Source organism: Cucurbita maxima, unplaced genomic scaffold, assembly GCF_002738345.1.
Source record: "Cucurbita maxima cultivar Rimu unplaced genomic scaffold, Cmax_1.0 Cma_Scf00020, whole genome shotgun sequence".
Taxonomy (NCBI): Eukaryota; Viridiplantae; Streptophyta; class Magnoliopsida; order Cucurbitales; family Cucurbitaceae; genus Cucurbita; species Cucurbita maxima.
Window position 1 is genome coordinate 2,693,103 of NW_019272036.1, and position 61,364 is coordinate 2,754,466.

General features: G+C 35.6%; 7 protein-coding genes, 1 long non-coding RNA gene and 1 pseudogene across 11 annotated transcripts; 4 read left to right on the forward strand and 5 right to left on the reverse strand.

The window, feature by feature from the left end:
- Positions 1–1,766: 1,766 nt before the first annotated feature.
- Positions 1,767–3,740, forward strand: LOC111494246 (extensin-like). Its single transcript, XM_023144141.1, has 2 exons — positions 1,767–2,382; positions 3,009–3,740. Exons 1-2 carry the CDS (start codon positions 1,819–1,821, stop codon positions 3,519–3,521), a joined length of 1,077 nt encoding a protein of 358 aa, XP_022999909.1. The 5' UTR covers positions 1,767–1,818; the 3' UTR covers positions 3,522–3,740.
- Positions 3,741–13,730: 9,990 nt separating this feature from the next.
- On the reverse strand, positions 13,731–15,605 carry LOC111494245 (cytochrome P450 78A3-like). The gene is made up of 2 exons (XM_023144140.1): positions 14,543–15,605; positions 13,731–14,464 (listed from the first exon to the last, which is right to left on the reverse strand). Exons 1-2 carry the CDS (start codon positions 15,545–15,547, stop codon positions 13,853–13,855), a joined length of 1,617 nt encoding a protein of 538 aa, XP_022999908.1. The 5' UTR covers positions 15,548–15,605; the 3' UTR covers positions 13,731–13,852.
- An 8,469-nt stretch (positions 15,606–24,074) lies between these two features.
- On the reverse strand, positions 24,075–24,932 carry LOC111494495 (cytochrome b5-like). The gene is made up of 3 exons (XM_023144437.1): positions 24,741–24,932; positions 24,566–24,632; positions 24,075–24,459 (listed from the first exon to the last, which is right to left on the reverse strand). Exons 1-3 carry the CDS (start codon positions 24,825–24,827, stop codon positions 24,218–24,220), a joined length of 396 nt encoding a protein of 131 aa, XP_023000205.1. The 5' UTR covers positions 24,828–24,932; the 3' UTR covers positions 24,075–24,217.
- A 674-nt stretch (positions 24,933–25,606) lies between these two features.
- LOC111494351 (cycloartenol synthase) lies at positions 25,607–34,661 on the reverse strand. Its single transcript, XM_023144274.1, has 18 exons — positions 34,263–34,661; positions 33,713–33,898; positions 33,441–33,530; positions 32,996–33,190; positions 32,834–32,918; positions 32,012–32,178; positions 31,743–31,931; positions 31,400–31,513; positions 29,267–29,389; positions 29,067–29,189; positions 28,436–28,534; positions 27,541–27,597; positions 27,410–27,456; positions 27,176–27,319; positions 26,759–26,936; positions 26,289–26,369; positions 26,052–26,135; positions 25,607–25,907 (listed from the first exon to the last, which is right to left on the reverse strand). Exons 1-18 carry the CDS (start codon positions 34,482–34,484, stop codon positions 25,791–25,793), a joined length of 2,301 nt encoding a protein of 766 aa, XP_023000042.1. The 5' UTR covers positions 34,485–34,661; the 3' UTR covers positions 25,607–25,790.
- A 4,462-nt stretch (positions 34,662–39,123) lies between these two features.
- On the forward strand, positions 39,124–46,103 carry LOC111494484 (V-type proton ATPase catalytic subunit A). Its single transcript, XM_023144425.1, has 19 exons — positions 39,124–39,414; positions 39,979–40,105; positions 40,287–40,342; positions 40,424–40,480; positions 40,570–40,681; positions 40,784–40,821; positions 40,916–41,017; positions 41,971–42,027; positions 42,117–42,188; positions 42,297–42,398; positions 42,480–42,675; positions 43,433–43,539; positions 44,376–44,570; positions 44,675–44,761; positions 44,864–44,968; positions 45,148–45,245; positions 45,355–45,433; positions 45,534–45,622; positions 45,715–46,103. The coding sequence occupies exons 1-19, from the start codon at positions 39,337–39,339 to the stop codon at positions 45,827–45,829; spliced, it is 1,872 nt and encodes a 623-aa protein (XP_023000193.1). The 5' UTR covers positions 39,124–39,336; the 3' UTR covers positions 45,830–46,103.
- A 1,263-nt stretch (positions 46,104–47,366) lies between these two features.
- Positions 47,367–52,586, forward strand: LOC111494288 (7-dehydrocholesterol reductase). Its single transcript, XM_023144192.1, has 13 exons — positions 47,367–47,567; positions 47,740–47,962; positions 48,065–48,120; positions 48,875–48,977; positions 49,077–49,142; positions 50,589–50,702; positions 50,948–51,074; positions 51,347–51,447; positions 51,669–51,794; positions 51,877–51,941; positions 52,019–52,100; positions 52,191–52,273; positions 52,352–52,586. The coding sequence occupies exons 1-13, from the start codon at positions 47,473–47,475 to the stop codon at positions 52,416–52,418; spliced, it is 1,308 nt and encodes a 435-aa protein (XP_022999960.1). The 5' UTR covers positions 47,367–47,472; the 3' UTR covers positions 52,419–52,586.
- LOC111494907 lies at positions 48,519–48,632 on the reverse strand (annotated as a pseudogene).
- Positions 52,587–52,919: 333 nt separating the features above from the next.
- On the forward strand, positions 52,920–53,948 carry LOC111494291. Its single transcript, XR_002720168.1, has 3 exons — positions 52,920–53,376; positions 53,463–53,520; positions 53,598–53,948. It is a non-coding gene; the product is annotated as an uncharacterized LOC111494291 (long non-coding RNA).
- Positions 53,949–54,091: 143 nt separating this feature from the next.
- LOC111494289 (GATA transcription factor 28-like) lies at positions 54,092–59,678 on the reverse strand. 4 transcript variants are annotated; one of them, XM_023144195.1, is made up of 8 exons: positions 59,407–59,676; positions 58,729–59,041; positions 57,469–57,555; positions 57,232–57,362; positions 56,258–56,389; positions 56,053–56,158; positions 54,571–54,639; positions 54,092–54,461 (listed from the first exon to the last, which is right to left on the reverse strand). In XM_023144195.1, the coding sequence occupies exons 2-8, from the start codon at positions 59,035–59,037 to the stop codon at positions 54,414–54,416; spliced, it is 882 nt and encodes a 293-aa protein (XP_022999963.1). In that variant the 5' UTR covers positions 59,038–59,041; positions 59,407–59,676; the 3' UTR covers positions 54,092–54,413. The 4 variants fall into 4 exon arrangements, with proteins under 4 accessions (XP_022999963.1, XP_022999962.1, XP_022999961.1 ...); XM_023144194.1 differs by having other exon boundaries at positions 57,232–57,389; positions 58,729–59,071; XM_023144193.1 differs by having other exon boundaries at positions 57,232–57,389; positions 59,407–59,675.
- Between the last annotated feature and the right edge of the window lie 1,686 nt (positions 59,679–61,364).

The window sequence follows — 61,364 nt, forward strand, 5'->3', positions numbered from 1 at the left end:
ACAATAATGCATGAGGTCCCTATATCTTTCCATTTTAATTATCCTTAATACAACCCCACTAGCATATTTTCATATCGTAACGTTTTTCATATCATTTATCATAACATTTATCATAACTTTCGTACGTATGTTGGTGTATTTCATACTATTTTTCATTTTTTTCATGTCAATCATATTATATCATTTATGTAACATACCAGCCATATCATAACATCTTCATGCTTGCAAACATAAAAACCCATATCATGCACGTATCATATCATATATCATGACAGTTACATAATATATTCTTAGCACATCTTCAAAAGATTCTATCATATCACAAAGTACATCAATTCATCAATATTGCATAACAATCACATCGAATAACAGTTACATATCAGCCTACGACAAGTGCGAAACCATGAGCACGTGTCATCGTACAACATTCAATTTGTAACTTAACGACGGTAGGGCACGTGTCATCAAACCATAAGCATCAAATTTAAATATTTATTTATTTATTTTGGTACTAGAAAAGAAAGTAAGGAATAAGTTAATAAGATATTGAAAAACTTGTTTTGTACTTCTCTTTGTTGAGAAAACAAGGTTGAGTTATGAACTAAGATTAATAATCATCCTTAAATACTGTTTAATAACATATTCTTGAAGTGACCCATTCATATAGATTAACCAATAAGTTGGGAATAGAACCATTAATTAGAATACACTTAACAAGGAGAGAAGGCATTAGGGCACCCTATAGATTAGAGTAAACCCTGTTCCTCTTCTTTGATGGTCACTTTTGAGGATACCCTTTGGCACTTTGGAACCCCTCTTTTCCCCTTTATTAGCTGTATGTTGCCCTTCTCTCTGAATCTGATGCTTTTCTTCCTCCTTCCCTCTCCCTCTCTTCCCCTCTTCATTTCTTTTCCCTTTTTCAACCTATATTAATTAATATCCTACTCTTTCGATTCCTCCACTTTATATAATTTCCACCGAAACAAATCAATAACCACGACGTAACGACTCAAGCCCATCATTAGTAGATATTGTTCTCTTTTATCTTTCCCTTTCGGGTTTCCCTTCAAAAATTTTAAAACGTGTTTGTTAGGGAGAGATTTTCACACCCTTATAAAGAATACTTCGTTTTCCTTCCCATTCGATGTGGGTAATTCACCCCCTTCGAGACCTAGCGTCCTCGTAGGCACTCGTTCTCTTCTCCAATCGATGTGGGACCCCCCAATCCACCCCCTTCAAGACTCAGCGTTTTACTGGCACGTTGTCTTGTGTCCACCCTTTTAAGGCTCAACCTTCTCACTGGCACATTACCTAGTATTTGACTCTGATATCATTAATAACAACCTTAGGTTAATACCCAAATCTAATAAATTTTAACAAAAATTATAATATCCTAACCTTTTATTTTTTCATATGCTCAAAATAAAATTATATAAAAAATGATTTGATAACTATTTTGAAAACAAAATTGTATTTTTTCTTTTAAGTTTTTATTTTAATGTTTTTAAAACATATGTTTTTTTTTTTAGTGTTTAAAAAGACAAATTGTGTCTGGTTTTTATTCCTTAAAAATAAAAAATAGAAAATAATAAAGTTGTGTTAAACATGAAAATGGAAAAATTTGGAATAGTTGTTAAGAATATATTGAGAAGAAAACATTGAAATTCATAGAATTTAATCTGTTATTTGTTATTATTCATTTGNCAGCTTTATACAATTCTTTTCCTTCCACTATAAATAACTCCACACGTCTTCTTTCTCCATCACCCACCCTTTTAATTCCAATTCCTTCTACATTCTTTTTCATTCTTATTCTCAATGGCCGGTCAAGTTCCACGTCCATGGTTTCGTTTGGGCTCTATGACCCGACCAACAACCGCCACAACCACCGCTCCGGTCACCGACCAACCGCGACCTGCTCCCCCTCGGATGCGCCCGCCCTTAATCCGAACCACCTCCTTGACGGAGCTTGCAGAACCCACCACCCCACTCCAATCTGCCAAATCGCCGCCACAGTTACCTCGCCTAGCCCCACTAACCCCTCAGCCTAAAAAGGAAGCGTCGCCACCGCCACCGCCCCCGCCTTTGACCCGACCTGTTGTTACGTCAACTGCAGCCCCAAAACCCAGTAGCCCCAAGGGAAAAAGTCATTCACTTGGAGGGTCTCCGCCGCGCAATGGCTCGTTTGATAAAGAAAGTAACAAACATCCCACCCCAGTTCCGTCTCCTTCTATTCCCAAGTCTATTCCGGCCGTTCCGTCGCCTTATCAGTCGCCGAAGCCGAAGCCTAAAGCCACTGCTTCGCCCCCGTCGCCGCTTGTTTTACCGCCGCCGCAGTTGCAGTTTGTCGCCGAGCCTAGACCTGAGACCATTCTTCAAGAGGTAGTGTTAATTTCCGTTCATTGAGATGGGTGTGTTTTTAGCATTGGCAAACTTTTGAAAATCGAGAGTAAAAATAGTAGGTTTAATCTTGAGGATTGTTGGGAGAGAGTACCACATTAGCTAATTTAGAAAATTATCATGTGTTTATAAGTAAGAAATATATCTTTATTAGTACGAGACATTTTAAAAACCATGAGAACTTATGTTCAAATTCGATAATATCATACTATTGTAGAAAGTAGTGATTAGTATCACATGGTTTCAGAGCTATCCCTTTAACTTAGCAATGTCAATAGAATTCTCAAAGGTCGAACAAAGAAGTTGTGAACCTCGAAGGTGTAGTCAAAAGTGACTAAGTATTGAACAAAGGGTGTACTACTTTCTTAGAAGACTCCAGAGAATGAGTTGAGCCTTGATTAAGGAGAGGTTGTTTCTCGACTCCTTCTCTAGAGTCCTCGAACAAAATACACTCTTTGTTCGAGGGTTCGAGGGAAGGATTAAGGAATAATCATGAGTTTATAAGTAAAGAATAGATCTTCATTGATACGAGATGTTTTAGGATGCTCAAAGTGAACTATATCTTACCATTATAAAGAATCGTGATTTCTAACATAATCGATGAACAGGTAGAACGAAAGACGGTTGTTTTTCAAAAAGTGATGGAGAAGCCTTCACCGCCGGATCACGATATCAATAACTACCATTCCCAAGCATCTGGATTTGGCAAAAATGGGAAGAAACATGATGACAATCAAGACAAGGGAAATGGAGCCAAGAAACCGTTCGTGTCGTCCGGTGATAAAGACTCAAGCACGAGAGTTATAACAATGGCAGGAGAAAACAGAGGAGCTTCCATGGAAGTAGTTCTCTCAGACAAAAACAACAACAGCCGCCATCTTCAAACAAATCAAAGCGACAAGGAAGACACCACCAACGATTCTAAAGACAACAAAAGTAACAAGAAATCAACGGCGTGTAGTAGTGCATGGCCAATGAAAGCTTTCTTTAACAGCAATGTTCAAGGGATTAACAATTCAATTCTGATGGACTCCAAATTCACCCACCACGACCCTGGGATTCATCTTGTCTTCTCCAAGATGCCGCCGCCATCTGCCCATCAGGAACACGGCGGACAATAACCAAGTTGTCTTGTTTCCTTTGATTTGGGTCTCTAAGTTCACTATCATCTGTGTTTATTTCTTTAACTTTATCCATATGTTTCTTTGACAGAATAAAATATGGGAGTTAATTGGGTGTTATAGGGTGAAAATTCTGGTTTGTTAAGGTCTAGAGTAAGGCATATTCAATAAAATGTTATGACTTTTGTTTATATATAGATACTAAGTAAAAATGTTCGCACGTAGTTATCTTATTTATAATCAAATAAATTACAAGAATGTAAAAATAGTAATAAATAGAAAGATACCTATGGTAATAAGGCAAATTACAAAGACTTATTAACACTATTTTTTCTATTAAAATAAAATCCCTACTTTATATGTTTAGTACTTAGCTCAAGCTCAATGCAAAAGTCCACGACTTGAGAAGATGGTATCCCTGACAAGTCCTCCACGAATATATCAAGGAACTCGTTTACCACTAGCATTGCACATAGACTTTTCCTCCCTTTTTGTGTTTACCACGCTGGCCAATATGCCTCGGGCTTATTGCTAGATTAACCTTTTTACTTTCAACATAAAACTACAACATTTTCTTAGAATCTAAAGGTTTGCTTGTACAACAAGCATAAGTGTTTTTCGCTTTAAAGGTTAAAAGTTTTTACCATTTTTTTTTTCAAACCATTTGAAATGGCAGTTCTCATCGTTTTTCAAGAAATATGAACCATAAGTTACCTTTACCTTGATGGGATAAAAAATGGTTCAAGTATGATGCAAGATTGTTATGAATAATAAATCGAATAATACTAAAAAAAAGTAGTAAAAAACACATGGCCTACAACATTGATATTACTATCCCATGCATGAAAGTTGTCATAAAATAAACACACGAGATAGATAATATTTTTAATTGGGACCCATTCAAATCTTCAAATATGAATACAAAAATTCAATCATACTAATATAAAAAAAGTTGAATAGTTATTGATATTATAAAAGAGTTGATTAAGATGGTTCGACCACTTTTTAGATATATTTATTAAAAACGTTTGAAAAAATTTACCGAACATTAAAATGAACGTTCGAAAAATATACTATAGAAAAATTCATTGTATATTTAGTGGAGGATTTTTATGTATGTTCATAAGTTATGAACATGGTCCACGCGTTATCAAATACCATGTCTAGCTAAATGTGTTCACTTTGAATAAAAATTATAGAAATTGGAAGAATTTTAAGGGTTGGATGCAATTATGCATAAAGCAACTAGAAGCTTGTATCGATGGTCGTGACAATTTTTTTTTTTATGAGTATCAAAATGATGTCATAAACTTATACACGCTTGCGAAATGGTTTTAAAACAATATAAAGGAAATATTCAAAGTAAATTAAAAATAGCAATGCCTTACACTAATCTAAGATACGCACTTTTCATGGTATTTGATGAGAAGTTGTGCGCACAAAGGTGTCTTGCCTTTACCTTAAATATAAAAGTAGCATGTGACATAGTATTTTAAGAAATTTTAAGAAATATTTAGAGAGTGACCTTACTATTGTGGTGAGGGAATGCAAACACATGCAACATGAATAGGTATCTATCATTTAAAATCATCTCTTAGGTGGCCTTCAGTCAGGAAAAATTAGATGTGTAGTACTTCTCAAAATACGACTCACACATGCAACCTGGGCCTACTGGGGGGTAGTTGGTTGTAGTCGGACGTTTGAAAGTACAACGACTGTCGTGCATCATGTCAAGCATGATGGTCATATCATCATCATAGTGTACGCATATGTACTCATCATAAAATAGTAAGTATCTCGATTCATGTAAACATACTGTATGTATGAGATCCATATACTTTTCGTCTTAAACCATTCATGTGGCACAACCCTACACATCCTCACATATTACTCTAGGTAACATGCATGGATAAGCTTTCATACATTTCATCATTCATAATATTACTTAGGAGTTGTGCATCAGAAAACTCTTTATTATCATACATGTCGTAGCATGCTATACATTTTGTTGTCAAGCATATTCATGTAGTAGTGCAACATGACAACTCATACATGTATATTATCGTAACATGAGATATCATCACAATGTATCATATCGTCATACATCTCGTGTCATCATACCATATTACATCCTCATAACATATCATAACATCATATCATATCATATCATCATAACATATTACAACAGCATAACATATCCTATCATCATAACATATCACATCATCATAACATAAAATATCATCATAACACATTTATTAAAACACATGACACGTGTAGGGACTACTAGACACATGTTATCATACATAAGACAATACTTCCGACCGAGCCAATAGTAGAGTCACTTACCTAATTAGCTTAAGCTTATGTCACTAATTTATCCTTAATAAAAATTCGATTATGTTCTTTGAAGTTCAAGTCAACCTATATGAGCCTATGACATCAATTTCAAATTCGAACTTCTGCCCAACTATTACTCTAATTTAGAGTCCATGTGTTAAGCTTTCATGCGAACATTAGAGTTTTCCATAGAAGAGTCTTTGAATGTTTATATGTATTTATACATATATTTATATACTATCCCAAATAGTAAATAATAAGTAAATTATCGATTTCATAAAGAGTAAAAAATGATTTTCTTCTCAATCAATTAAGAACTACCAGCTAAGATCGAAATGAATCGTGAATGGTAAAGATCAAATCTTGTTAAGAAATATAGAGAGGGGCTTGTAATCTTAAGCTACTGTATTTCTATTAATTATTACAACAAGGCTACGAATTGGTATATTTCTCTTCCCAAAACACTTGAGGGTGCTGATTTGAGTTATTAGCTTTCAATATTCTTATTGAACTATCAAGACTTTAGGGCTTTGCACTTGGCTGCTTAGTATTTACCACCCCCTTCCGGTATTTCGATTGATATACTAGAGCACGATAACTGGTATACTAGAGGTGCGTCTTTCCTGGTCTTCTTGTACTAGGAAAAGGTCCTCTCAATGCTCTAAATTGATATAAAAAATAGACAACTCAAGGCAAATAGCCACACTGGAACTGGGATTGAGACACGACCTAGACTTCTACGTGAGGCAAAGGAATCAACTATCATTAATAAAGGATAAACATCTTAAGGTTATGTTCCTCCATCCTCGAGTTTAGCTTCTAAACATTTTGACGCTCAATAAGAATAATGAAATCATAGTTATAACTTAAGAGTTTTGCTGAATCCATTGCAATACATCAAAAAAACGCTGCATAACAAAGAGATTCACAAATAAGCTAGCAATTAAAAAGATGTCTCCCCCAATGCACCAAGGTTCCCTCTTCATGTGAATCTACCGCTAATGGAGGTTGCTCCCGGTCACTCTTAATGCATTCTTCTTTGTTTTACTACTCATCGTCACGGGTCCTTGGATTCTACTATGCCCCTCCAAATCTTGCTCCTCTCTATTATGTTAAGCCCCCAAAAGGGCTTCATTTTTGTCAGCTCCAGTCGAGTGGGGATGGGACTCTATATGTAACGCCCAAAGCAAGGATAAAAGTAATACAAGGAAACCAAGGCATTTAAGCTAGAACATGGGTCTTAAAAACATTTCTATACCCAAAAAGCAAATTTTAAGTATTTTAAGGCATTTGTAAAATGATTTGGAAAGGAAAAAGTAAGCTAAAGGACAAAAAATAATAATAATTTTTTTTCCAATTTTTAAGGAACTTTCCACTTTTTTAATTCTTTATCTAAGGAGTTTCAAGATTCTTAAGAAGGGAAAAATGACCGTAAAGGATGAAGAATTTCTAGAAAAATTCTAGATTTTTCTAGAAAAATAATAATAAAATATTCAGAAAAGGGTAAATTACAAATGGCCGTGAAGTTTCACTTAATTACAAAACTTCCCTTGAGAAAATCGGCAAGTAGATTTGGATTCTAGAACCATCAATTCTTAGGAAATCATCCGTATCTTCCCATCCAATTGTTGGATTGAGCTTCAATTTAGATATGTACAACGAGACTCGATACTCTTTAGATCCAACAGTTGAAATTCAAACCCTATGACGTTAGCACCCTCACCAGAGTAGATATTTTCAACGTAACTTCTAGAAAAGTTTAAATAAAAAAAAAAAAATTAAACATGATTCTAGAACAATCAATGGCGGTGCAAGCTTGATCGATAAGTAAATAACAAGTTCTGGGCAATATTTTAAAACAAGAATCAAGTGATGAGTATTCTTAAAACTCGGTTTTATATTATGGATTTTTCTTCCTCGGATTTCTTCTAAATTCGAGGGCTATGATTAATCATTTTTTCTCCTACCAACTCGTACACATTTCATATAGAATTTCCATCAAGTTTCGTGAAGAAATTGAGTCTTGAAAAGCTCTAGATTTTGCAGAAACATGTTTTCTGACAAACTTTAGAAGATTATAACTTGAGCTACAGACAAGGTATGAAATTGGTCTCTACTTCTTCCTTAGAAACTTCATCTAAAAGTTCCGCAAAGAAATTGAATCCATTCGAGGTCTATACAAAGCTTTACAAGGGAAAAATGAGTGGTATATGATAATTAAAAAGGTAGAAGATAAGTCCGAAGTCAAAGGTTAAACTTGGACCAATAAAAGTCAAAGGTAGCCATATGTTGACCTTTCTACATTTTTTTTTCTATCAATTTCAACCCTTTCCATATGGGTTCTCATGAAAATATTTTTGGTTCCTAAAACTAGACTCAAAGATGAATCTAATTAAGAAAATTTTGAGCAATTTGGATTCTAGATGCTCGAGTATTGAGGACCTGAATATCAACGAGTTAAGTAGTCATCTTGAACTTTTCTAAAAAAATATTTGTAGGAATCACTTAGATTTCTGTATGAATCTTAAAGAAAGAATGAATTAAGGGTATATGAAAGAAAAATACCAAGAACCGTGGGTTAAGGCCCTGAACAGATCAAATTACTCGGGATTTAAGTAACATTAAAATAATATGCTAAATGAACTCGGCTGCTTATGAATTTTGAATTTTGAGCATATTATAGTATGTTGAGATTATATATGAAATTTGGTGGTCATTGAATAAGGTTAAGTAGGTAAATCAATAAATAGTATAAAATGACCATAATACCCCTAAGGTAATTTACCTTCGGTTCATGACCTATGATATTTGATGATGTTGTAAAGTTTGAAAGCCATTAGAACATGTTAAGTAGCAAAATCAAGAATTAGGGGTAAAATGACCAAAATGCCCTAGGTCTACTTATAATCTTTCAAGGTCTATACGTGCTCCAAATGACCTATTACTGTATATAAGACCTATTCTTAAAGACATTAAGATATGTTTGAGATTTCAAGTTTGGAACCTAAACCAAGTTAGGATCCAGAAACACCTCAATACCAAAGACTCTTCTAGAACCCTCTAAAAAAATTAATTAGGACTCTATGACTTTCTAGAATAATTTAGGTGTGTTGATAGGTACATATGTTTATAAATGCATGTTACAACTTATGCTTCAAGGAATTAAGAACCTTAGAAACTTATAAGAAAGAGAACCAAGAACAATACCACACAAGCTCTACGACTACTAAAGTAAGAAGAATGTTAGGTAGCACTCAAGAATAAGGAACAAATGTCCTCAGGCACACAAACTCAAAAATGCTAGGTAATAATCTAATTATGTCCAATTTGACCCATGACCTCTCACCATGCTTTCAAAGGTCTATGTTTTCCTCTTCTGGATAGTGAGAATATTTGCTAGGGTGATATTCTCTATTTATAATCCTCAAATAAATTACAAAAGAAATGTAAAGAGTAATAAATGAATACATTATATTTTCCTATTATAAAAGATCAAATATCATACATATGGTAGACCGTAATGAAATATTAAATATTATAAAAAAAAATATTATAATAAAGGGTCAAAGATGATATCTATGGTAAACGGAAGTCAAAATATTCTCAATCATACAATATATTTGTCTATAATAAAGGGTCAAATATGATATATATGGTAAATCATAATTCATGACTAAATATCTTTAACATCCCCGTCAGCTAAGCATTGGATTTGAACGCACCTGAAACTTAGATCTAAAAATTCAGAGAGTAGAATTATGAGAATCGTCCGCAGTTAGATGTTGAGAAACAACCATGCAGTGTGGAAAATAGAGACGCAAGGTAGAGACTTCAGAATTAGGGCGATGACTCTATTATGAGAAAATGGCAAGAAATAGAGAGAGAGGGTTCGATGGTGGCTATGAAAAAGAAAGGGTGGATGTGGTGATAGTCAGAACAAGAGAGGAAGAAGAGGGTAGAAACTGAGAATGTGGATTCTATGGTATATTTTAGACGAAGGAAGAAAAAGAGGGGCGGAGATGGAGTGAGATCTGTGCCTTGTGGACTGGTTTTCTATCGAGGAAATGAGCACGAGTAAGAATATCTCGAGCATATTTTGCAACTGAAGTTTGCGTTGGTGACTCTGAAGGAGCAGTAGGCGAAGCCGGTGGAGAAGTAGTCGGCGCCATAACAGATGGTGAAGTTCCAATGGATGGAGAGGGAGCCATGTCCCTCGAAGCAAGGGGCAAAGACGGTGTTGAAGTCGAAAGAGTCATCGCAGTGGGCGAAGGAGTTGATTTGGGCAAAGAGGCCGACGGTGACTTGGTTACCAAAAAGGCCAGTGCAACGCCCGAGGCCTAGCCCAAAGAGCGGGTGATTAAAACAAGGACGACGAAGACAAAGGCAGAAGAGGAAGTCATAGCCGTAAAGAATACAAAAAGGAGAAAGAAGAAGACGAAAATGGAAGATGGAAGAGAAATTTTAGTTGCCAAAGTTGAAGATGAGGAGGTTTCTGGTTCAAGGCGAGACTAATTGTGTTGGAGAATGTGAGGTTGTATGTACAAAGTATGGCAAAGGGTGAACCTGCGAACGACTTTCCACAATAGTATGATATTGTCCACTTTGAGCATAAGCCCTCATGGCTTTGCTTTGGGCTTTCCCTAAAGGCCTCATACCAATGGAGATCTATTCCTATGATCAACCTCTAAATTAGCCAAGGCCAACCTCTAAATTCTCAAATCCGAGTTCTAAGGACAATAACCAAGAACCATAGTACTAAGGCTCTTAGATCAAAACCAAGGTTTCAAAATCCAAAGACCAAGGTCCTCACGATAAATCATGATTAGAACCCACAAGCCAAGAACAGAACAAGAAAAGAGTGTGGTACACTAATATATCAAGTACACTATTAAGAGCCTATAAATAGTCTTTGTACTCTTTCCATATTTTCCATGTTTTTCAGGTTAACAAGGAGCTAGTTGAGGTCGAAAGCAGACTTTAGAGCATGTGTCATAGACAGGTCTCACTCGTCGTCCTCTCACACTTTTGTTTTAAATTGTTTTGTATCTATTTCTTATTTTGTGTTTTAACTGTTGTGTTGTTTTTTAATTACTTATGTAGGAACACTATTTTGTTAAAATACAATTATACTGTATATTATGCCTCCAAGGTAAATGTGTCGGTGGGTTGTCTTGAGATGTAGTTTGAATTCGTGTAGGCCCCGACTGTGTTTCTGTGTTGTAGACCTGGACTCGAGGTTGGGCAATTCCTACTTCTGACACTCCTTCTGTAGAGTTTTCGAAAGCCATCATATTAGGTTTATGTTTTTTTGTTAGCTTAAAGTCTTAGGTTTTCTTAGTCTTAGAGTCTTAAAGGCTTACTTACCAAGTCGTGGACGAACTTCTATGAATCAAAGCCATAGAAAACCTTTGCTCGGTTACCAATTTGTCATGACCCAATTTTAAAAAAAAAAATGACGAGATATTTAAAATATAAGTTCATGCATAGCATTTATACAAACATGATTTTGAACACAAATTAAGGAACCAACTAAAAAAAACATTTCAAAATATAATTAATTTGAGGATGAGTGGTTGATATATGCCCCTAGCTCCAAAGTCTCTTATGTTCGTGACCAGTTTCTAGTTACTTAAAAAACATAGAAAGCAAAAATTCAGGAAATAACATATTTATAGGCTCTTGATTGTATCCTTAAGCTAAGTTACTATAACTTATTTAGTTTCCAGTACATAAAGCTTATCTAGATTAGTATCACATATTCAACCTAAAAACTTCCCCTAAATTAGCCTTTAAATCTCTCGCATGGTCATGGTCACGTAAATGGTGCAACTTGATCATGCATCCTACTAATAATACCTAATTCGATAAGGCAAATAGGAGGCCCATCATGATATCCTGCTCAATGCACATAGTGTAGGACATCCTAACTAGAAGAAGAATTAGGGCATCTTAACACACCGTGTGATGAGATATAATGGTCACTTCAAGGCATTCGAGACTTAACAAAGATACACAATCCGTCTCTTTTACCAACTTGACCTCGTGTCCAACCTGAACCAGAAGCGTGACTTGAACTTGATCGGTTGACACGTGACTGCAACATCTCTCGTGCATATTATTTACGCGTGATAACGGACGTGAAATCAACCCTTGGCATGTGAAAACGCATGTAATGCACATGTGAGTATCTTTTCGCTATGTTCGGTTTCCTTTTGCTAGTTTTTTTTGTCTCGATTTTGATAAAAAAAAACATTTTTTTTATGTGAAATAGGTCATACAAGAGGAAGTTCAATTTCTTTTTTTTTTTTTTTGACACCCTCCTGGTGAAGAATCGTAGTCGAGAAGGCACGCGACAAACAAGTAAGCAACCACTCAGATTTAAGCAAGAAATATTTGTAGAATTCACTTGGATTGCATGCATGCTAGTGAATCAACCTTAGGAGCTTAGCTCCAACCTGTTATGAACTTAGGAATAATGAGTAAACTTGAGAATATATGCCCTAGATGTAGAAACTCCGAAAATTTTCTTGTTCTTGCTATCATTTATCATGTATCGCTCTGTTTATATTCTTAATATGCTGAAAGGAAGATGGGGACTTTGTGTTCTACGCTCCAAGTGCTTGATTGATGTTATCACTTCATTGATCATGTGTGATTTTTTTTTTTTTTTTTCACGAATTAATGTATGATAAAAGAACCAGAAACAAGGTAAGACTATGGTGATAAGGTTAGGTTGGCTCGACGCTGATTTAGGTCAAGACACCCTCAAAAGATCAAGCATTATAGGACCATGATTGAAAATTAGAGGGCGGAAACTCTAATGCTCACACGAGAATCAAATAATCCATGAGGACTAAATAGAGCAAAACTAGAGAGGTAAGGTCCTCAAAAGTCACCTAACTACCCTCGAAACTTAGCATACCACTACTGTAAAAAAAAACGACCATGGAAGCCTCTTTGGGCTGCAAGCTATTTGAACGGTTTCAATAGGTGCTCCACCACCCTTCCAAACAGGTAACAGATTAGATGAGCTAGATAGGGGAATGTGGGCCCCGCTTTCGTGGTATGACCTGCAGTTCTTCAAATAGAACCAAATAGATGTAAAGTTGTTTCCATAGCGAAATTGTGAGACCACGTCGGAATAGCCTAATTGCTGGATGAGTTTTGGAGTCGTGTCCCCCAAACGAGGGTTACTTTATGGTCTTGTGGGAGGAGTCAGCTAACCTCCAAGGATGAACAAAAGCCACGTTAAAAAAACGTGTTATTGTCTCAGTTTGTTATACCATCTTTTCCCCTACCATTACAACTACATCCTTCTAATTGAATTTACATGTTGAACTTGTTCTTACCATCCATAAATAATTTCAAAAAATTCATTAATCGAGTATATAAACATAATTGTCATATAATTAAATCTTTTTATTACTCTTTATTAATAATAACAAGGATAAGAACGAATGAAATCTCAATTGAAATTTAAAGGAAAATATAGAGAGGTGTAAGGATGTTAATCCAAATGAGTACCAGTGAGAGAGATTTTAGAAAGATACAGAGGGTGACATGTTAATCTAATTGTGATTTTGATTTGAACTTCTTCGAAAGGCCTTGTACTAATACAGATATACTCCTTACTTATAAATGTATGATTATCTTCTGAATTAGTCAAGGTAGGATTCTCTTCGGAAAAATACGATAAGGTAGAGTGCAAAGCTGATCTTCGTCGTATATGTTTCCATCGAAGAGGACTATAAAATCTAACATCCGAATGTTTTCTATTCTTTTATTCTTTCACAAATATAGATATTATCAAATCAAAAATTATAATCGCTTCAATTCCTACTCGCCCCACCATATTTAATCACATTTCCAAAAGGATAAACATCACAAAAATGTATTAACTCAAATTCCATTAATATTTACATCAAAAGGGAGGGGGAAATTAAGATGTTCATGTCATTTATTTATTTATTTATTTATTTATTTACTTACTTTATTTAGCGCCGTGGGGATACTTTAACCGTCAGTGGATTCGCCATCTCGCAAGACAGCTTGAGTTTCTCACACAAGTCAACGCCGTCGTTTTGCCACCATTTAAACTCGTGTAATAGAGTAGCTACCCAGAAGGTTACAGTAGTCCACGCGAGTGCCTTTCCGGGGCAACTCCTTCGACCCGACCCAAATGGAGCCAACCTTAGATCCGAACCCATAATCGAAAACTCCACCCCACACCACTTATTCCCCACAAACCTCTGAGGTATAAACTCCTGTGGGCTCCACCAAACCTCCGGGTCTCGTGCTATGGACCACATGTTAACCATTGCGGTGGTCCCACGCGGCACGTGATGCCCATCCACCATTGTATCACTTCTGGCTAATCGGGCCCATGATAGAAGAGGCCCCGGTGGGTGTAGCCTCAGAACTTCCTTAACCACCGCCGTTAGATATTCCAACGACGGAATGTCAGATTCCACGACGGCGCGTGATCTTCCAACCACTTTATCTAATTCCTCTTGTACTTTTTCTTGCTCCTCCTTATGGACCACCATCCTCGCTAGAGTCCACTCTATCAACACAGCCACCGTGTCCGTCCCTCTAAATATCATTTCCTATATATATATATATATAATATATTATTTTGATAAAAATGTGTTTTCGAAAAATTAATAAATAAATCATTTAATTACCCAAAGAACGGCGATGATATCGGAATCAGAGAGATTTTCGGTTTGTTGAAGAGAGAGAAGAACGTCGACAAAATCCATGATTTGTTGGGTTGATCTGGACCGGTGATCAGCAATGATCCGGTTTAGAAACCGGTTCACTTTGGGGACCAACCGGGAGCATCTGAACCGGATTCTCTGTGGGTCGAGATCAGCCAAAAAGGGGAGATGGTCGGACCAGTTGAGAAGGCCCAATAAATCGTAACCTTCGTCGACGAGGCTCTTGAGTTGCTGGATTTGATTATTGGAGTCTGAGAGATTGTAAACCTGGCCGAAGACGGAGCCCATCATGTGGTTCAAAGAGGCTCGCTTGAGAGTGTCACGAACTTGGTGATGAGACGAGGTGGTGTTGTTGTTGTTGTTGTTGTTAGCAGCGAAGATTGCGACCATTTGGGAAGCGATTTGGCGGCGTTGGAATTCGGAGGATTTAATTTGTTTAGGACAGAAGAGGTGTTGTGAAGCAATACGTCGGAGTGTCCGCCAATAGACACCATAAGGGGCAAATCCAACGGCGCGATTGAACATCAAGGAGTAGGCAGATTCCTTAATCGGACGGTCCGCAAAGACCGAGCTGTTGAGGATCTCTTTAGCCACATCCGGGTTACATGTGACTATCACGCGAGTGTTGGCGAGTGAGAAGGCCATGAGTCGTGTGGCACCTAGGGATTCGGCCATGGCGGCTATTCGGTGGTGGGCCAGTCCAGTCATGAGGGTCATGCTCCCGATGACGGGGAGGCCCCTTGGGCCAGGGATGGTGGTAGTGGTGGTGGAGAGAGGGGAATTGCGGCGGCACCATGGGTGGCGGCCCCAAGCAGGGCCGCCAGGATGGGCCCAATGGAAAATGGAAACAAGAAACCAAATTAGGCATAGGAAGAGGAAGGAGTAAAGGATGTTGGGTTGGGTGAGAGGCGAGCATTTAGAAGCCAAAGCGAAAACCCAGAGGCTTTCGATGTCAGTGCTCAACGACATAGTGGTTGGGAGAGAGACGAGAGAGGCCGTTGGGTTTGGTGTGGATGGGAAACAAGGTAGGTGGTGGGTGTTATATAGGGGAAAAATTAAATTAAAAAAACATTACTCGGGGAAATTTAATTAAAAAATAGCCAACAAAAATATAATTATATATACGGGCCGAGGGGGGAGTATGATGTTATATAACCAAAATTATTATTATTATTATTTTTTTTTTTATTTATTTATCATATAGTTTTTGATCCAATACGACCGCCTCGCCAGTTCCATTGCATGACGACATATCAGAAAGCAAATTTCCGACAATAAGAGCGCGTGAAACACACGCGATCTTTTGTGCTTACTGTTCAAGTATATACATAAAAGGATGAGAGGTCAACCCACACGATCTTTCCAATGTCTCCAACCCATCTCTGTGACTTGTCACATTCTATTATCCCGAAGTTATTCAACATAAAATTACTTTAAACAAATCACATTTATTATAATTGATCTACGGATAAAAAAAAACATCTTATTAATATAAATTTTTAAATTTTTCTTATTCATTCTATATTATCAAGATCGCTTTTATTAGAATGTGATCTGTGTTTATTTAGGTTTCTCTCGTTTACTCAAGTGTACATTTTTCAACTATAATAACCTTATTTTTTCTAATAAAATAGAAACGCTATTAAATGCATGACATGTATATTATGCATAAAAAAATTTATTAAAAATATTTCATAAATGATTTTATAGATTTGAACGTGCGTAAAATCATTTCAAATAAAAGTAAAATCAATAAAGTAGCATAAACGAAATAACATTCCGTTCAAAACAATGGAAATGCATTGATCTACCCTTTAAGGGTCCTAATTTAAACATAAATGCAACTACCTTAACTTCTGTTCCGCGGCCTCCACATCATTGTCGTCATCAGTACAGGGGTGCCTTACCTTTACTTGATAATAAAAAGCAATACGTGACTTGAGTATTCTAATAAATACTCAGTAACTCCTCTGTTGCTATCGAAAAATGTATACGCAGACAATCATGAAGGGACCTATGCTTTCATAAAAATATTTCATGGCTTTGAACTCTCATTTCTAATCTAGGTGAAAAGTGGACATGTAGTACTTCTCTACACATGGCTCATGCACGTGTGCATGGACCTACTAGGTAGGTATATATGTATCCCCGGGGTCTGCCCTTTAGCTAGCGCACACTCATTCCGCTAAAAGCCACAGAGAGAAAGGAACCCACATAATATCATGGTGTCGATAAAAGTGACATACAAAAATGTATGAGATCCTTGTAGCTTTAAATTATGGCATAAGCTTATAAATATTAGTCATGGGACATCTATATATATATATATATATTACTTGTCATAACTTTCATAATTTCATGCATGGCTTTCTAATGTCTAATACATGTAGATCATTCTTGTAAGCATAGTTTACATGATACATGGAGATTTATGCATCATAAATCTTCCAATCATAAATATAATTTCACAACATGGTATAATGATATTATAACACAATTTATGACATGACATAACATTACATAGTATAGTATAACGTAATATGACATGTCATAGCATAACATGACATAACATTACATAGTATAGTATAACGTAATATGACATGTCATAGCATAACATGACATAACATAGCATAACATAGCATAATACAACATATTACATGTCAAAACAATCATAACCATGAGATGTGTTGATACGTCACAAAATTTATCCAAACAAGTAAACATTACATAATTGGCCTAAGTCGGAGTTACTAAATGTTCCTTTAGCGGGTTTGAATCTACTCCTCAAAATTCGATATAACCTATGTGGACCCCATGATATCGATTAGTCAAATCATGTTTTTTTTCAATAAATTTAATAAAAAACGTTATAACTTGTACCAAATAAATAAAATAACTTGAATCTACGCCTACACATTGCTCAACTTGGCAAAAAAAAAAAAAACAAAAAAAAAAACAATTAAGTTGAGTTCATTGTCAAATTAAGTTTGATTTTGCAATTAGAACATTAAATTAGTTAGGTATATCATATGGCAAGTTCAACCCTTCTTTCAATATTAATTTGACGTTTCCATTCAACCCATGTTCTTGATCAAATTGGCAACCAATAAGATTATTCAAAATATGATATTATGAAACTAATGCAATCAAATTATTGGTACAAATAATTTTGAATTTGGAATCAATTGGACCATATTATGCAAAGATTCTTTTATAAAAGTTGTTAAATTTTGTTGATTCCAATTCATATCTTCCAAATGGGGAGGAAGATGACTTCACAAAGCACCACCTAATCCATCCTATACATTAGGTTATATATATATATATATTATGATACGTTAGGGTGCTGATGCATTATAATGTGATGACATGAGATACATGATGATGAAATGACGTCACATGATGATATTGTATGTTACGATAATGTGCATGTATGAATGCCATGTTGCATTAGGATGAGTTTTCTAATACAACTCCTAAATGATGTTATAAATGATGAATGGATGAAGATTTATGCACCCATGTTACCTAGAGTAGTATGTGAAAGATGTTTGGGGTTGTGTCATATGAATGATTTTAAAATTAAAAGTATAGAGATCTCATGCATATTGTATGCTCATTTACATCGAGATACTTCCCCTTTTATGATGATGAGTATGAACGGGTACACTATCTATGATGATATGATAATCATGTCTTACATGATATTTAAAGATTTGTTCTACCTTCAGACGTTTGGTAAGAAACCCGGAACTAGAGGGTGTGCGAGCCACCTTGTAGACTCATGCTTGGTGTGGGTTAAGATTGGGACCTATCATTTTCAAGATCTTACAACTCAACCTCACTCATTTTAAATTATTTGAAGGGGTCACTAAGTCTAAATATCTAAAATAAAATATTATTAGAGAGTTTTGCCAAATTTATTTCATTAATTTCTAATTCCAGTGATTCCTAATATGGTATCATGCCATTAACTTAGTCATGTGAAAATAGTTCTCAAATATCGAACAGATAAATTGTGAGCCTCGAATGTGTAGTTAAAAAGTGACTCAAGTGTCGAACAAAGGGTGTACTTTGTTCAAGGACTCTAGAGAAGGAGTCGAGTCTCAATTAAGGGGAGAGGCTATTCGAGAGCTCCATAAGCCTCAAGGGAGGCTCTATACTGTACTTTGTTCGATAGGAGAATTGTTGAGAATTATTGAAATGGAGTCCCACGTTGGCTAATTTAAGGAATGGTCATAGGTTTATAGGTAAAGAATACATCTTCATTAGTATGATATTGCCAGAATAAGCTCTCACGGCTTCGTCTTGGGCTTCCTCAAAAAGTTTATAAATGGACCTTTATTTTAAACTTATAATTTTACTTAAAGTGGAAAAAAAACGTTTGAACTATTGAATAATATCTCTACTATGTATAATTGTACAATTTTCATGCATATAAATAGGTGATTAAGATGATACAATCCTCATAAACACAAATAAGCAATTTACTTAAAGACCTAACATATAAACCAAAGTAATTACTACGTATACACATACGTGTCGATAGGTAATCTCATATCTTACTGTAATTTTACGATTCTCGTGCACATAGATAGACAATTTTTTTAGTTAACATGCATACAAAAGGTCCCACAACATTTCAAAAAGATCAATTTCAAGTCTATATAACATCCATAAAAATTTGCACATCAACATACAAAACAATCAAATATGCACCTATCTAATAGCAAAAAAGTATGAATTACTTTGAATCGATGTAGAAATCATGTATATTATTCTCTAAAAAGATTAAAAATTTTAGGTATGAAAATGAAATGATTATGAAAAAAAACTTTAAAAATTGGGTCTGGTCCAAACGTTCATAAGATTAACAAAGAAACAAAAACCCTTTTATAGATAGAGATAGATAGAGGTAGATAGAGATAGATAGCTAGAGATGCTCAACTTTGGAGAAGAACCCACTTGGTGTTATATGTTGATAGCACTTTATAAAAAGGAAGGGCACACCCAAAACCAAAGTGCAACCAACTGGATTTTTTCATATTCCCTCTTCCTTTCTAAGATTTTATTCAAAATATTAAAAACAAATGCTAAAGCAAGTTGTTTCACAAATATTCACCACCCAAACCCTTGAGATAGACCTTCCTTTTTCCACACATTTTTTAATCACTTAACTCACTATTTCCCCTCTAATTCCATCGGTGCTCGACAGCTCATATAATAACAAATCAAGCCCACTATTAGTAGATATTGTCTTCTTTGAACTTAAAACGTATTCAGTAGAGAAAATTTGATTTGGGATATGACAATCCACCTCCCTCACCTACAGGACCCAGCGTCATCGCTGGCACTTGTTCCTTTCTCCAACAGCCTCCTCGCTAGCACATTGTACAATATCTGACTTTGATACCATTTGTCATCTTTGAGTTTTCCCTTTCGGGCTTCCCCTCAAAGTTTTAAAACGAATCTGTTAATAAAAGGTTTCCACACCCTTACAAAAGGTGTTCGTTCTCCTCCCCAACCGATGTGGGATATCACAAACACACCCTTTGATCCAATACATATTTGTATATACATCGAAAAACGATAAAACTTTTAGGGTTTATATTTCAAAGATGATATCTTTTATTAATCCTAAGTGTGCTTATTAATATTTTGTTGGAATTAATCTCAAATTGTATTGCATTGCAAAAAGTGTTATTGCTTTATGCTTCTTGTTTTTCCATTTGATTAGTATATTAAAATTGATGTTTAATTAGTTAATGTTGTGATGTTTTGTTCATGGGGTCCTTCGTCTTTGAGAATGGAATTTATACCTATCTTTCTTTCTCAACACACCATTTCTTCCCAACATGATTTGATTATTTTATAAACATATAATCTTTAAAGTGTTTTAAAATATCATAGAAATTAGATTAATTATATTAAACCAAAAAAAATTATTCATAGATGTTTAATTTTTTAATCGTAAGCTCAATCAGTGGTGAAATTTATTGTCGTGACTGATTTTCGAGGTTTCGAATCTCCGTGACTAGAAAAACAAAGATAAAAAATAAATAAGATAATAACTCATAACTGAGAAATACGACATGCTCGTCGTGCTTATTAAGTGATAATAATTCAACCTTAGCATACTAAAAAGCATAAAAGCCTAATGATCTATCAGAGCTCACTGTGAGAGCTCACAAATCGTGCTTGGGAAAGGTATATAACTATGAACCGTTTACCACTTAAGCTCCAAAACATAATATACAATCATTACCCTGAATCTTAATCGACTCCTACAAATATTTCTTAGAAACAAATTTGCTTCATATGGTTACTTACTTGATTATAGACTTCTCGAGCTTGTTTCGAGTCTTCGAAAATATTTTAAATTTCTCTAAAATTTCTCAATATAGCCTAAATTAAGCGACGAAGGGCATCGAACTAATGTTTTATTTAAATTTCACGTTATTTATGTTCTGTTATTTTGTTTGAAAGCTTTCATTACGAATGTTTAAGTCCATGACATCGTTTTTTTAATATTAAATAAATATTTTCGTAGTTAATAATAATGGCATGCATGTAAAATAGATTCCCTCCATAAAAAATAAAAAAATAAATAAAAAATGGTTGTTGGGAAAAAGATTATGAAATCTTACTATCAAAGGACTGTCACGTCTCATTGTTTCTTTAATTAATCTATCAAAAACCAAAACATAATATTAAAAGTTTAAATATTTAATTATTCAAATAATTAAAATAATGAATAAAAAAAACTATTTAATCTTATAATTATAATAAATATTCACTGATGACCACATCTTTTGGTTCTAATTATTTTGTAGTGAATTATTTAAAAAAATATTTTATCGCAATTTAAGTGGATCCGCAACTTAGGTCAATATTCATAATTAACTTTGTGGATAAAATAATGTGTGACATCCATATAAATTATTTTAATATATGGTCCTAACTCATGGATAGGGACCATAATTAATTCATAATTTTGATATAATGTGCACACATACACACATAAAGAAGTAAAAATGGCCACACTAAATTCTAATTTAAATAATAATAATATCAAAATTTAATAATTTAATGATTTATTTTTTATTATCTTTAATAAATTCTCAAATTTTATTTATAATATTAGATATTAAATTAAAATTTATACTAGAAAATTAAAAAATTTAGTATTAATAAAAATTGGTGCGATGACGACGATGGTAGGGACCATATATATGTTCGATCTATCAATTATGAAATCAAAATCTTATATAATGGAGTCGGTATCGTTTGTAATAAAGATGGGTTCGAAAAATTTTAAATTGTTTTTTTTTTTTTTTTTTTTTTTTTTTTTTTTTTTTTTTTTTTTTTTTTTNGAAAGCCTTCAACTATCAATTAACTTTGTTTTGTTTAAGAATTGTTGCGTATATATTTTTTTTAAATTTTAAAATTATTTTTATGGTTATTTATTCTTCGTCCAATAACTATTCCTGACAAGAAATAATAGATATGCTATTGTAAACTTTTTATAGCATTCTTCCTGAGTTGTGACCGTTCATGTTGAATTCCTTGCGGTTTGTTTTGCTCGAAAAAGTTGCAGGGTTTGAGGAGTGTGTGGCTGAGTGGTTTGGTGGGAGCGTCTTTGAAGAGGGGTGGGCGTAGTGTCTTTTAACCGAATGTTAGACATCTATTCTCTTATCTTCAAATATTATTTCTCAAGAGTCTTGTATTTAATTTCTTTCTAAGATAAGAAATATAGTTTTGCAGACTCACTCCAAATCTAAATTCTCTTATATGTGCATAATCTCGACTAAGAACTTTACTTAAGGCATTATGTGAATGTTTGATTAATCCACCACACCTAAATGGTGTGAAAGTTATCTTATTTATAATCAAATAAATTACAAGGATATGGAAATAGTAATAAATGAAAATAACAATAAATGGAAAGATACCTATGATAATAGGACAAATATTAGATATTTGCCTTATAATAAAATATCAAATATAATATATATTGTAAACTATAATTTATTATTAAATATCCTTAACACATTATCAACAATATTTGTAACACTCCGAGCTTCGAAGAGAATTAGATTTTTTAATTTTTCCTTTAAGGTTTGAATTTCAAGATGTGGTAGAAGAAAAAATATTCTAAATATTCTTAGTAACCTAATAAAAATTTTAAAAAATCAGTCAAAATTAACCGAGGGACAAAATTGTCATTTTATCTCCCTTTCCGATTCAAGGGTATGAGGCACCCCTTATTGACCATTAGTAAGGGAGAAAGAAAAAAAAAAAGAAGGATTAGGATATCATTCATTCGGACAATTTAAGTCCGATTTTGGTCGAGAGATTTAAAGTTTAATAAGTTATTTGAAGGAGGAATTCTTGCGAACGTGATAAGATTATTAGCCGACCTTAGACTTGATTATATCTTTTTGTGGTTGACGATTAATTACGAAAGAATAAATTTAAAAAACATGGTTGTAACACTACAACTCTTATGAATTAATCTTATTAATTTGAATTATGTAAAAAGAGATACAAAAATCCTAAGAATTTACAAAACTTACGAGAAGAATGATGCATGCTATGCACGAATTCAGGTCATGTCAGTAGACTGTGAAACGGATATGTGGAAACATCAATTGAAAATATTGCTCGAGTGAAATGGACGTGTGTTGAGTAGTGGTTCATAAGTGAAGGGTTTTTGGTACTATGTACTCAATATTTTACCTATGTAACCTAATGTGCGCGTTTATTTTGCCCTTACGATTATATTTTTCACCTTAAGTACTACGGCCTAGAATTGGTTTATGATCCAACCTTAAACTAAGTTCATATCGGGCGGGTAAAAAGGTGGTGTCCATGGTTCATGTCTCAAAATTAATACTTTGAACAGTAAGGAGTGAATTACTCCCAATTATTCTTGAACTCCAAAATGGTAAAAGTCATTCTTGCCTATGCTAATTAAAGGACAAGAGTACATAAATTCCTCAAAATTATGATCGAGAACCATATGTTCTAGGAAGTATTAACCTTCTTAATTACTTATTTATAAGGAGAGAGAAAATATTTTACCCACAAATATTATACAAATTCGTTGTATACGATACCATACTCACATACCATTATAGGCACGATTTTGGATCAAATCATTTAAAACGGTAACAAAGTGAGGTTGGTTATGTTCAATAGTATTTTCACAACAAAACACCCGACGTTATCCATATAGTATAAATCTTTTGAGTTATTCCTATATTCGTACAATTTTAGTAGATCAAATGAAAATCAGTCTTTCGGCCGAATCGAATCATTTGGCCCAAGTACTTCAAACTTACTATTACCAAGTTTAGTATGATTTTTTAAAAAAAAAAAAAGGTTTGTAATTGAAATTATTTTTGATAAACTAACTAAAACATTTAATGTTCTTGAAGAAAAGTATGTTCCAAACCTAAATGTGTTATTTTTAATTTCTCAACAATGTTACAAATTCATATCAAACCAAAATGATAATAATAATAATAGAAAATAAAAAGGTACAAACGCAATGAACATCAACAGTCAATGGAAGCTTCAAATTCTTATTCTACCATACTTGTGGGGGGAAAATTAAAGACAAATCTAATTTTATTTTTAGGCCTTAATTTTCAAATAGGGAAAAGCAAAAGCCAAGACTAAGAGCAATAGAGGAATTAGAACGTGTAGAGGCGAAAAGGAAAGTAGACTTGGAGTTGGTTTGTATGGAGTAGTTTCCACATATTTTTGTTCGGTCGGGAGAGTCAACGGGTCGATTTTACCTATCTGATATTTTTTCATCATCTCTCGAGCCGTTTCACTATGTCCAACACTCTTAAAATCAAACGTTGCATCTTTTTCTGCAAATTCAAATATGTTATAAGGTCCATGCATTACAGTCCGATATTTATTAAAAAGATATATTTTGGTTAAAAAAGATAGTAAACAAATGCAACAGCATCTTACCCACAGTCAATACCAAAAGCTCACTGCCACCTGGGTGGTCCGGTAAATAAGAAGTTACATCATACACCTAAATCAACATGTAGAGATTAGAAATATATCCCAAAAAAATAATAAATGGAAAACAAGAATGAAATTAATTATTTTTTGAAAAAAATAAAACAAAAAAGGAACATACATAACCAGAGATGATAAGCCAGCAATCTTTCTCGTGGTTGTGCTTCGCAACTTCATTGAAAGTATAGATTTTAGAATTTGAATCCATTTGTGCGAACCGTACCTAACCAAATTTTCCGACCATAAATATAAGAAGAAGAGGAAGAAGAAGAAGAGAAAAAGAAAGGCTTGAGAGTTGAGAGGCACTTACTTGTGTGTCTATTTATTTTGGTTCTCACCACCACAATACAAAATAAAATTATTTATTATCATATTTACTTAATTTTATACAATTTATTTAACGTTGATTGGGTGAGGAAACGTGGACTAGATCTGCGGCCGAACCACGTGAAAAACGACCAAATGGTTACATCCATAATCTTCCGGTCCCCTCCAAGTTTTTTGCCTTTTAAGATGTTGAGCCCAAGCCCACGTGTAGAGGAGGTTGGGTTGGATCGGATGCATAGTACGTTCACACATGCCACTTGAACCCGTTCTCCCTCGACTTAGACAATAAAAAATGATGATCTTAATTTTTTCCGAGATGATTTAGAGCTTAAGTAGGTTTTATTTGTCTTTTTTAAGTTTTAGATAATTGTCTCTAAATTATAAGTTATAATTAGTCCGTGGTCATTATGGTATTGATGACCATGGAAGTTGCAACCTTTCAATTAATCATAGGTGGAGTCTTATGTTTAGAACTTGTATGCTAGAGTTATTCGTGATATTGATCAAACCTCTGGTGGAGTGATTTGAATCATCCCGAGTTTAGAAGTTTGTTTTCAAATTTCGTACACTTTTTCTCATATGTAGGACTCTATCTTCTCGAGTAGATAAACAGATGAGGCATAATTTATGGAATAAAATAATATGGTAAATGAAAGTATGTACTAAGAAATTTCATTATCATTTGCATTATTGGAACCCAAAAAATATCTGCACTCCGGCAACTAGATCAGGTAATAAAGAAACATTGGTTCATCTGATTGAATTTAGAAGAGTTGAAGAAACCATAAGAATCTGAAACAAGCTGTAAATGCTGTTATGACTGACACAATGGTAGCAATACATACTATTTAAGGGGTTTCAGTACCCGGCTACGGTATTCCCCAAGGGCCCATATAGGGAAAATGTTACGGTATGCTGAATAGCTAATCATGCAGTTCTTGTTAAAGACTCCCATGATCTCCTGTAACAAAGAAATCTATAAATTAAAAACACAAATACTGCACTAATTCTAGAAAATGTGTTGCTTACATTCTTTGATATTGGTAACTGCAAACCAGGCTGCATTTTTTAGTAATTTAACTGACAGAGTAAATTTCATAGTTACCTCTTGAGGAAAATCTCCGTCTTCCATCTGAGAATTAATTAATACCCTTGCTGCACGGTGTAATGGTGTTGGATCTCTCTCAGACTAACCACGAGAAAAATTGTAATCATTACAATGATTTCATATCAAAAGCTTAAAAACATCTTAGAAAGTAACCAAATTATACCCAATATGAAGTAAATGCAAAACGAATCATGCTAAACCAATATTTGAATGAAACCAATGAATCTCAAATACCTGCCCAGCATCGATGAGGGATAACATAGCCCAGCCAGTATTGACAATATGTGGCCTGTCATCTTTAATATTTGTGTACACCTGTTCAAATGATAATAAGATTCATGAAACGGAAGAGGGAACAATAAGATAAAAATTAGTCAGGTTTCACATGATCACGTGATCTCATGATCCAGCAAACGTAGTGGGTTTATATAATTCATAACATAAAAGTAAGCCCAAAATTCCAATTCATTGGGAAACTTAGGATGTGACTCGTGACATAAAAGCAGGCCAAAGTTTGACTCCGTTGAAAAAATAGACAATTTTGTTCAAGTAAATACCTAGCCCCTTGTAAAAATGACGAGAAGAAAATGCCTATCCACTGAATGTAATAACTTAGTAGAAATGCTAATAAAGGTGAAAAAAAAAGCAGTATAATTACACTCCTGAGCTAGAGAATTTGAAGAAAGTTCAATAATTGATACAACCTTATTCTGGCAGGAAAGGTAACTTTCTCCCCAGCCACCGGCAGCAAGCTCTTTGGACAACAGGAAATCACAAGCTTTACGAAGGCTAGAACAGTTATTGTATCTCCTTCCAGCAGCGACCAGCCCCCTTATCCCGAACCAACCACCATAGGTGAAGCAGACTCCCCAAGATCCATACCTATTATGCAAGTAATCCGATAATATTCATGCATATAATATTATATCAGCCTATGCCGCTCACAAGTCACGGTATAGTATAGCACAACAATACCATTCTAGTAGAAAAGTCATTCAAAGAGACTAAATACTTTTTCTCAAGATGGAAAACCTACTTTCATAGAGCAAATGAAAGGATGTATAAAGGAACTAAACGTATCAAGTTAACTTTAAAAATATAACCAGGAAATTGAAACAAACCAAGATCCATCAGTTGCTTGTATACTTTCAATGAAGTCCGCAGCTTCAGCAATACAATTATCAATTTCATCCCTTCTATGACCTGGATATAATTTCTTGAATGCTGCAAGTGCTTGAATCGCTGCTGAGGAACACTCGACATATCTATATATTCAATTGGTCTAACATCAAATTCAAGACTAATATACAACAACAAAAGGCTAAACAATGAACATGAGTGTTTCAAAATCTCACGGGTAGTCAATGACAATATCGCCAAAAGTTTCAGCAGGGTTCATTAGCTGAAAATTAAACGCAAATAATAAGTAATCCAAGCTACAAGAAGAGGGAAACAAAATAACGTGGATAAGGATTAATTTATTTACCTCCAGCCACCGATATGACCTGGTCAACTCATAAGTTGCAAAGCCACCATCAGTATTCTGCAAGCTAATAACTTGGATTAAAGGAAGGCTATGGCTAATTAACTTGCATTTGAAGAATAAATATATAGAGTATGCTTGGATTGTAAGAAGCCTAAATTATTTTGAACTCAAGGGTAATTAATAGTACACCTTCAGATTAAAAAGACGAAGAAAATGATATATATTATACCTGGTGATGCCAGAGAGATCTATAACGAAACCTAACCCATATATTTGTTATACAAGTCTAACCCATCAGCATCCAATTCCAATAGACACTTACGTGTATTATTAAAAAAGCATACAGTCATAAACCCTGATTACTTGAAGTAGGCACACAGGAGACAATGAAGAACTAGACCCGATATCCATTTGTCACGCAGGTTGAAGTAGCCACAGAGGTCAATTAACTCGATTTGTTTGTTTAGTTACTATGCCTACCTCGAAGTAGGTTTTACACGAACCACTATAAGACACAAGGGTGACAGATCTTGTGAGCTAAAAGTATCTAAAGAAAGAAATTCATCAATTGGCATCCGCGCATAAGTTTTTTGATATTGAGTAATGGTTGACTGGAAAAAAGTCTTTGGTTGGTGGTGATTCAGCTTGCATTAATGAGTACTCAATCAACGACAGAAACATCTTTCAATGAAAATCTTATCAATTCACCCATTAGACAACAAGACTTCACTAGTCAAAACTAAACATAGGATCAATGCCAAGAAATAGACATTTAGGTTCAAGATTTCAAAAAGCTTGGAGAAGTGGATCTTGAGGGAGGAAATTTTTCAGCTGAAAGTCAAAACCATACCAAATTCAGAACCATCTTACATCAAGGCACATTAACCACGGTTACCTGTAAGGACAGGATGACATTTACTGCGTTGTATAGCTGTTGTTCATCAATTGACTTCCCTACTATTTCTGAAGGAAGTTTTGACAATAAAAGAACAGCCTGCAGAAATAGACAAATATCATTATTTAAAGAAAAGTAATGACCAATGATGTCTGATAATTATTCGGGATGGTAAGGTGAAGCAATGCCGGAAATTTTCATTTCCCACTCTAGTGGACTTTCATTTTTCATTATAGATGGTCAAACTGAATATGAGAAACCTCCTCAAGAAAAATTAGTATTCTTCCCCATTTAGTTTAATACTCTAAAATATTTTTACATATAACAAAAAGAAAATCATAGTTTTTTGGGAAAAAAAATTATAAGATCATTTTGATTGAATTATTTCATACCTTTTACTAATTTAAAGGTCTAAATAATTGCTAATTACCATATGAATTAAACTTTAACTATCAAATCATATGAAAAATAAATTTAAAAAACAGGTTTAGAGTCGGAGGCAAGATAGAGAACATATTTTCTATCGTCTCCAACGCTTTGATGGAAAAGAAAAATTATCTTCAAGGAAGAAGTATTATCCCTAGCAGTGGTAAACTCTACAAAAAATTAATATATAAAAACAAATCCATACCTTCAAACCTTCAGCAGTGCAGTCAGAGATGGGCCATCCGTGATCCGCAGTTGAAAATGGCCATGCACCTTTTGAAATATGACGGTACCAACTTTGTAAATCTCCAGGACAATCTTCTAAGACCTGTAAAGAAGAAAACTGAACAAATACACGCAAGCAAAGAAGAGAATGCGAAATTAATAAGAAATCCTTCTAAGAACCTGGGAGTCTTTTATATACTTGTGCGCCTTTCTTAAAGTTGTCTCATATTCTTCAGCGAGCTCAGTTGAAATGATGGCTTGAACAGCAAATGCAGTATCCCATAATTGACTTCCATTATAACCCTACAGTAAACAAACATAGACATGTATGATATATCTTCGGAACTTCCAACTGTTGCTTGGTGATGATAAAATCTAATAGAGCATGCTCAGAAATCACAACCAGCTCATGCTTACTGTAGTGCGAACAATCCGCTGAGAGATAATTTCCAATTGGATGAATAATGTTTAGTTTCCTTCCTTTTCAACATTTTTCTTCTAAAATCTAACAAGGCATGCTCAGAAATCACAACAGCTCATACTTACTGTAGTGCAAACAATCCGCTGAGAGATTACTTCCAATTGGATGAATAATGTTTAGTTTCCTTTCTTTTCGATTGGTAGACCCACTTGCGAAATATTAATTGGTATACCCACTTGCTAAAGGACTCACTAAGGCAACCTTTGTGCATAGTGTCTCAGTCATACCTTTTCAACCAAGTGGTATCGTGATCTTGACACGCTCACGACCAGTCTTGAGGGAAACCCAAGCCCCATATTCATTTTTCGTCGGGCTTTATTGCTTTTCGGACCTTAGGCGAGATTTGTCTTCGTCAACTGAGCATCACTCATGCAGAATCCAAGGTTGTTCAGCCACACATGCCACCTGCACGTGTATGTTCAATCATCTACGACACAATCGACTTGCTTCTACACTAGTCCAAGTCAATCGGCTCAACCTTGTTTTTTACCATAGTCAAGGTCTCTCGTGTGCAACGTCGATCCAACATCATCTTGGTTCCCAATTAACATGGCCCTCCTATCTTGACATCATCCCAAGTCACGGGGTGTCATCGGTCATCCAAGCTCACTGGGTCATGTCATCAAGCATCGAGAGCAGGCTCACTTGTCGCTCATAACATCAAGACATCCCGAACATCCATCCATCCGGGTTCTGTCAAGACATTGGCCCTCTCATGCCCATACCATGTTATTTACGAACTCCGTACCAGATAGCAGGTGCATAATCCAATCTCCGACACATGGGCTGCGGCGCAATATTGGCGCACCTGTGCCGCCCAGTACTATCTTTGAAAAACTCATTTCAAAGGAAGTCGCCTGAGACCCTCGTTTTGAAACACTCGCCCTCACTGTAACACATGCATGTGCCACAGGATAGCTCGCTCAGGCCTAAGAGTGGTGGAGAGCTAACACAATGCCTCCTCCTAAGATACATTTTGAGGCATTTCCAAATTGATGGGTGTAGACATGGTTTCGGCAAACGGACATACGGTGTCGTGGAGTATTCGTCCAGTGTCCGACTGGCATCGAATTTGGCGAAGTTTCATATTTCATATGAACGGACTTGACTCCGGAACCGCATGTCCAAATTCCCTTCAGAAACCCAACTTTCGAGGTTAAGGCCGGAGGCCCTACCTGGCCCTTCAACAAGCCTATATGGGAACACTCATGTCTACTCCTTGCCCCTATTTTGCTTATGCCTTTTCCTCTTCAATGCACACATTATATGGTGTGTTGGATAATGCACCGTCCTCCTCATTCGCATCATGGCATTCTTCTATATTGGCCCTCGCATGGTTGGATGGGCGCCACTTGAAGGTCGTCGAGGCTTGTTTCGATGTGAGGGTCACAATCTACTCTCTTCATAGTATGGTTGTGACACATAGCATTGATTGGGTATTAGCTACCAACTTGAGAGGGACTAGCGTGAGATCTCAAGCAGCACTATTAGGAATTAATCTAAAAAGAGATTCCTCTTGGGTGATAAGTTATTTTTTAAAATAGTGGATCTTAGTCCTTTTTTTACTTTTCTTTGGAGTTTTCGTTTCTTTCATTTCCATGTTTCTTTCTCACTTCAATGAGAAACCATACTTCCACAGAGAAAATGAAAGACCGTGGTTTTTTCTTATACCCCTTACATCATTATGTATATACCACATATTCTATGAATGATAGGAAGAAAAACCGTTTTCAGTATAGCCATCTTGCTTCGAAGATCATAATTGGAGAAAATTGGTAGGAAAAAAATAGGATTCATAAATTCAGAGAGGCAATTTGACGTTATTTGTGAACCTGCATTTTCATGCCATCTTCAGCAATCCACAGATAGTCATAGATTCTAGGAATATGCAATTTGAATGCCTCTGAATGTGGATCTTCCGCCCAACAGCAAAGCATGTTTAACACCTGCACAAAAGAAGTAGACAATCAAGGCCTCCATGCGAAAAATTATAGAACACGGAGTTCCATCCAGGTAAGTTCAAGACCAGAAGAAAAGAGCTGACCTAATTGTTTCATTAATGAGAACTTCGTAGATGGCCACAAAATTAGTTTATATACAGATTTTTCTTTTTGATATCCAAAAAAAGTAGTCTGTTATTCATGTAAAACATAATTTATAGTTCCTAAAGCATACCTTGTTGACAGGCCCTATGCATATATACCGAGTATTTTCATCTTCATAGTGGATATGCTGCATTACACTCTGCAAAGCCTTCTCCCTCAATCTTTTTGCAGGCCAATGCATAAAAAGAGGCTCATAGACATGGTGCAGCGTAGCCCACAGAATATCCTGAACCAGCGGATGTGGGTAATATAGATCTTCCTGACAACAATGGCAAAGCAAACTGTGACCATCAAAAAATGGCATCTTTCAGAGAGATCTTCAACATTTTCCTTACCCACCTTTGCACATTGATTTCGAGCCTTATTCCAATCAACTTCATGATAAGGAACAAGATAAAGTTCCTTCCTTAAAGATCTAATTATAGGCGTTATAGGACCAACAAATCTCTTGCCATACAGATAACACATAGGCAAGTATACCATTCGACAGTGACACCACATCCTTCCTATCAAATGAAAAAATTAGGAGTCACCAACAAGAATTAGCAGCCATGAACAGATGATAAAGTTACTATAAAAGCATTGAAAATAAGATATAAAAAAGAGACGATAAGAATTGAACTTCAAATAGTTCATTTCGCAATGGTAAAACACTGAATACTTGGTGGTATAATCTGATAATTCAAAGGTGTATGTATGAGATGTTATTAACTAACAAGAAAAATGCATTCAGGAATAAAACTCTAATTGATCACACAATTAAACAAATCAAGAGGAAGATTGAGGTATTTAGTGAAGAGAAGATGTGCTCATATCGCTAATGAAATGGCATATTTCAATTATCTTTTTTATCCACTAAATTCTACAATTCTTTTGGATTTTGCAATGGAGTTCAATTTATTTCTCTCTCTGTTGCAAAAATAAGGTCTGACAAGGGGTTTCCTCCACATTTTAGAAGCTGTAGTGTGCAAAATAAGTTCTCTTTCATTAGGTAGGTTAGGCTCCTGCTTGAAGTTGAAAGAAAACACACACACAAGATTACATACGAAGCAGCAACAATGGGTGGAACAATGTCCTTCGAATCACCGTTTGAATAAGAACATATATTGCTGTTTGAATAAGCTGATTGTGTTTCATTAACAAAAGGGAATGATGATTGACCTGGATGACAAGGGAGAAGATAAGGCAAGAGCCATAGCTCTGGAGGAAGTGGATTATTTCCAGCCCATTCATATACTCCAAGTACCTGTCACCAGTGAACATTAATTACATCAACTATTGACTTAGATCATAAAACAAAGAATCAGAGACTTGACACCATACTGAAAGCCACATTTTCCCCCAAGAAGTAATCGCAGCTGCACCACCATGGTCCAAGATCCATTTCCGTGCTTTGTCCACAGCACCCTGCCCATCTTCAGCTTCTTCACCAAGCAATCTCAAAGTAACATAATTCAACACAGATCCGAACATTGTGCTTGGGCCCTCAATATGTAAACCCCAACCCCCATCTTTATTCTGCATTGACATAAAACATCCTTTTAAGTTATTTAATTCATTTCTAAATGCTAAGGAACTTAATGTTAGTTCTGTTCTAGCCGTTTCTACACCATAAACCTAAAAAATAAGCAATTCAATAAGGCATAATTGCCCGTTTTCCAGTAAAATTCCTTTACCATTTACCTTAGTCCTTCAGTGGATACTAAGCCAACCATGGAAGAAGAAGACGAAGAAGAAGAAATAAAAAAATTAAAAATTAAAACCTTGCCTGATGATTGTACAGATATCTGCAAATCTCACGCTGGTGTTCTGTAGATAAGACCGCATTCAAGGCGCCAGTAATGGAAAGAGTAATGACCTGCAATTGGTAGACCAACATAACAATGTACGTGGTTAACAATGCATCGTTTCTTATCATTTAAGGGATGGGGAAAATTGGCATTATCGCTGTACCATACATGTTCCTAGAAGCTCAGAACAAAATACATAATCTATAAAGTCAGATATATCGAAAATGCAGCTTCGCAGCTGTTCTCTTACCAAACCAGGAATTAGAAACATTGGGCCGCCATAATCACCAGGCCAATGACCGTCATCTGCCTGGATTGTTGAATAAAAATTGATAGCCCTTCTTAGAGTGCGCGTTACTGCTTCCTCTGTCACGTCTTCTTTATCTTTAACTTTGACTTGCGGTAGATTCACAAAGGACGAATTCTCCTTCGCAAACTGCAATTGGAAAATCAGAAACTTATAACTATAATCCCTCATCCAAAACGTAATAGTAAAAAGAAAAGAAAAACTGCAATTTTCTAAAACCCTCTCTTCCTAAGCAGTAAAGAATTTCCTTGCTCAATGAAGTGAAACTTTTGCGTATTCCTCAAAGCCCTGCTATGAATCCAATTAGCAACAATTGGGGGTGGGAGCACAATTTGCGGATCTCAATACCATAAATTCATGAGTGTCACTTTCAGTATTAAAATAAGTAGAAGACTTCTTTATGGCCAAATCAGCCAGATGAACAGAAAAGCGGCATGGATCAAGGAACTGTGCGGTCAAATTTCAAAGCTTAATGTTTAGTTGGAGAAGGAACCTGCATTCGCATGAGGAGATCAGCACTATGCTTCTTCTCGAATCTGTGATCGGAGAAGTGCTGACGAGCCTGTTGTATTTGCTGAAGATCCTCCGGGGAGCCGAGTTCGGGATGAAAATGCCAAACTTGGCGGCCGACGTGGTTGTTGAGAGTTGAAAGCCATCCGCCGGCATTGGAAGGATCGGAAGGCACTGTATCTGCCCCAATCTTGAGCTGCCACATTCTGGTTTGGATTGCAAAAGAATTTTGGTTGTTGAATTCTATTTATGAAGAAGAATCCATTCAGTGCTTCACCAAGCCACTCACTCCCAGTGTTGTATCTCCCTCAACTTCGATGCCGTTTGGGCGGAGGGTTGTGTTGGAGGTTAATTTATTTAGTCTAAAGAGAATACAACCATGGGAGGGTAGAACTTTATGCTAGGTAAAGAAAGTTAGGAAAAAGTTTAATGCAAATTAATTCATTTCATTAATGAATAGGGGCAAAATAGACATTTTACATAGTGCACTCCGATCAAATATCGCAAAAATAATAGTTCGTTCAAAAGAGACTTTTCAATGGATTTCCTTGTTGGCTCGCTGAGGGCCATGAATACACTGTTCCTTCCCTTCTTTCATTCTGTAATGTTGCTTACGGGAAAGGAGGAAGACAAACTTTTCGAGTGAAAAGAACAATATATGGTCTCATATATACGTATATATATTTATATATGATAGCGAAACCAAGTACGATAAGTAAAGGAACAATTACCTTCGTTTGTAATATTGGCTATGATAGCTCATTGTAGTCCTAATGTACGAGTTTTGTATTTACCATTTTGCCATCCAATTGAACAGGGGTCAATTGTGGAGCAAATTATCAGGATATTGAGATACTAAGTCCTACGAATTGACTAAGAGACAAAAGCTTAAACGGTCAAGCATACAAGAAATATGATTGTCTTTTAATGACAGTCCCTAGATGTAGCAGTCAATCGGCAGGACATTCAAAGAAGCTATGCACCTTCACTAAATGTTAATAAAAACAAGCCCTTTCTTCTGTCTCTCATCTACTTAAAAGAAGGTCAAGGGTAGCGCGTTCTTTTTTTTGGACCTATGTGTACGCTATTACAGACGCATCATTAAACACTTTGCGAAGCGCAGAATCCTATCGACTTTGCAAGTAGACGACTTTCTATTTGGGAATTATACAACCATCGAACTTTCTTTATCATGATCCTACCCACACCTAAGACTCAAGATTGAGCACCAAAGCAGCTCATAATAACATACCAAAAAGAAGAATGTGATGAGTTCATATTCACTATAAAGCAGATAGTGACGATGCTAAATTTTAGAGGATGTATCAATTCAACATCCAAACTAATAATTACATCAATTTATATCATTATTAATTGTTTTCACTTAATTTCGTTTAAATAACAGTTGTATAAATTTGGGTTTGGACTCACTTCAATAATACTTTTAAATCTGCCTAATGCTGCAATTAATGAGAAAATTATTGAAACACAGCTGTTAAAATTTAAAACTAATATCGGTAGCACCCTCATCGAGTAAATATTTTTTACACGAATTCTAGAAAAGTCAAAGATAATCATATGTTGACCCTTTTGCTTTTTTTTTTTTTAATCAATTTGGATCTCTTCGTGACTGTTCTCATGAATTTTGTTTATGGTTCCTAAAACTAAACTTAAATATGAATCTAATAAATAAAAAATTGGATAAATTTAGATATTGGAAGCTCGAGAACGAAGGTCCCGAACATTGACAATGAAATAAGTAACCATAATGGATGTTTCTTAAGAAATACTAGTAAAAATTAATTGGATTTTAATATGAACCTTAAAAAAGTATGATTTAAGGATACATGGAAGAAAAACACTGAGGCCCTGAACAGATCAAATTACTCGATATTTAAGTAACGTTAAAATGACTCACTAAATGAATTTTTCTGTCCATGAAATTTTAATTCTGAACATAATATGACAGGTTAAGATTATATATGAAATTTGATAGTAATTGGATAAGATTAAGTAGCTAAACCAAGTAACGATGTAAAATGATTATAATGCCCTAATTTATCTTTGATTTATGATCTAAATGATCTCCAAAGGTAAAGTTTGAAATCTATTGGACATGTTTAGAGGTTAAACCAAGAATTAGTGAGTAAAATGACCAAAATGCCCCTAGGAACGGTATTTCAAGGTCTAAACGGCTCCAAATGAATTATTAATTTTTATAAGGCCTCTTCCAAAGGACATAACTGTATGTTCAAGATTTCAAGTTGATTACAGCAAGTTTGAAACCTAAACCAAGTTAGAGCCTAAGAAACGCTTAAAGGGAATACATCAGGTAGTTCTTCCTAAAACTCAAGACTCAGTCATGTAAAGAATTCATTATGACTTCATGATATTCTAAATGACTCATGTATGTTACTAAGTTATGCAAAGCTTAAGACATGATGATTTATTCTTTCAAAAATTACGAACCTTTGAAATTATATGTTTAAAACTGAGAACCAAGGAAAATACTACATAAGCTCTACAACTACCAAGGTAGGAAAAATGCTAGGTATCACTCAAGAATAAAGGATCAATGTCCTTAAATTCGAAAACTCAAGGAACTCCTAAGACCTCCCACGGTACAGCATGTTCATAACTCAATATATGCTGCTTAGAACATATGAAGCCTTGAGCGAAGGTATTTAGATTATGCCGCTTGGAATGTATGAAGCCTTGGGCATAGGTATTCAGGTTGTATCACAGAACAAGCTCTGAATGCAGGTTTTCAGACTACGCTGCTTGGAACATATGAAGCCTTGAGCGTAAATATTCAGACTATGCTGCTTGAAACGTATGAAACCTTGGGCATAGGTATTCAGACCATCACAAGGCTAGCCCTGGATGTATAATTAGACTACATCGTTTGGAACGCAACAAGCCTTGGACATGGGTTCAAACTGTGTCGCTTGGAACATATGAAGCCTTGGACACAGGTCGTTAGGTTCATGACTCGTATCGTAAATCCTAGGGAGAGTATCTTGGAGAACAAAACAAGAACAGAACAAATAAGCAAGAACGAGACAACGATCCAAGACTAGAACATGGATCAAGATCCAAGTTCTTACGATAAGAACCCAAAGCCATAATAGTAATACCCTTAGGCCAGAACCAAGATTGGGACCTTAGAATCCAAGGACCAAGGTCATAGATTATGTTAATAAATCACAAGTCAAGAGCATAACCAAATGACTTAAGTACTTACAATAAGAACCCGAACAAGAAAATAAAGAGTGTGGTACTCTAGCATATTAAGGACACGATTAAGAGCCTACAAGTAAGCTACTTATTGAGTCTTTGTACTCACTTCATGCTTTCTATGTTTTTTAGGTAAATAAAGAGCTAGTTGAGGTCTGGAGCAGGTGCCATAACAAGCCTCACCTGTCGTCCTCAACCCTTTTTGTATTTAAATATCTTCTGTTTTTTCCTAATTTCCTGTCTTAACTATTTATGTATCAACTCTATCTTGATATAATATAAATATAATATATATTATGTTTTAAATTCTCTTTGTTTTATATCGCAAAAAATTTACCCATATTTTTTCATCAACAAGTCAACCCCAAAATCAAGTCGCGTTCGTGCCTTACCTGAGGAGTCGCTTGCACAGACAAAAAGGAAAGATGTGGCTGATTCTTCCTTTTCAAGTACAAAGGGACATGATAGCTACAATATCTCACAAACTCATGACAACGTCAACCCCTGGAAGGAAAAGAGGATGGTCAAGTGTTACTCTTGTGAAAAATATGGGTACTATGCGGTAGAATGCCGCAAGAAGAAGCGAGAGTAAGAGGCAAACCTCACATTCACACATGACCAAGAGACCACATTAATGTTGATCAAGAAGATGTTAAACTTATTGAGGTTTAACAATGAAAAGGTTATGGCAAATCTTATTGTAAAAGAAGAAGACCGAATGGAGACCAACATGTGGTATCTAAACAACGGAGCGAATAATCACATGACTGGAGATCGAGCAAAGTTCAAGGAGCTTGATGAGAAGAATTGGAGTGAGTGGAATATACACGTCGAGTGGGTTGACTCTAATTAAGTCGCCACTTCTTTCTATTTTTATTTTTAGGATATATTGTTATTTAAATATCCGGATTCAATGAAAAAATAAAATCATCCGCAGAATCTGAAATACGTTAAGGTTCGTGATATATCATGAAAATACACACATCCTGATTATAAACAAAATTGTTAGTAGTTTCTAACTCAGAGGAGACCTAAGTCAGTGTGCTTAAAGTTCCCCTATTCAAAATTCCTCTCCCTTCAGATTGTTCTTCCCGCTTCAATTATCTGTTTTGACATATTCCGATCGTGAGCTGCATCCAACATTTGGTATCAGAATTAGGATGCCGAAACAAATGTAGTCACATAACAATATTATTTTTGGAGTGGAAATGGATATCATTTTAATAAATTTAGGGATAAATATTTATTTATTCTCTAAAAGCAATAAATTATAATATTATCAGAAATATAAATATTAATCCAACAGAGTAAATTTGGTTAATTACTGATTATTGAAACCGAACCGAACATTTTGATTAAATAAATAAAGACAATGGCAATATTGTAATTAAGTAATTATTCGAGTCGAGTCGGGTCGGGTCGATAACCCGTGCGAAATGCATATCCATTGACCATTATCCAATCCAACCCAATCCAAGTGGAGAACGGGTCGCCACGTCGCTGACCTGGCAGCGGGACCCAAAGTATTCCACACGATCTTAGCATACACCCTCCACCGCCGAATCACATTCGACCCTTCCCAGTTCGCATATCATGATATGGATTCATGATTGATACTCAATACAAACAATTTCTACTCTGCCTTCCTTCTACACACACTCTCCCTCTCCCCCTCGCTCTGCTTTCTTCTTCGCTCGCGATCTCCTCTCCACCTCGATCGGGACCGGTAGGGTTTTGATCGATTTTTGTTATTATTTTGATCCTTCCTTTCTCCTGCTAGGAGTTTGATCTGCTTTCTTTCCAATCAATTGTTGTTCACAATGCCGTCCGTCTATGGAGATCGGTTGACCACCTTTGAGGACTCTGAGAAGGAAAGCGAGTATGGATATGTCCGGAAGGTCCGTCCCAACTTCTCGATCTGTTTACTTTCTTTTTTTCTTTCTCATTTTTTACTGTTTCGATTGTTTTCTCGATCATATTACATGGGAATCAATCGGCATAACTTGATTTTATATGCATTCTCCGCATACTTCAGATGTCAATCCTTGTTTTGTTTGTCACTTTTCGTCTTCTCGTCTCGATGCGCAATTTATTTCGTTTCGATTGAATGGTACTAGATTTAGATTTTTCAGATTCGTGTTTGATCTTCCATTAATGGATCGGGGCTTTTATTTATTTTTTAAATTGTTTTTTTTTATCTTATTTAAATCTAATGATTTTACTACTAGTTGGTATCATATTTTGCTTTCTATATTTTATTATTAATGTTTTCCCATTGTAAAAAGCGAATCAAGTTTGCCCATTATGAAAAGAAATAAAATATATCATGACGATTTTAGTTAGTTATATGCTCATAAATGTATCAATATTAATCTCTTTGTATGTCTTTTTCTTAATATTTTTTTAATCTCTGTATCAAAATTTTTTTTTTTTGGGTTATGAAACTCTCATGTCGTTCCCAGGTATCTGGACCAGTCGTTGTGGCAGATGGCATGGGAGGTGCAGCCATGTATGAATTGGTTCGTGTTGGTCATGATAATCTGATTGGTGAAATCATTAGATTAGAAGGAGATTCTGCCACAATTCAGGGTATGCTACATTAGCGTAGAGTTCATTATCGCTACTACGTTGGTTCTCCTTTTATATGTCAAGAAGATGTCAGAAGACCATCCTAAAATTTCATCATTCCATGCTTATTACATTATATTATTCATGTTCAATGTTCTAAGCCTCGGTAAATTGACTGGATTTTTCCAATTTTATTTTAAAGTTTATGAGGAAACTGCTGGTTTGATGGTGAATGACCCTGTTTTACGTACTCGTAAAGTAAGCATTCCTTCTTTCAGTTATTATATTTATACTTTCAGTTCTTGAATCTTTATGAATTATCGGCGTGTCAACTATCAGCCATTGTCAGTGGAGTTAGGACCTGGAATACTGGGAAATATATTTGATGGCATTCAGGTTTGCATTACTTCACGAATGTTTGTATTTTAGATTTTTTACTATCCATTTATTATTGATTTCTTTTAACTTAAATTTTGAGCAAGTAGAGGCCATTGAAAACAATTGCGAAGAGATCAGGAGATGTCTACATTCCTCGTGGTGTTGCTGTCCCTGCACTTGACAAAGACACACTTTGGGATTTTCAACCCAAAAAACTAGGTATGTTACGAGTCTTACGACCATACAATTTGTCTTACGTACACGTCTTTGGTTCTGTTTTTTTAATTGCTACAAGTTTGTATCTCACAAAAAACATTTCAGGTGAGGGCGACTTATTGACAGGTGGAGACTTGTATGCTGTAAGTTGCTGCTATCTAGCTTTTTTCGTAGGCCCTTGAAATAACAATGTTTTTGCTTGCTCCTAAGATCTAACATTGATACTTTCTGATTCAGACTGTCTTTGAGAATAGTCTAATGGAGCACCATATTGCTCTTCCTCCTGATTCTATGGGGAAAATTACCTATGTTGCACCACCTGGTCAATATTCACTACAGGTTCTAGTCTTTTCTTATCTCCTTCCCCCCCCCCCCCTTTTCATTGTTGTTACGTATTTTTTTCTCATCTATTTTTATACCTTTTAATATCTATCTTGTACTAAAAATTTAAATTTAGTACTATGTTTTTTTGATATTGGTGGTAGGTTATTTTTATTATTATTATTTCTTTTATGAGGATGGTGGGGGTTACAATACCTAAACATATGTTCTGCCTGTTGTATGCAATTATATCTTAGCAAGTTGCTGGCGATGGTTTGCTTCTATACTTAGCAATTGAAAATATATTATTATATGTTGTACGTATTAGTTAGATTCTCCTGGCCTTTGCTTATCATTATCTTGTTTATTATGTATAGTTCTCAGACATTACGGATTGGTTTCCAGAAATGTTTTCTGGTAGGTGGTTTTTGATTAATTGAGGGTAGTTCAGAGAGCTCTTTTGGTGCTCTATTTGAAATAAATAGATCAGACGCTCTTCCATGATAAATATAAACAACTATATATACATAGAAATATAAGTAATGTAGAGAAATTTAGGTTTTTATCTAATTTATAATTTAACATATTAAACTTACATTTTGTAATTATGAGTGGAAGTTTGTGTGAGTATATCCATCGATGAATCAAGAATTTGAACTAGGGTTTACATATAGATGTAGGAAGATATGTTTGGAAAGTAAGCAAACCATTTGATATTTGGTATTGGCAGGGGCGACTACCATTTTATTAATCGATCAAAACTCTTTTTATGATCTTGCTGAAGGGATAACATTTGTATTGTCTTAACAAAGTATTTTGTAACTGAAGTAGTATTTTGATCAATTTCCATTACGGTGGATGTTTTTTAGTTTCCTTGGTAGAGCATCTTTTTTCCCTTGACCTTAGGCTGCTGTTTTTTCTTTTATGTCAAGTAGATGCTTGTTTCTTATCCAAAACATCTTTCGTTACAGGACACTGTTTTAGAGCTTGAGTTTCAAGGAGTTAAAAAGCAATTTACCATGCTTCAGGTTTCTAAATGATTTATTATTTATGGTTCCTTCATATTTTCATGGTTCATTAAGTTCTTATGTATTCGCGTGTGTCTATCCCTGTGTAGACATGGCCTGTACGTACCCCTAGACCAGTTGCATCTAAGCTTGCGGCCGATACCCCTCTTTTAACTGGGCAGGTATATAAGATGGTTGTTTTACCTTTGGTTTTTCCCCTTATAGAAACTGTGTATTTCTAGTAATTTATTTTTTTTAACTACATCTGTGTATGTGACTTTCACGTGCAGCGTGTTCTTGATGCCCTTTTCCCTTCTGTTCTTGGTGGAACATGTGCCATTCCTGGAGCATTTGGTTGTGGAAAAACAGTCATTAGTCAAGCTCTCTCTAAAGTAAGCTATTTTCTATATCTAAGGTTTGATGTGATCTTTTGTGGTGCCAAAATTTACTATTGCTGCTTAATTTTCATGCAGTACTCAAATTCTGATACTGTGGTGTATGTTGGTTGTGGAGAGAGAGGAAATGAAATGGCTGAAGTTCTTATGGATTTTCCTCAATTGACAATGACATTACCTGATGGCCGTGAAGAATCTGTCATGAAGCGTACGACCCTTGTAGCTAACACTTCTAATATGCCTGTGGCTGCTCGTGAAGCTTCAATTTATACAGGTAATAATTGTCCAAGATCCCTCTTTTCCCATTGACCATGTGTAAGTTAACCACAATGAACTCTAATTTATTTGGTGCTATTGTCTTATTGTATCCTTCTTGTTCTTTGCATTGCTATTATGATGAACCATGAATGTAATTTGACCGTAAAAAATTTATTTCCTTTTCAAATTGTCTCAATATTGTATTTCCTTCTATTTTCTTTATGATAAACCATACTGTGATTGAGAAAATGAAAGAATACAAAGGGCATCAACAAAACCAACTCCCGGAAGGAACCAAACTAAAATAGAGAAGTGCTCCAATTAAACATGATAATTCCTAAGGGTAATTACACCAATCCTTACACGCCAACATCCAAGGGGAGACATGGAAACTATCAAGAGACCAAACTTTTTTCCTCCGACTTCTTTAACTACTATAAAAACTCCATTGTTTTTCTCACCCCAAAACATAACACAAATGCTGGCAAGCCACAAAAGTGGCCCTTTTACGTGAGGAAATATAGCATAAACTCCTCGAACATGGAGCTACAATCTCTAGGCCGGGCCGAGTTGAATATTCTGTTGTGTTCTGTTGAACTCATTGATAAGTACATCTTGGAAAGAATTAAAATACTTGCAGTTGATTTTTACATTAAATTTTCGTTGTACCTATATTCTATCTTAACATTTTATTTCTTTCAAGTTTTGTTGAGCGTGGTTGAGATATATTTGTTGTATTGATATCCACCATAACAATGCATTGATGTGTGCAGGAATTACTTTGGCTGAATACTTCAGAGATATGGGATACAATGTAAGCATGATGGCAGATTCAACATCCCGATGGGCAGAAGCACTGCGTGAAATATCAGGACGACTGGTAAATAGCTGGAGCTTGTTTTCTAATTTTAATCATTATCTTTACATATATTAGGACTTGTTTAGAAAATTGTGTTTCTTGTGTGATTTGGTTAGATTGATTTGGTGGTGCACTATTCTGACCTTTCTTTTTCTCACCAAGCACCATCATCTCATAAGTAGTAACTAAAACTTTCTCACTTCCAGCCTTATTAATCTCAATAATACTTAAATCGAAGAAACATGGGTTGAAAGTGTGGTATAACTGTATAAACCCGATTGTCATTCTTTAACAACCTAGGCATAGACATGGTAGGTAAACATACGTACACTCATTTCTATAATTTATTGTGCTATAATATTTGCATGTTAAATAAAATTGTTACATTGAAATTGCAAAGTAAAAGACAAGATAAGAAATATGACATCTCGAAACCAATGAAGCAAACTGTATATCCAATAAGATTCATTGTCTATTATCAAAGGCGTTTAAAAGGAATACAAAACTAAATAAACTCAATTATATATTTAATTATATTTTTCTCATTTCCTTGTTATTATTTTTTAAAATTTTAAAATTTTTAATGTTCATCTAGACTTGTCTTTTTCACTTGCCTCTAAAATTAAAGAGCATCTTATTCTAGTTAAGCATCTGATTAGTTTCAAGATGTTGTATGTACGTCACACTGACACAACTCAATATGATTTGTCAGTGTTGCATATAAGCATTCTAAAGACAGTGTCCACTGCTTAGATTTCTTGGCTTGAAGTTGAACTCTTAAGATGAGTGCACGTAACTATTGTATTTCTGTTCTTGTCTTATTGTTGTTGGACTTGTCTTCTTTGTTCCTTTTTCAGGCTGAAATGCCTGCAGATAGTGGATATCCTGCATACCTAGCAGCACGTTTAGCCTCTTTCTATGAGCGTGCTGGTAAAGTAAAATGCCTTGGTGGGCCAGAACGAACTGGTAGTGTTACCATCGTCGGTGCAGTTTCTCCACCAGGAGGAGATTTCTCTGATCCCGTGACATCTGCTACCCTCAGTATCGTCCAGGTGAACTTTTTCATGACTATTCTAATCTGGTTAGATTTTATATAGTGGTTTCTACAATCATTATTTCGCACTGTGATTATTATGGTTATTTAAATGGTTTGTAGGTTTTCTGGGGTCTAGATAAAAAGCTTGCCCAGAGGAAGCACTTCCCATCCGTAAACTGGCTAATTTCGTACTCAAAATACTCTACTGTATGTTAGCGGAGCTCTCTGACTTGTGTTTTCCTTATTTGTATCTTCCATACGAATTCACTGAGTAATGCATCTTAATTAATTTAACTTTTTTTATTTTAGGCATTGGAATCTTTCTACGAGAAGTTTGATCCAGATTTTATCAGCATCAGGACAAAGGCTCGAGAAGTTCTCCAGAGGGAAGATGACCTCAATGAAATAGTCCAAGTATGTCTGCTGAGTGCAAGTTTCCCTCCCCCTCCTCCTCCCCCTGTCCAGCTCTCTCTTTCTTTCACAAGTAACACATCCACCCATGCATACACATCCGAGGAGTATATAAATAAGACTTGGTGGTGAATTTTTATAGAAGACAAATTTCACTATTTTTGATTTTGGGATTATGGCAGCTTGTAGGGAAGGATGCCTTGGCTGAAGGAGATAAGATTACCCTAGAGACTGCAAAGCTTCTGAGGGAGGACTATCTCGCTCAGAATGCATTTACTCCGTAAGTCTTAGCTACATCATCCTTATTCTGGTCTTTACTCCAGCAGTGGATGTTATATAGATCAACTATTTCTAGATTTTTTTTAATAAAAAAATTGTGGGTATGACAGGTACGATAAATTCTGCCCCTTCTACAAGTCGGTCTGGATGATGCGCAATATCATCCATTTCTATAATTTGGCTAATCAGGTAGAGCTACTACTGTTTTTGACCAAATCATATGATCATTGTTGAAATGTGAGGTGGTAGGGTGGGGGTCATAATTTTGGTTGGATATTGTTTGTTGTAGGCAGTAGAGAGAGGAGCAGGTATGGATGGCCAAAAGATAACATACACTTTGATTAAGCATCGGTTGGGAGATCTGTTCTATCGCCTGGTGTAAGTAAAAAAAAAGTGGCATTGCCATTGCCATTGCAATATTTTGATTGATTGTGATAGTAGATAAATTAAAAACCTTTGGGGTTTTGCAGGTCTCAGAAGTTCGAGGATCCAGCTGAAGGAGAAGCAGCTCTTATTGAGAAATTTAAGAAGCTACATGAAGATCTTACAAATGGTTTCCGTGCTCTCGAGGATGAAACTCGGTAGATTTTCTTTTTTTCTTTAAAAAAAAAAAGATTGCCGACTTCATTATTATTTTGCTTTTGTGTAGCATATTATTATTCTTATTACTAAGATGTATTTTGCTGCAGTCGTGCGCCTTTCAGTTAGCCATTATTTAATAATCATATGTATTCTCTTTTTCCGGGTACGACCTTGACGTTCAGATGTGAGATTCTTTGTATTCCCTTATTCATATTTTTACCAAAATCTGTGACATAATAAGATTGAATCCGCGTTTGAATTTGGCGGTTGCATTTGCTAAACCTTTGTTTTTACACCTCTCCTTCCAAGACACAGTGATGGAAGCTCTTGTTTTGGTACGGACAGAAATGAATGTAATTACATTTGGGTTACATGATTTTCCATTGTTTCATTTTCATGGGCCATTTGTATTGGTTGGAAAAATGGGTTAAAAAAAGATCCAACTAAACCGGAATGGAAGCTATAATTCTAAACCGAAATCAAATCTATCTTTTAGTCTCGACTAAGAGATCCATTTCTCATATCTCAATTGAAGTGCTGAGCCTCACAACCAGTACTTCAACTAGTTCTTGTGTTCGCTTCACAGTCATTACTTCAACTAGGTCTAAAGGTTTAGAAGACCTCTATCCTATCCATCAGACAATGGATGCTTTTCATTCCATTTTTTTTTCCCGTACTTTCACCTCTCTTGTTCGTAAAATAAATGTGTGACAACTTTCAAAATTGTGTATTCAATTCAATGATGCATTACTTAAAATTTTAATTTGAGTAATTCCATTTTAATTTGAATGGAGATCTTTTAGTTGTTAAGAAGAAGGTTGTCCAAAAGTAGTATATACCCGAAAAACTTACCTATAGCAGTAAATAAATAATCTTATTCATGGATTCAACGTCTCTTGAAATTAACAAATGTCACTAAATAAACAAAAATATTAATATAGAAGAGCGAATTGTAGATTTTTTTTTAACATATAAATGGTAAGAGATATTATTTTTCTCCACCCAATTAATGATAATAATTGGTGTGATTAATGTTTTGACAATTATTTAAGCATGCCAGCATTGACGTACGTATGCACATAACATTTGGGATATAAAGTTGGAAGTTAATTAATTTATTATGACTTTTTCATAAACCATTTACGGTGGGAATTTTAATTTCGGCTTTCATAACAAATTAATAATGTGATAATTCAATCAGTGGCTGAGGCTAATTTACATCACTGCTACCAATTTCCTTTCACCTCATCTAAATTCATCTAAATAATGTTCATAATCATTCATTAATTAAACACCCATATTGCTAGACACTTAAATGTATATATTAAATTATTTAAATAATATAAAATTATTTTTTAAAAAAATCTTTAAATAAACGTTTCACCATATAAGTTTAAATTTTTATTTTAAGGGTGTGTTTTGAAATATTTATTTATAAAGGTCAAATTTAAAAGTAGAGATGAGGGACAAAATTGGTAATTAGTTTTTATAATTTACCCGAAATATAATATTATATATATAAATGGTTGGACTTTAAAATAATAATAATAGTAACATTACATCGGAAGTCCGAAGTCCCAGCGAGTGTCAATTCCCGGCGGAATTTGCTCTGACTACGGTCTTCCTGAAACTCCGACGCCTCAGAAATGGCGGAAGGATCCAACACCGTCCACTCGCCTCTCGTCACTTACGCTTCCATGTTATCTCTTCTCACTCTCTGCCCTCCCTTTGTCATCTTCCTGTAATTCCCTCTGCTTCAAATGGATCTCATTCACTTTCTCTTTTTGTCAAAGATCGCCTTCATGATTCAATGTTCCTCTAATTTCGACGATCCATTGCGAATTTTGCTTCCCTATGCGCACATTTAGTGTTTGTTTTTGTTTGAATATCTCAACATTTCTTCTCTGATGCAGATGGTACACAATGGTCCATGCCGATGGGTCTGTTTCCCAGACTATGGCTTACTTATACCACAATGGATTGAGGGGATTTATAGATATATGGCCACCGCCCTCTGCTACTGCTTTCAAATTAATTGGATCTTACGCTGCCTTTGAGGCCGCCCTTCAGCTTCTTTTACCTGGAAAAACGGTTTATGGCCCGATCTCCCCTACGGGAAATCAACCTGTTTACAAGGTATTTGGATATTCGATTCTCGATCACTCTGTTTCAGTAGAAGAAACTACTAATGCCTCGATGTTCTGTTCATAATTTATTGTTCCTGTTTCTGGGTTGCAGGCAAATGGTGTGGCTGCGTACGTAGTGACTCTGGTTACTTATATTGCTCTTTGGCGGTATGATTTCGTTCATCTTTAGTAATTGAAATATTTGAGGCTGATCTATTCTAGATGTCCGTGATGAATTTCAAACTTCGTGATCCCTTTGGGGGAAAAAGTATATACATCAGTATGTGATATGTGATTCTTAACCGCCCAAACCCATAGCTAATAGATATTGTCCTCTTTGGGCTTTCTCTTCTAGGCTTCCTCTCAAGGTTTTAAGATGCGTCCACTAGGGAGAGGTTTCCACACCCTTATAAGGAATGTTTCGCTCCTCTCTCCAACCAATGTGAGATCTCACAATCCACTTCCTTAGAGGCTAGCGTGTTCGTTGGCACACCACCCGATGTCTAGCTTTGATACCATTGTAACGGTCCAGGCCCACTGCTAGCAGATATTGTCCTCTTTGGGATAAAAATTTGGACCATTTCTCAATTTGTGTTGTCATCCATGTGCAGGGACAATGCTAATCTTCTCTGTATCGTTCCAATTTTATCGTGAAAACCTCTCCCCTAATAGACGCGTTTTAAAAACCTTGAGAGGAATCCTGAAAAGGAAGTCCAAAGCGGACAATATCTTCTAGCGGTAGCCTGGGCCCTTACAAATTCTGTACTAATATTTCATTGTTATGTTATTCTCAATCTATATCTTTTGTGCTAGAATTATATGCTTATACATGATTTGGACAGGAAATATCTTTTCTGCTCTCTGGATTTCTGATGGTTTTTTTTTCCAGTTTCATAGTTTAAGTGAATGTTTTAATCTTCAGGTTTGGGATATTCAATCCAACAGTTGTTTATGATCATTTGGGAGAAATATTTTCAACTCTTATTATTGGAAGCTTCATCTTTTGTATTGTTCTATACATAAAAGTGAGTATTTAGGCTGTTGTGTTTGATACCTGATGAAGTTAAGTATATATATATATATATGATATTTGTATGCATAACAGTGGTGTTTGAATGTATAAGGGCTGTGTGGCGCCATCTTCCTCTGATTCTGGTTCGTCTGGTGACATAATAATTGATTTCTACTGGGTAAGTTTTCACATCCCTTTGATATTTATAACTTGATGTGATAATTTTCACTTTTCTTTAGTAAAAAGAAGAAAGAAACTCAGCTATTTTAAAGATGAATGAGGATACAGAGAAGGCAACACAAAAAAGGGGCCCAACCAACATGGGAACAAGACAACAAAAAAGAAAAGATAAAAATACCAGATTATAAAAAGGAACCTAAAACAATGAACAGCCAAACAACCCTTATCCCAAAATGGAGGACTTGAAACACTTCCTCCAGCACTGTGTGTAAACTAGAACTTGGAACCAGCAAAATGCCAGAAGTCTACCAAAAACAACACATCTTTTGGAACAATGTGATGCATATTATAGATGATTGTTGAACTAAGTTACCCGTGAACGATCTAATGAACTCTCGAGATACAATTGTTGGGGTAATTTGGAACAAATCAGATGATAGTCTTCTAAGAAACTCAAGTAGTTTGTACATGCACTTGTTGTCTTGAAAAGTTCCATGGTTTTATTATGATATAATGCTTATTTGCTTTTTTACTTCAATCAGCCTGTCTTTAAGTGCTGGTCTACTTAGTATGTATGGTATGATAACAAAATGTTGCAAGCCTGGCTGGTTTGGCATAAAATATATTTCCTTTTGTTATTGCTTCAATTTGAATTCAATTCTGGATGATTCCAAGGTGCAACCAATATCTTTTTATGATGTATTTTGTTTTCATTTTCGAAGTAATCTCCACTAGAATCTCATGTTAAACGTTATTAGCCTTGTGAAGTTATCTCTTTATATGTCAGCTTATATGCTTTCAATTTGAAAATTGGAAAAGTAGTATGCTCTATACTCTAGGGTTCATCTTCATATAACTTGTTTATGTTTTTCTCCCGTGTTTTTTTTTTTTTTAAATTTAGTTTTTGCTTAATTTTCTCTTAAGTTCCATTTTAAATCATCGGTTCAAAGAAAATTGAATAAGCACTAGAGTATATGTGAGATTCCACATCGATTGGAGAGAGGAACAAGTGCAAGCGAGGACGCTGAGCCCCGAAGAAGGGTAAATTTTGAGATCCCACATCGATTGGAGAGAGAGAGGGGAATGAGTGCCAATGAGGATGTTGGGCTCCGAAGGGAGGTGAATTGTAAGATCCCACATCAATTGGAGAGGGGAACGAGTTTCGGCGAGGACGCTGGCCCCGATTGGGGGTGGATTGTGAGATCCCACATCGGTTGGAGAGGGGAACGAAGCATTCTTTATAAGGGTGTGGAAACCTCTCCATAGCATACGCGTTTTAAAAGCTTTGAGTGGAAGTCCGAAAGTGAAGCCAAAATAGGACATATTTACTAGCGGTGAGCTTGGACCGTTACAATATAGTATTTTGGTTGATCACATGATTGACTTGGCTAATCGAGGTCTTGTTGATATTCTAGTAACACCCTTTTTATTTACTTTCTTGCAGGGCATGGAGTTGTACCCGCGTATTGGCAAACATTTTGACATTAAGGTTTTCACAAACTGCAGATTTGGGATGATGTCTTGGGCAGTTCTTGCTGTGACCTATTGCATAAACCAGGTATGAAATATTATCCTACATTTGTGGAACATTATCTTCATGTGAGGTTTACCAAATATTATTCAGAATAATGGGATTCAAGCCTCATTTAATTGGTTGGTACCTTTGCTTTATCTTTTATCAGTATTTTCTCCCGTTACATGATATAACACTCACAGATGTTCTCTAGGCTTGTAGGTTCTATGGTATTCAAGGTGTTGAGATGTAATTGTTGCATAATTATCTTCTCATTTCGTCCATTTCAGTATGAAAAGAACGGGACAATAGCTGATTCGATGCTTGTAAATACTGCATTGATGTTGGCTTATGTTACAAAGTTTTTTTGGTGGGAAGCTGGGTACTGGAACACAATGGACATAGCGCATGACAGAGGTTAGCTTATATATTGTATGCTTTTCTTTGTTTAACATGTCATTTCTTTTCATACTCTTCTGTTATTAATAAAATGCTCAAGCAGAGCTGACTCGTTTTCGATCTTGAAAAATGTGACACACAAGTCTTCAACTCTTATGCAGCTGAACTGTACTAGGATGTGATTTTAATGGTCCATTTACCTTGTCGGAATTAAGAATAAATAAAACATGTTATCCTCTTTGTTTTATCAATCTAATTACTCCTGGAAATTGGTAACTCGGATTTTGCAGCTGGTTTTTATATTTGTTGGGGCTGCTTAGTATGGGTTCCATCTGTATATACCTCTCCTGGCATGTATTTGGTCAACCATCCTGTAAACCTTGGAATTCAGGTATCCCTTCTATCTAGTAACTTTTAACATTAAGCAATTAATTTGAACTGAAACATGCTGGATCATCACATATTCTGGAGATTCGTGGAGACTCTTTAGCTTTTAGATGGTTGGTGGTTAGCCAATGTGGAAGATATCGACTCTTAAAACGATCGTTTCTACTCGTATAATTCTTGATGGATTGTGCTACTTTCCTAATAGTCCCTCCTTTTGGTTTTCAGTTGGCAGTATATATTCTAGTAGCAGGCATGCTTTGCATATATATCAACTACGATTGTGACAGGCAGAGACAAGAATTTCGACGAAAAAATGGGAAGTGCTTGGTTTGGGGAAAAGCTCCATCTAAGGTTTTGACGAGAATTCTATCCAACAGTTATTATGGAACGATCTAGTGATACAATGTGACGAAATCTGGTATTAATTTGACAGATAGTAGCTTCATACACCACTACATCTGGGGAAACCAAAACTAGCCTTCTTTTAACCTCTGGATGGTGAGTTTTCATTTGCTTCATTTTCTCTACATATACATAAGTGTGTGAGTGGGATTTTGTTGTTGGTGTTGGTGCAGGTGGGGCTTAGCAAGGCATTTTCATTATGTACCAGAAATTTTGGCTGCATTTTTCTGGACAGTTCCAGCCCTTTTCAATCATGTAAGCATCACCTATTCTAATCAATACAAACAGAAAGAAGAATTATATTGTTTATTTGGTAATTGTTGGTTTGGATGTCCTCCTTTGCAGTTTCTACCATATTTCTATGTGATATTCCTTACTATCCTTCTGGTCGACCGAGCTAAAAGGGATGACAATCGATGTCGGTCCAAGTAAGTTAATCAGTTCGGTTCAGCTGATATGGGATGGGAGTACCTCCTACTTTGGTTGATGATTTTGCATTCATGCAGGTATGGCAAATATTGGAAACTGTACTGCGAGAAAGTGCCTTACAGAATCATTCCTGGAATATGCTAATACGGCTTCCTACATTTGTATATCACTTATAGTACGATCTAATACTTTGTTTGTTTGTTATTACCTTTGTTGCCCGCTTCACTTCATGTAAACCTTATAATATTGTAACACTTTTTTCATCCTTCTTATCTGTTGTTGTTTTTGTATGCAAGTTACTAGAGCTTTCACATTCTCTCCCATTGCTCTCTACCTCTCTTGTCAACAATCTCCGCTGCAGGGACCGTCTTCTTGTCAACATAATTCATGGTGGTCGCATCTTCCCTTGCCTTCATTGTTGCCGATGTTGTCTCTCACTCTTGCCTCCCTCCCCATTTGCCTAACACTATCCCTCACCTCCATGGCAGCCTATAGCATCTCTTGCTCTAGCCTCTAGCCTCGCGCCTCACTGTTGCTGTCACGTCTTTCTCCGATGACTCAATGTTGTAGGGTTCAGAATGGTAAAACTATAGATAAAATAAATTTTCTAGGAAAAGGAAGTTTGGTGCGGAAACTGACTAGTCAGTTGGCATGTTTAATCCATAGTTTTTAAGAAGTTTCCATTATTTGGAAACTGACCTGGTTGGTTCAGCGTCGGCTTGGGTGGAAAACTAACCCAACCAGCTGACTATTGATTTTAACTTTCATAGAACCGTTCAAATTACCTATTTGCACATTTGCTTTTTTCCTGATTTCATCTCTGAGTGAACATATTCTCCTGCACAAGAAGCTGTTATAAGTGCACAATGTCGAATTGCAGAAATTGGATATGAACCAGGTGCTGCAGTTGTTGCTAGACTACTTGTACATGCACAACAGATAAGGCTATTTGGTGGGTAGAGAGGAGGACATATTATTAATCAAATGAAAAGGGCCGATACTAACATGCAGATAATTCACATCTTCTAACAACACTCTGCTTCACTCCTCAGTACTAAACGTTACCTGCCCAAGCTTATTGTACAGTACAATCATTCTAAATGTATGAACTCACTAATACTCCAATTTTCTATTAAGTGTTCATTAGTTGGTTTGAATTACATCTTTTTATAAATTTTCTTAGAACAGCGGGTGTCCAGCTCATTTTCTGGGAGGCACGTCTATGGAGATTGTTCATGTTCAGCAGGTTAGTCAAATACGACAGTTAAGCAAATATTGTGTTTTGCCTTCAATGAGTTTGTAATTTGTATGTTACTATGGCAGATATATATAACGGGGCAATGGTGGTGGTTAATCATGCTAAACCTGGGATGTTTGATGGCAAAGTGATCGTGTCTGGCACGCCAGATCAGATTCGGGCTGCCCAGAGACTCGTCCATGCCTTCGTCTTGTGCAGGAAGACACAATCCTGATGAACATATAATAAAGCACGAAGATTGAACCAAGTTTTATGAGAGTTTCCGAGTGGATGTAAACAAAAACGTACCAGTGAATCTAGTAGTAGGGTGCTTTCTAATTAAGGATGATTGTTTGCATCCATTTTACCCTGTTCCAAACGTGTTTTTCAGCTGCCCTTGCGAGAAGTGCAGAATGCAGAAAATCAATAAAACAAAATTAAGTATATGATTCAAATGTGCATCTTATTTCATTGCACAGGATTTGTGGTCGTGTTGTAGACTCGACAAAGAACTGAGTGATTTCCTAGTCAAAACTTGCATCATTCATATTTGGGAGGTAGAACTCTGTGCAAGAGAATATACTGGACAAAAATGAAATGGATTAAAATGACCATGCCATTGTACAAGCGCAGCAAATGCTAACTTACAAGATTCTAGGAATTTTGACATGTTGAAATGGTTCACAATATGATAAGAAGAGCTATTAAATTAGTACACGTCCACGATACCGTCGTTTCCAAGATGAATTGGCCACAAGGGTCTCTGTCGATGGATGGGATTCATGATTCATAGCCATCGATGAGAAGTTTTTAATCCGTTTCAAACTAATCTGTGGGAGAAATTAAGCTTGTATGATTTTGCTAAATTTCGAAACAGCAATCATAAACACCTGTCACAATTCCTATGCACTTTTTGGGTTGGACTCAGAATCTCCATTCTGCACAACATTCTAAAACGAAAATAGAAGATTAAGGTAAAGGGCAATGAAACAGCACGCGAATTCCAACGCCTACAAAAGCCATGGTAAACAAAAAAGGACAACATCACCAACGGATCACCTCATTCCTATTGAAGCTTGAAGCTTGTCCACCCTGGTTTGGTGCTTTTGAGAGGTCCCGCAGAGTTCCCTTACAGTCAGCAATGCAAATTAGAAGGAGCGGAAACTAAAATATAAGAACGGGCTGTTCACTACCTAACAGCCTTCAGGAAAAGAATTTCTAGAACGGAAAGCAGAGCAGCTAAATGCAGCATATCATTTTCAGAGTCATACTGAACTCTGACCAATACAGAAGAAATATACCTACCAGAAGTACAGAAAACCTTCCACCAATTAGAATATGAATATCAAAAGAAAACCTTGAAAATTCTTTAGACACCACCAACTTTAATGACTTCTATAGGCTTTCTACGTCTATTATGAAAGAAAAAAGGTAATTTAGATTTTAGATCCGCAACACCCTTAATATTACCACCACAAAGCCAATCCATAAATATCTGGCCTTTTCTAACAATCCCCCTGTGACTGAAAAAGGTTGAACCCAAGACAATAAGGGCCAAACAAAAATGGAGGACACAAAACGAAAATTACAAGATAAGGCATCAGCATTTGGTAATAGTTAATTTTAGTTTCTAAATAATAAAATATATTTATAAGTTTTTTTTCTTGTTTTTTGCACAATAGATAAAGGTACCATAATTCTCTCCTACTGCTTCAAATGATTCCTTTTTCCACAATATCAAAGGAATTCACCTATTGGTTTTGTCCAACCCTATAACTAGGAAAAACTTCGAGATTCCCAAGTTTATAGGCACATTATTGCTCAAAATATAGAACCCCTTCATCTAAACCTATATTCTCCTTCCAGCTTGCACAAATTTTCAGCCTCTTCACTATTCTAGCAACAAAACAATGCCTTGTCAGCAAGAAAGAAAGCATACAACCTTCGTAATGTTCCTTAAGCTTCTGATCCAGAAAATTGACTGTCGTGAAAAGGAAGTCTTGTTATCATGATGGTGCTCCCATTACACTTAAGAAGAAACTTTCTCCATATGATTCTGTACGGAGGAGAGCTCTATGTTCTACCATTACCGACCAATCATCAAAGAGACTCTTAAGAGTTGGATGAGGAACACCATAAATCTTTTTAATGATCATTTTCAATTAAATAAAGAGAAGATGCTTGGGGCATACCCAATCTAAATCCTCCCAAAAGAATGTGGAAAGACCACAGTGGCTTTGATTCTAGAATACACAAGATTCTCATACTAGAGGAGCTTATTCTCAACCTTCACGATGGTAGGAGCCCAGACAGAAGGAGGAGAATCTAGGGTTCTCGTTGAGGGGAAAAATGAATAAGCAGTGGATTGGCCATGCTTGCAATAAGTGTTAGAGGCCGAGAGATCAATGTATGATTCATCTACATTTATGTCCAGGATCTCAGATTTAATATATTGATAAGATCCTTGAAGCTTAAAACACGACATAATACATGTTTTTTAAAAAAGCTGTCTTTGGATAAAAAGATGTTAATGTCTGTTACCTTGTTTGCCCACATGAGTCCGCAAGCATTGCAAAGGGTTCTTGGCCCATCAGGTCCACGTCGCATCATTGGTGTAGACTTCTCACTAATACCACAATGTCGACAGCTAAAGGCCAGTGAAATTGAAAGTGTTAATCAATCAATGAAAACAATAAGCACAACTCTTTAAATAGTATTCAGTCTGACATCATAAAGAAAAACTAACAGAATTTCTTGTTGATGGGATCCATTTCCATCAGAGCACCAAGTCTCATTTGATTCCCAACTTGTTGTGGCCGATAATGAATCTTCATGAATGGGTTTGGAAGATGTGAACTGACCTTTATTACGCTGCATCCTACAAGGGTAAGAACAATGGGGTCAAAATAATAAATATAAGCTCAGTGTTCTTTGTGAACTTGCTAATATTTTTTATTAACCTAAACCAGTTACCAATGAGAAAGCTATATAAAAGAAATCATCAAAATGCAGACAAAATAGTTTCAACTTTTTGTGACAAAGCATACAGAGAATACAAAGCATGCAAGATGTTTTTTTGGTACGCAAGTATGAAAATACAGATTAGTGAGCCCAAGTTTTCAGTTCCACTTATATTCATTCAATCAATAAATTAATGGGCTACATGCATAATCTATAACAAACTATCTTCTCATAATTAGAGAGTCAATGGAGAAACCACCAACTGAACTACAATTAGCAACTCTTGGTACAACACTGGATACTTGACATGACTTTGGAACTAATTCCACAGCTGTTTCCAGCCCCCAAGCCCTCTTCAGTTCTCATAAATAGACAGAATGCTGTACCTTATAGGCAAGAAATGAGCTAATAAGGAAAGAAAACACTATGCTGATTCAGAGAAAAGAGAGGCATCATTTTGATGAAAACCAGTACACAAAATGGTGCTGCGTAAAGTATCCATTGATCATCTAATCAGAATTTTACACGTTCTGATCATTAGCATCCCCAGCTCAATAAAACTACGTGGTACTAAATAGCTTCTACCATCAGCTCAAAATCATATTTAAATTAACCTAAGCTTCCTCATGGCTCATAACAGAAACATACAGCATTAACTCCCAACTTGTGGAAGAAAATATAACCCTATTGAAGGAGCAATAATAGACAACTTAAGGAGAAAAAAAATACTCCAACCAACAATAAAGGAAGGTGAGATACCTAAGTGCTACCTCTTTACGAACTGTATACCGAATTTTCTTGTCAAAATTACGTTCCTTTCGCTTTTCACGAAATCTAATCAAAGAAGCTAATCTCTGAGGGACACTTAGACGTGGGGGGATGGCAAGTGCCTGGTTAAATGCTTCATCAGTGAGATGCTACATTGAGATAACACGTCATTCTTTAATAGATAGCACAATAGGATACATGTAAATGTGGATAAGCATAAATACATACCCTATCATTTGGTTGATTAGTTATTGGGATTGAGGGAACACGCAAAGGTACTTCGCGACCTCCCAATAATAATAACACAGCTTGAACCTGACAAGAAGTTTTTTAGATTATTTTACAAATGGGTGACCATCAAACCAGTATAAAAACAAACTACATACACTAAAGCACTCAGAGGTACATGCGAAATCGTGTGTGCATAAAACAGATAATTAAACTAAACTTAGACAACGGCAGATCAAAGCACATAAAGTAACAACGAGTTATTTGTAAGCACCTAAATAACAGTAAGTTCGATCCTGCAAATATGTCATTGCTGTTATTTAAAACCAATATTTGTAAAGCCTGTTACGAAAGAGATGAATTCTTAAAAGATGTGACTGAAGGAATAATAAATTAGGAATAGAAACCTATTTGAAGGAATTTTATATTAAGCATGATTAGTGGCAAACAAGAAATCCAGCATACTAACAGAAAATATACAGAGCTGGGTCAGGTCTCCATATATATTTGGGGGATAATCTGTTAATTATCAGTTCGGTCTAACTTAAGCTTGGTTGGCTGGCATTAGTAATTATTGGAATCCGCGAACAAGGGCAGAGCAAAGTAGGAAGGAGGCACCAACCCAATTTCAATATTGAGATTATATCATTACAAAAGTTAAAAGGTCAAATTTTTCTCATCCTTACGAAAAAATTTGGCTCCACGCAGCTAACTAGCTAGCATTCACGTATTATCACTGAATAAACCATCCATTTATTCCCTTCTCATTCATCACCTATAAAGACCAAATCAAAATGTCCATTTAGTCATAAACCTGTAATGTCTGATAAACACGTCAGTGTCAATTTACAACATCTCAGTCACAACAAAAATGAAAGATACTTAAGTCACAACATTCAACGTGGACTGTGGATGTAACTGCCCAAGCCCACCGCTAGCAGATATCATCCTCTATCGGTTTTCCCTTTCGGGCTTCCTCTTAAGGTTTTTAAAACATGTCTGCTAGGGAGAGGTTTCCGTACCTTTATAAATAATGTTTCGTTCTCCTCCCCAACTGACGTGGGATCTCACAGTGAGGACCAATATGACTCAACAATGTTTTCAGTGTTAACAAGTATGGAGAGAAGTCGAAAGGCTATAGATTGTGCAAATTTTGTGTTATCTGTCCCAACATCATATATCACTTGAAATTTTTGCTGAACCGTTTTTTACTTTATACAGCTACAGAAAAAACGAACACGAGAAGAAGAATGAAGGAACCTTTTCGGGCAAGACAGAATCGAAAACATAAACTTGACCCTGATATGACAGGGTAAGCTGATCGCAGTTATCGCCTCCTCGATCCACCATTACACCACGATTCTCGGCAAGATCACCATGGTCGGATGGAGCTTCCCTTTCCACAACCATGATACCGTGACCTTCATTTTCATGCTCATCGGCCATTCCATTCCCATTACTCATGTAATGCAAGTCATGATGTTCCTGTTCTTGCACAGATTGTGTGTGCATCGAATGCTGTGCATGACTCATATGCATCCGTCCATCGCTCGCATGAATACCGTCCATTTCACTGCTCCCGCCAGAAAAACCTCGATTAATTCTGTACAAGTAATTGCGCATGAGAATTGAGATATACTTAAAAAGGAATCTCCATCCTAACCCTACCAATTCAATGCAAAGCATGCAATAGACAAAAAGTAACCAAACAAAGCAAAAGAAATTAACTATCTGCGAGTGCGTAGGAAGATATCGAGTTCATAGTTCAAAATCAAGCTCGACTTTCTTTATGCCTAGCACAATGACAATGTGTTGCGAGTTACAGAAGTTAATTTCCCCCGTTTTCAGAAGGGGGAAAAAAAAAAGGAAAGAGAAACAGAGAGTAATCAGAACCGAATTGTGGTATGAGGAAAGAATTTTAGATTTGATTGAAGATACCATCCAAGAGAGTGATAATCCAACGGACGAACACGACAAACGCAGCACAAATAATGCAATCTCGTTGCTCTGATGCTTTGAAAAGAAGACGATCGACGATCACATTGCTTTCAGGTGGAAGATCTCTCCTCGGGAACGGGAGGGCTGAAGATGCGATCTAAACCAATTGGGATCAACGGCGGATTGAGTTGGGAGAGAGAGAGAGTTCTAGAAAGTCGAGACAGACGTGCCTCCGAATGTCGCCCGCTTGGTTCAAGTTTAACGCATATTATGACTTGGGATTTTTAGGGGCGAGGACTTCTCATTGGCTTTTACCATCCCAATTTTAATTTCAACGTTTTTTAATTTTTAAGTTTCGTATTTTAAAATATTTTAAATTTTATGTTTTATTTTATTCGATTTTTTTTATTTTTTTATTTTTTTATTTTAAAAAAATGTTTTTTCCAAATTTCAATTTTTTTCATTATAAATTTTTAATTTTTTTTTGGGTCCCATTCTAAAAAATTCATAAATCTATGTTTAATTAGATGTGAATAAACATTCATTTTCTCAGTTACTCGTAATCCGATCTCCCTAACATTTTCTCATCATGGTTTTGCTTTGGGCTTTCCAAAATGCCTCATACCAATGGAGTTAGTATTCCTCACTTATAAACTCATGATCATTCTCTAAATTAGCCGATGTGAGACTTTCATCATCCAACACCTCCCCTCGAACAAAGCACGTCTCCCCTTAATCGAGGCTCGACTCATTTGGAGTCTTAGTCATTTTTTACTGCTTTCGTACCTTCGAGGAGGCTTGACTCTTTTTTTTCTTTTTGGAGTCCTTTGTTCGACATTCGAGGATTTGCCAATCTATTGGCACTGCTAAGTTTAGGGCATGACTCTAATACCATGTTAGGTTGAATGACTCGATTAAGGGGAGGCGTGCTTTGTTCGAGGGGAGGTGTTGGATGATGAAAGTCTCACATCGGCTAATTTAGAGAATGACCATGAGTTTATAAGTGAGAAATACTAACTCCATTGGTATGAGGCCTTTTGGGAAGCCCAAAGCAAAGCCATAAGAGCTTATGCTCAAAGTGGACAATATCATACCATTGTGGAGAGTCGTGTTCATCTAACACTAAAAACATAAGACCAGAGATGAGAATTATATTCCCCACGAAGTTGGGGCACCTTAAAAACCTACCCTAAACCAGATGGGGATTCTCTATTTAGTGGACAAATTTCAACAATTTTAAACTTTATTATAAATATAAATAATAAAGTGAGCAAAAACAAATTAAAATTTTAAAATTTATTATAAATATAATAATAATAAATGATAAATCAACCTTTCAAAATTTATTATAAAAATAATAAATAAATATTAATCAATTAATTCTTAGAGTTGATCAATTGTGTTAACCAGAGAAGCTACTTAATCTTATCATTATATTATCTGGTACGTTATTATTTGAACATGATCATACCAACTACATAATATTTAATATTACTAATAACTTTACATTTTTCGCACCACAAATAATATTATATTGTAAACAGAATAATCAAAATTATTATTAAAAATAAATTAAATAATTAATTACACGACTTTAAGCATAAATCTCATTGGATTATCTATGAAGTTACCACCAAACTTTTGAGGGACTATTATGGTCTTTTTGAGTCATTTTGCTGATCAGACCCATAAAGTTGATTGTGAATTTTAATATTCTTATCTCGAGAATTTATTTTAACGATTGAGTAGTATTTTTGTCACTTTATGCTCTCAAATGAATCTCCAAAAATTTGTAGCTTCATTTAAAGTAGGAAAGGGGTAAAAAAAATCTCATCTAAACACGTGTATTTCAAAAATTGGAAGAGACATAACAACTGACCATAATTTAATTGGTTGGGATTTATGTCATAAAGCCTCCTAATTAATTATTTAATATTTGATAATAATTTTAATTATTA

Excerpts from the sequence above, each read along its gene's own strand:
- LOC111494246 (XM_023144141.1), top strand. The coding sequence starts at position 1,819 with ATGGCCGGTCAAGTTCCACGTCCATGGTTTCGTTTGGGCTCTATGACC. Across the intron at positions 2,383-3,008 it reads CTGAGACCATTCTTCAAGAG|GTAGAACGAAAGACGGTTGT; the intron begins GTAGTGTTAATT and ends ATCGATGAACAG.
- LOC111494245 (XM_023144140.1), bottom strand. The coding sequence starts at position 15,547 with ATGTCGTTGAGCACTGACATCGAAAGCCTCTGGGTTTTCGCTTTGGCT. Across the intron at positions 14,465-14,542 it reads ATATCATCGCCGTTCTTTGG|GAAATGATATTTAGAGGGAC; the intron begins GTAATTAAATGA and ends ATATATATATAG.
- LOC111494351 (XM_023144274.1), bottom strand. The coding sequence starts at position 34,484 with ATGTGGCAGCTCAAGATTGGGGCAGATACAGTGCCTTCCGATCCTTCC. Across the intron at positions 33,191-33,440 it reads GATATCTGTACAATCATCAG|AATAAAGATGGGGGTTGGGG; the intron begins GCAAGGTTTTAA and ends ATGTCAATGCAG. Across the intron at positions 28,535-29,066 it reads GCACTGCTGAAGGTTTGAAG|GCTGTTCTTTTATTGTCAAA; the intron begins GTATGGATTTGT and ends CTATTTCTGCAG.
- LOC111494288 (XM_023144192.1), top strand. The coding sequence starts at position 47,473 with ATGGCGGAAGGATCCAACACCGTCCACTCGCCTCTCGTCACTTACGCT. Across the intron at positions 51,075-51,346 it reads GGACATAGCGCATGACAGAG|CTGGTTTTTATATTTGTTGG; the intron begins GTTAGCTTATAT and ends CGGATTTTGCAG. Across the intron at positions 51,795-51,876 it reads GGGGAAAAGCTCCATCTAAG|ATAGTAGCTTCATACACCAC; the intron begins GTTTTGACGAGA and ends TTAATTTGACAG.
- LOC111494484 (XM_023144425.1), top strand. The coding sequence starts at position 39,337 with ATGCCGTCCGTCTATGGAGATCGGTTGACCACCTTTGAGGACTCTGAG. Across the intron at positions 42,189-42,296 it reads CCCCTCTTTTAACTGGGCAG|CGTGTTCTTGATGCCCTTTT; the intron begins GTATATAAGATG and ends TTTCACGTGCAG. Across the intron at positions 45,623-45,714 it reads GATCTGTTCTATCGCCTGGT|GTCTCAGAAGTTCGAGGATC; the intron begins GTAAGTAAAAAA and ends GGGGTTTTGCAG.
- LOC111494289 (XM_023144194.1), bottom strand. The coding sequence starts at position 59,037 with ATGGACGGTATTCATGCGAGCGATGGACGGATGCATATGAGTCATGCA. Across the intron at positions 57,390-57,468 it reads CTAATCAACCAAATGATAGG|CATCTCACTGATGAAGCATT; the intron begins GTATGTATTTAT and ends ATCTCAATGTAG. Across the intron at positions 56,390-57,231 it reads CGTAAAGAGGTAGCACTTAG|GATGCAGCGTAATAAAGGTC; the intron begins GTATCTCACCTT and ends TTACCCTTGTAG.
- LOC111494495 (XM_023144437.1), bottom strand. The coding sequence starts at position 24,827 with ATGGATTCAAATTCTAAAATCTATACTTTCAATGAAGTTGCGAAGCAC. Across the intron at positions 24,633-24,740 it reads GGCTTATCATCTCTGGTTAT|GTGTATGATGTAACTTCTTA; the intron begins GTATGTTCCTTT and ends ATGTTGATTTAG. Across the intron at positions 24,460-24,565 it reads GCTTTTGGTATTGACTGTGG|AAAAAGATGCAACGTTTGAT; the intron begins GTAAGATGCTGT and ends TTGAATTTGCAG.